Source organism: Solanum lycopersicum, chromosome 10 (genome assembly GCF_036512215.1).
Source record: "Solanum lycopersicum chromosome 10, SLM_r2.1".
Taxonomy (NCBI): domain Eukaryota; kingdom Viridiplantae; phylum Streptophyta; class Magnoliopsida; order Solanales; family Solanaceae; genus Solanum; species Solanum lycopersicum.
Window position 1 is genome coordinate 26,186,716 of NC_090809.1, and position 72,089 is coordinate 26,258,804.

General features: G+C 35.7%; 2 protein-coding genes across 5 annotated transcripts; one reads left to right on the plus strand and one right to left on the minus strand.

Moving 5' to 3' along the window:
* The first annotated feature begins 19,534 nt into the window (after positions 1–19,534).
* Positions 19,535–22,069, plus strand: LOC138338779 (uncharacterized). Its single transcript, XM_069289866.1, has 7 exons — positions 19,535–20,249; positions 20,327–20,574; positions 20,647–20,850; positions 20,952–21,044; positions 21,145–21,249; positions 21,516–21,896; positions 22,055–22,069. Exons 1-7 carry the CDS (start codon positions 19,535–19,537, stop codon positions 22,067–22,069), a joined length of 1,761 nt encoding a protein of 586 aa, XP_069145967.1.
* Positions 22,070–25,738: 3,669 nt separating this feature from the next.
* On the minus strand, positions 25,739–33,992 carry LOC101259988 (uncharacterized). Of its 4 annotated transcripts, none has more exons than XR_003243935.2 (11): positions 33,734–33,903; positions 33,448–33,567; positions 33,258–33,366; positions 30,091–30,342; positions 29,856–30,007; positions 29,646–29,710; positions 28,797–29,041; positions 28,555–28,702; positions 27,319–27,359; positions 27,057–27,244; positions 25,739–25,905 (listed from the first exon to the last, which is right to left on the minus strand). XR_003243935.2 is itself a non-coding variant. In XM_004248792.5 (10 exons), exons 1-10 carry the CDS (start codon positions 33,836–33,838, stop codon positions 27,120–27,122), a joined length of 1,323 nt encoding a protein of 440 aa, XP_004248840.1. In that variant the 5' UTR covers positions 33,839–33,992; the 3' UTR covers positions 26,862–27,119. The 4 variants fall into 4 exon arrangements, 2 of the variants coding, with proteins under 2 accessions (XP_004248840.1, XP_010327521.1); XR_003243934.2 differs by having other exon boundaries at positions 25,739–25,909; XM_004248792.5 differs by lacking the exon at positions 25,739–25,905 and having other exon boundaries at positions 26,862–27,244; positions 29,895–30,007; positions 33,734–33,992.
* Positions 33,993–72,089: the final 38,097 nt, after the last annotated feature.

Below are 72,089 nucleotides of genomic sequence, written 5' to 3' on the forward strand. Positions count from 1 at the left end.
CCGTCATTGGGTCCGTTCCAACAACCCTAACACCCCACTGTCCAATTTTCTCCAAGTGTCCACCAACGTCCATATGCGACGGACAGTTGTTCCCACAACGGTCCATCCTGCACAATCGTTCTGGTTGTCAGAGACCGTGTTCCTAAGGGTCTGTCACTTTTTCTAAGTGTCCTCCAATGGACACATGTGACGGACCATCATTCCCACGACGGTCTGTCCTACACAACCGTTCTGGTTGTCAGAGACCCTGTTTCTAAGGGTCTCTCTATTTTTCTAAGTGTCCTCCAACGGACAACTACGATGGTCCGTCCTGCATAAACGTTATGACGGTCAGAGACTCCTCTCTTAAGGGTCTCCATACATTTTCCAAGTGTCCTCTTACGGACAACTACGACGGACCATCATACCCTCAACGGTCCATCCTGCATGACCGTTGTGATGGTCAGAGACCCCTCTCCTAAGGGTCTCTATTTTTTTCAAGTGTCCTCTGATGGACACCTACGACGGACCGTTGTACCTGTGACAGTCCGTCCTGCATATACCGTCATACTTGTCAGAGACTCTCTTTCAGGGTTCTCCATATAAACATAGTCCAAGTAAGACACGACGGACCCCATGACTGTCCGTCGTACTCACGACGAGCCGTCACCTGGTCAGTTGTGTTTCACTGTTACTACAGAAATGTCATTACATCTTAAATCTTTTATTTATTTTGTGTGGTTTTCATTGTCTTGTTTACTCCCTCTAGTACTAATATTGATCCTTTACAGGTACTATCTATTATGGGACCAAAACAAGATCGAGTCTACGCACGCGGGCGATCAAAGTCTGTCGCCCCGTCTGCCCGCCTGGTCATTAGCTCTGATGATTAGCGTGACCCCGAGTACGTGCCCCCAGGCACTTCCACTCCATCCCGAGCTGCACGTGCTGCCAGAGTCACACCCAAAAAGGTGGTGTCCGGCGTAGTCACTACCTCCCAGTATGATGAGGAGCGCACACTGATCGGCACACCTTCTGGGTTAGCTACTAATGAAGAAGGAGCGTCTGGCTCCTTAGGAGTGTCGTGGTCGGAGGAAGCCTCCAGATCTGCTGAGGTTCCCGCACCTGCCACCGCTACAGAGTATTTCTCGTCTGATGAGGCTGACAGTTCGGAATCCACACCTGGTTCACCAACTCGTTCTCTCACCCCGGTCACCGACCAGCCCAACCGGTGGTGTGTCGACGGGCAGTATCAAGTCTATTCTGATGCAAAGTTCTTGAATGACAAAGGAGTCATGACTCGGACACTTACATTGGAGCGGAGGGTACTTACAAGAAGTCTTCCGACGATGCCTGAGATCCACAATCTCTTCACCAGACATCGACTGGAGTGGACAGCGCGTCCATTGGGACGTTATAGTGAAGAGTTGGTCTGAGAGTTCTACGCCCCCTACATAGAGACTCTCAGATCACAGATTGATAGGTGGGCTGCCCCCACCAAACAAGACCCACTGGAGCAGGTCTTAGTACGTGGCATTCAGGTTGATATCTCCCTGCCTGCCATCCGCCTGTATCTATACGGTGAGAATGTTGATGCCAATCAAACCCCTCTCACAGCCGAGTTTGACTACCAATGGCAGATTTTTAAAGATGGTCAATTCCTGTGTGAGCCATCGCTGAGAGAGACCACCAAGAGGTGGATGGCCCTACATTTGTCTGTTTATGGGGAGGGTGCTGACTATGTTATCGAGCCGAAGGAAGCCATCAAGAAGGCCAACCTGACCTTCACGGTGAAGTTTTTGTAGTTGATTGTCCACCACTGCCTTTCCCTTACAGCCGCTGACAATATAGTCACATGGGATCGAGCAGTACGGATGGCGGCGATGATAGCCGAGTTTGCGGTGGATTTTGCTTGGCTTCTACCGGCAGTCATACACGAGAGGGATTTTAAGGTCATAACTACCTACCCTTTCCCGTGCATGATATTTTCTCTATGCAGGTCCGCAGGTGTGCCTATATGGCACGTTAATCAGATCAAGACCCCGCTGGGCACTGTTGATATCGGCTCATCAGGGATGAGGCTAATGAGTTGGATCCACGCAGAGGGCCCCATCCAGATTTGCCTCCACTTGGTGACAATCTGGCTTATACGGTAGCACAGGCCCGCATGGCTACACAGGCGGCTTCCACTGACACTACCCCGGTCGAGTCTATCCCGGGTAGTAGCACTGCCCCAAGCTCCTCTTGTTCATCCCCTTTCCCCGCTGTGGTCCCGCTTTCTAGGGTCAAGAAATTATAGGCACAGATGGCTACAATTCTGCATCACATCCATGCAGAGGTCTATTGCTGAGGCATAAGAGCGCTTGGAGCAGAGAATGGTCCAGCACACAGAGCGGAAGATCGCTGAGGTTCATCAACGCTTGGACACTTTTAAGTTACGGGTGTTAGGCCGACTAGACCCACAGATGGATGTGTCGATCCTTTAGGCTGCGGTCAACAGTCTTCGCACAGACATCGACATGGTCTTAGAGGCTAGGGTGCTTGAGTCTGAGGCCCCTTCTGTAGAGCCTGTTGAAGATACAGTGATGGCAGTCCTATTCACCACTTCAGAGATTCCACCACCTCCCCTCCGAGAGCATGCCAAGAGGCGTAGGGGTCGAGAGGAGGATAAAGCTTGAGCACGAATGAAGGAGTGCCATGAGATGGAGGTTGAGAGGAGAGCCTCGCTTGCTGATAAGGACACGCGTCAGATGAGAGCAGTAGAGTTAGCTGCTGGGGCATTTAGCTTGAGAAATATGGAGATAGTGGGAGGCACTGCTGATAGTTATGTTGATGCTCAGGACACTACTGAGGGTGTCCAGATTACAGAAGTAGTGGGTTCCGAGGAATCGGATCCACCAGCTTGTTGATCGTCGCCGCTTTGCGCCTCCAGGTTTGCTTCACCTGCCACTCTTGTATTTCAATTTTTTTCTGCATTGGGGACAATTGCATGTATTTTCTGTTGGGGGTGGGGTAAATGGAAAGTGAGTTTTAGGTGAAGTCTGTGTAGCCCAATTCACTATCCTCTTTTGGGGTTTCCTTTCCTGTGTTCTTTTTCCCCAAAAGACTGATTATTTTTTCTGTTGAACCGGCATGTCTATATCTTGTGTACATAGTTTAATTATGGAGCATGATGGCTAAAATGATATCTTGATAAAATGAACATGATGCATGACTAGGCATAGTAATTGATAAATGTGTGGCTCTAAGCATGACATAGAGGTACACCACTGCATGATCCTAAATATAATGTAGAACTAGGTGTCTGATAATCTGGCAGAGTAATGAGATGTTAAGTGAGTGTGAGGATGATTTTGATAGTCCACTATTTGTACTGAGCTAGAACTTTCCTGGTCAGTCCTGCTAAAAGTAAGTTGTAATAGACAATTATGAAAGAATCATAGGCCCTTATTCAATATAGCCCAGTTTTAGCCTAAATAAAAGAAAACCAAATGAAATTTATCCTTCTTTGATCCAAATGATTTGAGCTTAAACTAGACCATTCTTTTTCACCCTAACTGATCTTTTCTGAGAATAATGTGTTGGCTCTGGTCCCTTCTTGGACATGTGCACCTCAGATTATGCCAAAAGCATAAGTTGAGGGTGGCTAATGTAGTAAACAACCCTTTTTATGGCTCTAACCCAACTTTGGGTATTGTGTACTTTGACTCATGGCAAAGCCATGAGTTGAGGGCAGCTATTATGAGGAATGTTTTGGAAAGTGGGGTTGAAAGAACAAAGAGAGAGAAATAACAAAAGTAAAGTGAATCAAGAATTAGTTGAAAGAAAAGTAAAGAAAAAAAATATACAAGAAATACAAGCAAGAAAAGAAGAGTCACTTACACAAATGAAGAAAAAAGGGAAAAAAGCAAGGTGAAAGAATTTGAAAAACTGGGCAAAATAAAATGATAGAAAATGGTATGTTTAGACGATATGTCAAGGAGGGCAAAAATTCATTAAAGTATATCTACATATACCCTATCTGTCCCTGATCCTATGTTACAAGCTAAGAAAGTCCTATCGTGATCCTAATAGTTCTATAGCGAACTTAAAGCAGTGAAAATAAGGGCAAGCTTATGGCAATATGTATGAATGAGTGTGAATTTGTTTTGAGAGTGAGTGTTGAAAAGTAATCCTTCTACTCAAACTGAAATCATTGTGTGAAAATGAGGATTTTATTTTGAAGTGAGGACACTAGTTGTAGTACCGAAAATATTAGCACCTCGGTGAGAAATTTAAGAAGATAGGTGTTAGTGCACGGTGAGTCTGTGTCATGGTCTGATTCCACATAATTCAAGCCTAATAGTGATAGCATGCATAAATATGATGAGATTGATCGGGATTGATATCCAAATGATCGCGAAGGATAAAACATGGATACTATTGTACAAAAATTTTGTATTGAGTCATAGTGCGTCACTTGAGGACAAACAACGAATTTAAGTTGAGGGTGTTGATATACAGTGGTTTCATGGCATTATTAATACTTTTTCCTTAAGTTTAGTGTGTCCAAATGCCTTTTTGTTCTACTTTTATATAAGTTTCTCTTTATTTGCAGGAAATTTGTCTAAAAGATGAATGCAGTGGTTTTTGAGCAACAAATACAGAAAAGTACCACCTACGGAGCTTGTGACGGTCCGTCATGCTCGTGACGATCCGTAGGTGGCATTGTAGTGCAGCTACTGAAGGAAGATGGGGAAGTCTGACCAAGTGTGGGGTTACGGAAAGCGTGACAAACCGTCGTAGCCATGACGGTCTGTCCTGCTAGTTCATCATGAAGATAAGAGAAGTAGTCCCAGTAACCAAATTCCAAGAGTTCTAGTGTTTTGGAACGGAGATCCTTGATGGACCGTTGTAGTTGTGCCGATCCGTCATACCTTCCGTCGAGGGTAATGAAGAGAGGAGCAGAAGAAATTGCATAGTATGGGACGACGGTGTCCACGACAGTCCATCGTGACCACGATGATCCGTCGCGAGGTCCGTCGATCCAGTCGCATTTTGACAGATTTCGAGCAAATAGAGTCCTTATTTAATTAGGTTTTTTTATAAATAGTTTGAAAAACCTCATTTTTGGGGTTAGACTCTTGAATATTTTTAGACTCTTTCTTAGACTTTTGGTGATTACTATTACACTTTTGAAGAATTTTTGATCTTCAATTAATTTTAGCAATTGATTATTGGTGATTTTGGTTGATTATTCAAGTGAGCTTCTGGATTTTACTCTTTCTCATTGAAGTAGGTGCATGAATTCTTACATCATATATTTGAATATTGTGATTATGAATATGGGTAACTGAACTCCATAACTAGGGTTGTAGGAACCATAGGAGAATAATGAGGTAAAACCTAACTAAAATAACAATTCTAGAACAGTGTCTTTCATGTATTGGTAATTCTTTCACTTAGAAGTCGTTTTAACGGATGGCCAACGTTAGAACTCGCCTTAATGCTACTTGCCGGACCAAGGAGGTAGATAATAGGAAAAGAATTATCAACATAGATTTAGTGTATACTATCTAATAGGCTAGTATTGATTGGTACGAGCTAATAACTTAGTCAAATATCGAATATGATGCTTAATATGAGGTAAAGGTAAGGGTTAGTATAGCAACACACGTAGCCAGACCAAGGTGCATAGTGAAATTTTCTAGATGCTGGACCAAGGATTTAGAAATACATAACTTATCACTTTGCATGAAAGATACTAGGAAAGAATTGTTATAGTTAGAATTATCAAGTTATGAACCTGTGGGGAACACGTAAACCCTAGTTACCTTTATTAATTGATTAAACTCCAACATTTGAAGCCGTTAGTTGTCTCCTTTAATTTCGCTAGTTATTTTCATTTATTTAGAAATTAAATAAAACACCTTTTATCATTTTTGCTTTCCAAGGAAGTAATTGACTGAACAATAGTAATAATAGATTGAAGTTAAGTCTAAACTATTTTCCTCGTGTGAACGATCCCAACATCATTAGTTGGGTTATTTACTTGACACGACCGCTTTACTTCTTATTGGAGAAGTAAGTTTGAGCGTATCACATATGTAGACGAGTGGCAATTATCCATCACTTGTTTCATCTCTGAATCCGACACACATCTCCTCATAATTACTCCAGCCCTTGCTTGAATAAGTAGGGTTGATCCCATATGTAAAATCGAGCATTGTGGGAAAGTTTCTTCCTTTGATGTGATGTTGCACCTGGGGGAAACAAACCACTAACCAAATAATTCAGGATGTCAGCATACCATGGTAGATCAGTTGCCTCTAGCGCCAATAATTGCTCATCAGGGAATTCCTCCCTGATTTTCTTTGCTCTCCCACATGTGACAAGCTCTCCAACCTGGAAAAGTGGTCTGCAATCTGGTTTTCAGAACCTCTTCAATCTTTGATCTCGATGTCAAACTCTTCTAACAGTAGAATTCATCTGATCAACCGGGCGTTGCATCTTTCTTGTTGAACAAGTACCTAATAGTTGCATGGTCAGTATAAACAACAACTTTAGTACCTACTAGGTAAGATCTGAACTTGTTAAACGCATAGACTAATGCTAGCCTTTCTTTTTCTTTCACAATGTAATTGTCTTAGGATGCATCCAGCGTTTTTCTTGCATAGTATATTGAGTAAAACAACTTTTATTTTTGTTGTCCTAGAACCACTCCCACAGCCATATCAGTTGTATCGCACATCAACTCAAAAGGGAGCTCCAAATTTAGAGAAGTTGGGTTCTATGAGCTTGTTTTTCAAAACTGCGAAAGCTTGCACACACTTTTCATTGAATACAAATTTCATCTCCTTCTACAGAAGGCTGCACATAGGCCTGATCTTCAAAAAATCTTTGATGAATCTCCTGTAGAACCCAACGTGATCAAGAAAACTTCACACCCCTTTTACAAAAATGGGAAGGGGAAACTTTTCAAATACTTCCATTTTAGCACGATTGACTTCCATCCTTTTCTTTGAAATCGTATTCCCAAACACAATCCCTTTCTTTTCTATAAAATGACATTTTTCTCAGTTAAGGACGAGATTTGTTTCTTCGCAACTAGTTAAGACCCTGTCCAAATTCCCCAAACACCGAGAAATCGTCCATGAATGTCTCCACAAAATCCTCAACCATATCATGGAAAATAGATAGAATTCATCTTTGGAAAGTAGATGGAGCATTGAATAACCCAAACGACATCCTCTTGAATGCATATGTATCATAAGGGCAAGTGAAAGTGGTTTTCTCTTGATCTTGTGGTGCAATCAAAATTTGGTTGTAACCGGAATAGCCATCCAGAAATCAATAATATTTTTTCTCAACCAAATGATCAAGTATTTGATCAATGAAAGGGATAGGGTAATGATCCTTCCTGGTGGCTTCATTCAATTTCCTGTAATCCATGCATATTCTCCGTCTAGTGAGTGTCCTGGTTGGGATCAACTCATTTTTATCATTATTAATCACCTTCATGCCTTTCTTTTTTGGTACACGTTGCATTGGACTAACCCACTTGTCGTTCAAACTTGGGTAGACAATACCCGCATATAGCCATTTGATCACCTCCTTGCACACCACATGCTTGATTATTGGGTTTAGCCTTTGTTGAGATTGCACAATTGACATGTGCCCGCAACAAAAAGGATTACCCGTAAAGTATCATTTGCACTTAAGAATGCATACCTGAGGTGAGAAGGGAGAGACTTTAATTCCTACTTTGGTGTTTCCTCAATCGAAGGTTTAGGAGGTGGGACCAAGACTTTATTCAATGGTTACACAAACTTGTGAACCATACTCACATTTGGACATTGAGGACATTATCCATCTCTTGGGCTTCAACATCTCCCTCAATGTCTTGCCTAATCAACACTTTTTCTAAAGGTTCCTTGTCCTCGACAAATTTGGTTGTCACTTCATTTTCAAAGACTATGATTGCCGATAACTCTTCATATATAGCGGGCAAATTCATCGCTTTGTAAACATCAAAGACTTTGACCTTATCATGAGCTCTCATTGTTAGCCTACTGGTTGCCACATCAATTAATGCTCTTCCCATAGCTAGAAATGGTCATCCCAAAATAAATTGGACCTCAGGGTCAGGCTCAAAATCCAGAATGACAAGTCCACGCGGAAAATTAGAGTTCTCACTTGAACTGAGACATCTTCGATAACGCTATCTTGCCTCAAAATAGAATGATCAACTTATTGCAACATGATGGTCGTTGGTTTAGGACTTCCTAGTTCCAATTTAATAAACATGGAAGTAGGCATCAAATTAATACTTGCACCTAGATGCATAAGCCTCTTGCCTCCACGCATTTGCCAATTTTTATTTGTATCGTGAAACTCCCCAGATCTTTTAATTCGATTGGGAGCCTATTTTGGATTCGAGAACTACACTCCTCAGTAAATGCAATTGTTGCATACTCGGCCAATCAACTCTTATTTCCACCACCTCTTTAAATGCCCTAAAACACATCAATCAAGGGCAAGTTAACATATACCTGCTTGAGTAATTTAATGAACTTACCGAAACTCTCCTCCTCCTTTTGCTTTTTGAATTTCTATGGAAAAGAAGGTGGTGGTTTTATTTTTGGTTCCTCATACACCCTTTGTTCGTTAGATTCTTCTTCCTCTACATGTTTTCCTCTTTCTTCAACCATTTTTTTCCTTAGATGCCAAAATCCTCCAATGGGCGCCCACTCCGAGTGCTCACCTCATTTAGTTGTTTTGTGTTGGGGTCGGTGTTTCCCTGCAATCCCCTTTGTAGTTGGGAGTTTTGGGAACTAGAAACTTTCCCAAATTATTTCTCCAAATTTTGTGTTGCCAGTCGATTTTTTTCGAACATTAGCCGCCAATTTATCTTGATACGCCATCATTTTTTTAAGCATACCTTTCACACTCATATCACCTTGTTTGGCACCCTGCTGATTACCTTGAGTTCTTTGTTGGTTTTCAAGGCTTGGTTGATGGTATTGTTGTCCATTGCTCTGTGGTATGTATTAGTTCTGTCGTTGTGGTTGGCTCTGATTTCCACCCCATGAAAAGTTTGAGTGATTTCGCCAGCTTGAGTTATAAGCATTTCCATAGCTTTGGTAATTCCCTCCTCGCTGAACATTCCCTACAAAATGAACAGATTCTGGGTTTGCTCCACATACCTCAGCACTATGATATCCACCTCCACATACTTCACACCAAGCTTGTTGTTTGTGAAACATATTAATTTGGGCTTGTTGTTTTCCTATTGACATGTTGCTGAAATGAGTGTTCGTCATATTCTGCATTAACACAATCTGCGTGGACAGAGTTGGACTGCATACATCTCTAAAACTCCGGCAGTCTTCTGTATGTTCGTTTTCACTCCTTCGCCATTCCACTTAGGATTAACTTGTGAAATTCGATTTAATAATGTAAACAACTCAGCATATGTCTTCTTCAAAGCCTGTCCACCTGCAGCAGAATCAAGTAAATTTTTTGTATTTGGTTCCAACCTCTCAATGAAGGTTTGGACCAACATATCGCTAGCTTGATGATGATGTGTGCAACTTAATAATAGATACTTAAACCTATCCGACGCTTGGTACAAATTCTCCCCTCTTTTCTGTCATAAGATCAGTATGTCGTTTCTCAAATTCGTTGTCTTACCGGATGGGAAGAACCATATCAAGAATTTCTGGGCAAGATCACCCCAAGTTGTTATGGAATTTGCAGTCTTAGAAATCAACCATTTTTTTGCTTCCCCAAGCAGAGAAAAGGGAAATAATGTAAGCCACACATAATCAGAGTTCACTCCCGCTGGAGTGTAAGTGTCACTAATCTCGAGGGAAATTCTGTATATGCACTTGGGGATTCTCATGAAATAGACTAGTGAACTGTCCATTTGTGTGCAATAATTGCACTATGTTGTGCTTCAATTCAAACCTCTCACCTAGTGCGGGTTTAAGAATACTTGATATAACATTGGTGGTTTATGGGATTGCCACATCCCTCACCTTCATTTTCTATGATCATCTTGGTCTTCCATCTCTTGTGGGGGTTTAGGTTACCTGACAACACGAGGATCAAGACGATTTCTCCTTCTTTGCCTTTTCTGATAATGAACAAATCTCTCCGGATCATATAGAGGCTCTACCAAACCTTGGTTGTTTTCCAATGCGAAAATCTAACACAGCCAACACAAAAGAGAGGCCAAGATCATGTTTTCAACACATATAGCAATAACTTAGACACTCTAAAACTAGATATATGTCGATTTAGAAGTCCGCAACAGCGGAGCCAAAAATTTGTAGCGTCCAAAATAGCACGCAAGTGCATGTGGTCACTCAAGTAGTAAGTATACTCTTTCAAATCTAATGTTCGTACCCAATTCACTTCAAATCAGAGAATACCAATTTACAATGACTATCTAAGTTCATTAAAGCGTTAATTAGATTGAGAAATTTGATTAACTATTGTTTCAACCTTAAAAAGAATTAGTTACTATGACTGAAAGATTTTAACAAAGAAACCTTACACGTTGGAGAGACATCCCAGGGTTGTAGCATAACTCGAATTTCGGTTCAATGTGTTTCTGTTCCAAAGTGCACGAGGTTGATTTATTGTGGATTGGCAAGGTTCAATTTACAATCATAATCTTCTGACTTCGAATCGCCTACCACTATTGACAACCTAACTTATCATCTAGCGCGGTTAGGTATGAATCAATAACAATGCACTGAGTACTTATCTTGCATTTTAACCAAATGTGGTGCATATTAAAGCTATCCTATACACAAAACAGTCTAGAGCTTCCTCTAGAATGAGACATCTCTTGCATTCTTCGGTCTATCCCTCCATTCATATTCCGGATCCAAGAATGGATACTAAATATATTCTAATGTTGATCAAGCATTAAAATAAATAAATGAGAATGCTAGTACAAAATAGACACAACCTTTTTCATACAAGGAACAAATTCACGTTAAACCATCATTCATATCCACAACCCTAGGACAAGAAATTTTAGCTACCCATATTACAAAATAACAAGATAAAATATATTAGAAGCATACAAGTCTTTACCAAGATGAAGGAGGAGAAGAAAAATCCTGGAATTTAGCACTAAAATTTCCCTAAACTTCAACTCTCGTTATGTAGAAAGTGTAGTGTGCAATAAAAGACACTTAAACTATTTATAGTCCAAAATATACATGTGGGATGATTTTCTTGTCCAGGTCCTTGATGCGGATATGTTCCCTCACTAAATTTTTCTTATAAGGGGAATTACCTCCTCGACGCGAGTCTATCATGGAATCCCCTGTTATAGGAGTTCCTTTTTTGGATAGGACCGCGACACGAAGGTGCTTCTTGCTAGTGCAATCTTCTTCTTGGTTCTTATTTTTCACCACTTCTTCTTCTGCTTTCCAACCTTTAATCCAATACCCAAATTCTACTCCTTTTTCAATGATCTTCGGCCTGAAACATCTGATCATGTTGGTTAGAAAATGTGTAATCAAAACGACTCTAATCACTTGACTTAACCACCAAAAATTTCCTCACTCAGCTATATGTATGGGATAAAAATGGTTGTTAGGCATATAAATACGCCTAAGATTAGGTTACTGTTTATTTTAGGGTGATAACTTGATATCATGGTCCGCTAAACGTCAGGCTACTTTATCCTGTTCTAGTGCAGAGTAAGAATATTGAGGGGTTGCCAATATGGTTTCTGAGTCATGTTGGTTGCGAAATTTTCTTCTGGAACATCATTGTCGTATGCAACAAGCTACATTGGTGTATTATGATAATGTAAGTGCAATATATGTTGGTGGTAATACTTTTGAACATCAACGCACTAAGCACAATGAAATGAATAAACATTTTGTATGGGTAAAAGGTGACTCGGGGTTAAGTGAAAGTGTTACATGTCCCCTTGCGTTATCATATTGTAGACATATTCACCAAGGGTCTTCCGTTGGTGTTGTTATAATATATGATTGTGGGAGTGTGTTAGAATATATGATAAATATATCTTGGTTCATTGTATATACCTTTGTTAGGTGTATATTTAGTTCCTACTTATAGCTAGTTTGGTTCCTTAATTATAGTCTTATATTGATTGTATATAAACCTTGATATCAATGAAATAATGCACAAGTGAATGCGGATTCAAATCCACGTTTGATGAAAAAAATAACATAGCAGAAGAAGAAGAAGACACTACACCATTTTAGGTCTACGACCACACTTATTCTGGACTACACTTGTAAAGTGTTGCCTAAAGTATTTTTGGGAACGCTTTTAAAACGTAGCCAAAATTTTTCACTTTTAGCTATAATAATTTTGGCAACACTTCAAAAGTGTACTCTTTAATAATATAAGATGCACTTTATAAGTGTTGTTAAAGTATGATATAATTGGCAACACCTATTTACGTATATGACCACATTTCTAAAATGTCCTATTTTTATAATTAAAACAACAACACTTTATAAGTGTTGCCTTAAAATTTTTCACTAAAATATTATATTCCCTCCAATATTTTTAACACTCCCTCCCATTTTTATTGGCCAAAAAAATTAAACATTAACAAAACATTTTGACTTCACTTTCCTCTTTCAGCTTTCCTTTTCACGTTTCTCTTTTCAGCAGAAGAATTGGCTGAAGAACTAAAGATTCCAATACAAGCTAAAGAACTAAAGGTTCGAAGTGAAGAGAGGTGAAGATAGCTGAAGAAGTAATTCTCTTTTCTAATACAAGCTAAAGATTCGATGAACTGAGGTGAAGAGTTGAACGATTGCTTGAAGAGTAAGAACAATTTCTTTAAGAGTAAGAACAATTCTGTTTTCCGAAACTTATTTAATTTTTTCGAAATTCAGTTGATTTTTGAAGTGTAGCTCGTAAACGTTTAGATTTTTCTTTGCTTTTCATGTTAATTTCTGCAGATACTTAAGATTTTCCTTGTTCTTATTCTGATTGCTGGTACTGTTGCTTGTCCATGTTTAAGATCTTTCTTGCTATAATGTTTGTTTTAATCTATAGTCGCTAATTTTTTTACTGTGCTCATCTTAATCTTTGTTTGTTCATTTGTTAATCACAATAATTTTGTCTTGTCTCTGTTTGTTGGAACAATTTTTTTGTTTTCGACTGTATGTCTTCAAGAGTGAAGAAGTCATTTTGTTGTTTCTCGAGTGCATTTTAAGTATAGATAGTAACTTTAGTATTCTAAAATGTTTTGGGATAACCTCGTAGTATGAAGTAGTTAGAATCATTTCATAGTATTTGATTACTACATTTGCGTGGAGTTTTTCGTTTAGCCTAGCTAATTGAGTAGTTTTGGCCATAAGCACAAAAGAGACCCTCTTACTAGCATGAGTTGGCTGCCTATTTACTTCAAATGTTCTTCTCTTTAAGTCCGTGTTTAATCAACTTAAAGATGACATTCTCTATCTTTTATTTTGTGGTTTTCAGTGTATCTGTCGCTAATGCCAATATTAAGATAATTTCAGTTTAAAGTTCACATTTAATTTTGTGAGATTTTTATCCTTATTCGGACAGTGGTTGATCATGCTATTTTTGAATTTGCATCTTCATTTATTTGCCCTCGTAATTTTGTGAATCACTAATTTTGATACCTCGTGTCAAGTGAGAAGTCAGTTCCTTTATGTTGGTATTTCCCAAATAATGATAACTCATTTAGGTGATTAAATTTCCTCTAGTTTTCATTTATTTTGTACAAGTTTCCTTAGTTGTAGTCCTTGTTTTATATTTTGAATCACTTGTATTGTTTGCTTCTTTTGCATATCAATTCGTCAATAAAATGAAAGTTAGTTGGAATCGTCTGTATTGTTTGCTTAAAATCTCAGATGCTAACTTCCTTCTGTTACTAAACATCGACTTATTTTCACAGCATTGGTAGAATCAACTTATGAATGTATTTTTTCTCTTTTTTTGTTTTCGGCTTGTTGCTGCTCTTTTCTTTTGTCAGATATCAAATATCAGTCTATCTTCAGGTGGGGGTTGTTGGTTTGTAAACAAATATGTTTACTTGGCCACAAATGATTTTGTAAATAGATGACTCTGTGGTTCTTCCTTTGCTTTTCATGTTAATTTCTGCAGATGGTTAAGATTTTCTTTGTTCTTATTCTGATTGTTGGTACTGTTGCTTGTCCATGTTTAAGATCTTTCTTGCACTATAGATCTTGAAATCTGTGATACTGCTGCATGTTTTCTTGGTTAATAAATATGTTTGTGATGCAATTAGCTAATTGATTAACTTCTCTAAATATATGTACTATCTGGATTTGAATTGTTCCCATAATCATATGCATCTCCTCTATCTTATCAATTATACTCCAATAACCTCCACTCTCATTGAATCATGTTCTTGAGACTTAGCGAGTCAGTATCTAAAATGGCATTTGTGATCCCACACCTCTTGCAATAACTTAGTGCTTTCCAAATTGTTGTGATTTCAGCTTCAATATTTGTCGTGCTGCCTATGCTTTGTTTCTGCATATACTAGATTTCCTTGGATTCCTATTATACAAAATCCGTAAGAATTCTCTCCTGGGTTGACTTTGCTAGAGCCATTCGTTCTCTCTTAGGTTGCCTTGGGGTGGTAACAGGGGATCTATGATCTCGATTCACTTTTCAACAATTACAATTGATTGCACTCACAGAAAGGGTGGGTACTGGGATTACTTCTCTGAACTTCATGATGAACCTGCAGGACGGACCGTCATAGACTCGACGGACCGTCGTGGACTCCGTAACCCCAGACCTAGACCTACCCATCTTCCTTCAGCAGTTGCACTACGCTGCCACCTACAGACCGTCACAAGTATGACGGTCCATTGAGGGTCTTCGTTCTAAAATACTTAAACTCTTGGAATATGGGTACTGGGATTACTTCTCTGAACTTCATGACGAATCTGCAGGAGGGACCGTCACACACTCGATGGACCGTCGTGGTCTCCGTAACCCCGCACTTAGTCTGCGTAGACTTCCCCATCTTCCTTCAACAGCTGCACTACGCTGCCACCTACAGACCGTCACAAGCACGATAGACCGTCACAGGCTCTGTAACCCCACACTGAGTCAGACTTCCCCATCTTCCTTCAGCAACTGCACTACACTGCCACCTACGGACCATCACAAGCACGACGGACCGTCACAAGCTCCGTAGGTGGTCTCTTCTGCATTTCTTTGCTCAAAATCTCCGCATTTATCTATGGACAGATTTATGTATATCCTATTAACTGTACTTATTTTTTTATTTATAGTAACATCAACATTGAAAAACATTTGTGGAGGATTAAAGGTTTGATTTGACATAGCAAAAGCCTCATGACTAGGTAAGAAACTTTTATCATCTCATAACATATGATTCTGATAGATTACTCGTGACTTTTAAAACTTATTTGTTAACTGGTTAATGATTATTTTTGAAAGACTAAATATTGATATATTCTTCTAGTTCACATATCCCATCCAAGGATTGGATGAATTTAGCAAGGTATAGAAAAGAGTATATTGATGGCATTGAATCATTTCTAAATTTTGCTTACTCTTATGGAGATCCTCATGGAGAGAAAATTCAGTGTCCATGTGCGAAATGTTGTAATATTCTTTAGAACCGAAGGAATGTAGTGTATGATCATCTAATATGCCATGGATTCGTTAAAGGCTATACTAGATGGATCAATCACGGGGAATGGGATATCAAGTTGAATGTTGATGATGATATGGTTTACTCGTGTGATGATATTGATGGGTTGTTGAATGATCAATTTAGAGATGTTGCACAGGCTGGAGGAGTTTATGATTGTCCAAAAGAAGATGCCAAGAAATTCTATAGCTTACTTGAAGAGGAAAACCAAGAATTATTTTCTGGTTGTATAGGTTTCTCTAAATTATCATTCACACTTCGCTTATATTTGTTGAAGTTTTTACATGGATGGAGCAATGAATCATTCACTTCTCTTCTAGAGTTATTAAAAGAGGCGATGTCCGAGTTGAACATTCCTCAATCTTACAATAAAACCAAGTCTATGGTTAAGAATCTTGGTCTGGATTATGATAAAATTGATGCATGTCCAAATGATTGCATGTTGTTCAGGAATGATCATAAGGATGACAAATTTTGTCATAATTGTAGAGCTTCACGATATATTCAAGCTCCTAAAGTTGATAGTGAGCTTGAGTCTTCAAAAAAACAACATCGAGTTTCTGCAAAGACTTTGAGACACTTTCCATTAATTCCTAGACTCAAAAGGCTATTTATGTGCTCAAAGACGGCAGATTCTTTGAGGTGGCATGAAGAGGAACGTTCTAAAGATGGAAAGTTAAGGCATCCCGCTGATGGTCTAGCATGGAAAGACTTTGATAGGGTGCATCCAGATTTCGCACAAGATTGTCGCAATGTGAGACTTGGCTTGTCAAGTGATGGATTCAATCCATTTCGTACCATGAGTATATCACATAGCACATGGCCAATTATGTTGATGATTTATAATCTGTCGCCTTGGATGTGCATGAAATCTGAATATTCCATACTTTCTTTACTTATACCTGGACCGCAATCACCTGGAAATGACATTGATATTTACTTACAACCATTGATAGACGAGTTAAAATTATTATGGGATTCTGGGGTTGAAACATAAGATGCTTCCAGAAATGAAACTTTTCAAATGCGGGTAACTCTTATGTGGACAATGAGTGATTTTCCTGCATATGTTATGTTATCTGGTTGGAGTACAAAAGGAAAGTTTGCTTACCCTTGGTGTAACTATGGCACTAATTCTCGCTATCTTAAACATAGTCAGAAAATGTTCTATATGGATCATCGTGTTTTTCTACCGATGGATCATCCATGGAGATCAAACAAAAGATCATTCAATGGAAAAACTGAATTTAGGCCTCCTCCAGCTCCTTTAAAGGGAATTGATGTTCTTAATATCTTACGTGATTTTGAAAATGTGTTTGGGAAGAAGAAAAAGAGATCATATGATGGCCCATGGAAAAAAAGGTCAAATTTTTTTGAATTACCTTACTTGAAACACAACTTGTTACGTCACAACCTTGATGTAATGCACATAGAGAAGAACATAGTTGATAGCATACTTGGAACTCTTTTGGATATTTCAGGAAAAACAAAAGATCATGCAAAAGCACGGTATTATTTAAAAGATATGGGAATTAGGAAGAACCTTCATCCACAAGATACAGAAGATAGTAAGAGAACAAAGTTTACAAAGGCATGCTTCTCAATGACAAATGGAGAGAAATCCATCTTTTGTGGAGTTTTAAAGACAGCTAAGCTACCTGATGGTAGTGCCTCCAATATATCTAGGTGTGTGCACTTGGATGAAAGAAAGGTGTCTAATTATAAAACCCATGATGCTCCTTTTATGTTACATTACTTGCTTCCAATACCAATTAAAAGCATTCTTCCTGATCATGTGGCTATTCCTTTGATTCGTCTAAGTTCCTTCTTCCATCGTTTGTGACAAAAAGTAATCACATTGGAGGAACTGGATTGCTTAGAAGTAGAGATCATAGAAACTAGTAAATCAGTTGGAGCGAATTTTTCCTCCTTCATTTTTTGATATCATGATTCATTTGCCTATTCATTTGGTGAATGAAGTGAGATTAGGCGGACCAGTGCAAAATCGATGGATGTATTCCACTGAAAGAGAAATGGGTACATTCAAATCATACATTCGCAATAGGCGTTTTCCAGAAGGTTGCATAGCAGAGACACGAGTGGGAATAGATTGCATGAATTTATTCTCAAAATATTTGAATCGGGGTGTAAATACCAGATTTAATAGGAGAGCGCGAAACAATGATGAATGTGACCCAAGTGATGCAGAACCTGTGAGTTTGTTTTCTAACAAAGGAGTTCCTTTAGGAGCAAAGAAAACTGATCCAATCATTTTAGATGACAAGTCACTAAGTCAGGCACATGCATACTTATTGGGAAATTGTGACGATGTTCAAGAATATATTAGGTACCTTAATTTGAATATACCATTCCTTTTGTTTAATTAATTTTTATCTTATTTAATTTATTATTTTAACAAATATAGTATAAATTTTGTAGAGAGCATGAGCAAGTTAATAATCAGTCAAGAAGATCTAAATGGAGCAAAGCCAAGAATCATTTTCAAAACTTTTTTCAATGGTTTAAAACTCGTGCTTTGCAAGAGGATGTGCCAGATTTAATAAAACAATTGTCTAGAGGACCAAATTCTGTTGCAAAAAGATATTCTGGGTATCTCATAAATGATTATAGATTCCATGTTAGGCAGCATGATGCAAGGCGTAAAACACAAAATAGTGGTGTTACACTAATTGCCTCAACTACAAGCTTTGCAAGCTCAAAGGATAAAAATCGGATTGCTGCAGATTTGACTTATTATGGTAGAATAGTTGATATTGTTGAATTAAACTATTACAACCATTTTAAGGTTGTTTTATTTAAGTGTGATTGGTATGAGTTTGAAAAAGATGTTTATGGCCTTACTTATGTCTACTTTAACAAGAGATGCTCTCAGGAAGAGCCTTTTGTGCTTGCATCTCAAGTACACCAATGATTCTATGTGCAAGATCCATATGATCAAGATAAACATTATGTTATGAAGACTGTTCCAAGAGACTTGTTTAACATGGGTGATGAAGTTGAATCTAATCTCCCACAAAGTTATGAAAATGAGCCATCTGAACATTCGAAGGGTCCATCTATACCAAAAGATAATGGTGAAGTACTCTTAATAAGGACTGATTTAGCAGAAACAATCATTGATGTGCCTGTGGAGGAATTTGTCAATCAACAACTTGAAGTCGAGTATGAAGAGGAGTTTGAAGATGAGTTCGAAGATGAGTCTGAAAATGAGTATGAAAATGAGTTTTCAGATGCGTTTGAAGACGAGTCTGAAAATGAGTATGAAGATGAGTCTGATGATGAAGTTGAGTCTGAAGAAGTGTCTGAATAAGACACACCATGAGTTTCATTATTGTTGTGATGATCATATAGTGCTCACTCACTGTTTTTGTAATATAATAGTTTTTTTTTGTAAAATACATTAATATATCTAATATGTGGAATGTAATATGTTGCCTTCTTATCTGATTATTATTTTATTGAGGAACCTATACTTCTAGCTTATTTTTGCTTGATTTGGTTGTTTGTTATTTATATACTTTCTGGTTTCATTTTATTATCAGGCAGTTGGCATTAGAGGCATTCAACTCTGTAGTTTGAAGTTGCTTCTGGTTTGGTCGTTGTCCTGAATTTGTCGCTCCGAGAAAGGTACAACTCTTTACCTTTTATTAATTTAAGTAATAAGAAGCTCTATAGTTTTTAAATGTGGATGCAGCCAACGACCTCTTGTTTCATATGTTATCATTTTTTCTGTTTGTTCATGTAGTTCTTCCAATTTGAATCCGTCCTGCTACTTCTTTCACTTAAACAATCTTATTATTTTGTAGGTTTACTTACTATCGGGAAACAAATTGAAGAGATTTAAACAAAGCAAAAACAATGAATCAATCAACAATGCTAAATAAAAAGGGTTTGAAACCAAACAAAGCTAAAAGTCCATTGAAGAATCTGGATGTTGATATGCAATACCGATCAAGTGCTGAATTGGCCAACAAATTCAAGATTAAGAGAGAACAACTTGCAAATGAACGCAATGATAAAGCTAAGAAAGAGCAGGCACCAATATCACATAAAACAAAGAATTTTGAGGATTTCATTCCACAACAAGGAAAGAGTAAATTGCTTGGGCACAAATCAGTCATTCAATCGTCTTCAAGGGAAGAGCTTAGAACCTTACGCATGATTGCAGGGAAAGGACAAACTAAACAGAGGTTATTTCAATTTGAAGATTCCATTCAAGATAATGGAACTAAACTTCCTATGAATAATTCTAGGTTCCATACGTCATTCAATAAAGATGTTACTGCTTCAGCACATGCGACTGGAACAACACTAGGTAATGGAGAGGCACGACATGATATTCTTGATCTACCGAATTGCAAACAGGTAAAGAGGAAGCCGGTCATACCAGCTAGTACTCTTGATCAGTTTCTAAAAGATCAAGGGATACACAAAGATGATGAAACAAAACGTGACAACAACACAACAAGTGATGTCGAATTTATGCATACTCCTATTATTAATGAACATAACAAAGGATTGGATGATCGTGTGGAACAAGAAGAGGAAATTGACATTGATTGTATTACAAAAGGTATGTTTTAAACCTTCTAAGATTTAGAACTCGTTATAAAAGAAATATCTTATTTCATGTCTATTACATCAATCTAGAAATGTCGAAGCCAAAAAAAGTTCGAGGACATACAACATGTAAGGATATTCATGCAATAAATTTGGAAGAAAGAAAGGAGGTGACATTTGATAAAGGACAAGCGGTGGGACCAACTAATAAGATAGTGTCACAATTAAGCAACTTTATAGGAACAATTGCAAGGAATCCTAGATTCATCAGCTTGATGTACACTAGTTGGCATGTGGTGCCAAATGATACTAAAAAGCGCATGTGGGAATACGTCAATGTAAAAACAACCACTCTTGAGAATTCATATTGTTTTTACTTACTGAAACTAAATATATTTTATTTTGCATAGTCCAAATTTCTACTTCCAGTAGAAGGAAAGAAGTGGGTGATGGCTGGTCTTTATGATGCTTGGAGGCGACACAAGCAAAAAATTAAAAAGAATTTTTTTGATAAAAACAGTACCCTTGAGGATATGCTAGCAAAATGTCCTGATGGCATTCCACATAATGAATTCCGCCAGTTGATCGAGTATTGGAAACACCGAACTGTTCAAGTAGGGTTAAAATGGTGCATTTTCACTCATCGACTAATTCTGTGTCATATCTATTCTTTTTATACATATCAATTCAATTATCTCTTTGTTTTTAACAATAGGCTATATGCGAGATGAATTCTCAAAACAGGAAAAAACAAAAGTGGAGGCATCGAATGGGACCTATTAATTTTGCTAGAGTACGTGTGGCATTGGTAATACTTAGTTGACATTTCATACAGAATTTGATTTTCATTTTTTGTACTTTATAAGAACTTACTGATTTTTTAAAATTTCTTTTGATATAATTTGTAGCGTGCAGCCAAAGACAACAACGAAGAACCATCAAAACCTGAAATATTTATTGCAACTCGTACCAAGACGGTAAAGGAAATCCAGGCTGATACCCAAATTGCAATAGTAAGTTTTTCAAAGAGGATTATTAGTGAACTTTATTCAGACTTAACATTTATATTGTGGGGAGTTTGATTACATTAAATTTTAATCACGTATGCCTTCTTCTTCTTCTTCTTGTGCAAATTCGAGGAGATATCAATTATTTGTCGACATTGTTAAATTATTTTTTACGAAAATTTTTCATAATGTTTTAATGCTTGATCGCTATCATAGGATTGGAAATGAAATAGTACTTACAATTCACTATGGATGCCAATTTTATTCAATAGGCTGAACTTCAAAATCGCCAAAATTCTAGGGAAATTGCTGATGATGCATTTAGGGCAGTGTTTGGAAAGGAGCAGCCTGGTCGAGTTAGGTGCTATGGTAGATCAGTGACAACAAGTTCTTTGAAGAAAGATGAGGAAATTAACAATCTAAAACAAAAGCATGTCGATGAAATCACTTCTCTAAAGGAAGAATTGAGAGAAGAAATGCGACATTTATTCACTCAATTGCTGCAAAACAACCCTGGATTGAATTTTCAAGATATACCAGGGTGTGTTGGATCTAACCTTGTTTCACCTATTGATGCAAGTAGTGCACAAGCTGTAAGAGGCACAAATCTTCCATTTTCTTCGGGGTCAGCTCAAGATTCGGTTCTTCAAAAGGTATTTTCTATTTCAAATTCTCTGTTAATAGTGTCAATATTGTTTTTATTCTAGTTTAGTTATTGTTCTTGGTAATGAAATTCAAAACTTATTTTTACTTGTCTAAGTTTAGTCCACCAATTTATAACTGTTAAGAATGTTTTTGTTTTTGGTTTAAGCATTCGAATGGTTAGTTGAATAATTGTTCTTTTAGTATTGTGCAATTGAGGAGTTATGGCTAACACATTAATGTGCTGCAGCCTGTGATTAAAATGTCTACATTCTCGACAATTATAATACTATTGTTATTAGTATAGAGTTTAATTGTTTGCAAACCTTTACCTTTGTAGGGTAGAGAAACCATCTAGAGCTTGACCATTAATAGAAGATCTTGTGGGTAGATTTATTATGTTTGATAGATCCTCAATGGTTACTTGTTCACTGTCTGTTAAATCTTTACCTTGTTCAAGATTTTTTTGTGTCTTTTTATAGCATTCCTTCTCTTCTTACTAAACATTTCTCTTGTCTGTATTTTTTGTTTGTGTCTTTTTTGTTCACTGTGTGATGATGAACCTTGCCCTAGAGATTACTTCTCTTGGAATATGGGTACTGGGATTACTGAGATTACTTCTTTGAACTTCATGATGAACCTGCAGGACGGACCGTCATAGACTCGACAGACCGTCGTAGACTCCGTAACCCCACACTTAGACTTCCCCATCTTCCTTCAGCAGCTGCACTATGCTGCCACCTACGGACCGTCACAGACACGACGGTCCGTCAAGGGTCTCCGTTCCAAAACACTTTAAACTCTTGGAATATGGGTACTGGGATTACTTCTCTGAACTTCATAACGAACCTGCATGACGGACCGTCACAGTCACGACGGACCGTCGTGGATTCCGCAACCCCACACTTAGTTAAACTCTTGGAATATGGGTACTGGGATTACTTCTCTGAACTTTATGACGAACCTGCAGGACGGACCGTCACAGTCACGACGGACCGTCGTGGTCTCCGTAACCCCACACTTAGTTAGACTTCCCCATCTTCCTTCAGCAGCTGCACTATACTGCAGTTCTTTGAAAATATCATGTCATGTTGTTATGTATTGATTTTTGTGGACACTTCTAAACTATGCTATGAACCTTGTTTCCAGTGGTCATCATTGGTTTGTTTGAACTACTTGTGTGTAATTTTTACATTGAAGTTTACAACAGAAGACTGCACAAATTAAACTTTTGAAGTTTAATTTTTGAGAGCCAACAACAGAAGACTGCACAAATATTGTAGTCCTTATAATGTGTAATTTTTACATTGAAATTGTATTTAGATTTGGATTGGTTGTCTTACAGTGAATTCTCTCTGATTATGCACTTCCACAATTCATCACAAACTTATAATTTTATTTTAAATGTGCAGGAAAATGCAGGTAATTGAATTTGAATTTGGTCAGAAGTAAACTCGATCCATTGTGGCAAAAGATGAAGAAATTTTTGTATTGTTGTCATATAATTTTGAATGACACTTTTGGGTTTTTGGAACTTGTTGATATTAGAGATCTTTAAGCAATCACTTTCTATGTTTTGGTTGTACATGAAATATTTCTCGAAGTTTATTTGAAATATTTAGCTTCAATTTAATAATTAATTAGTTCATTTTGTGTTTTAGGTCACTTGTATGTATGTAAATATATTATATATATTTGTGCTACATGTAGGCTTATAAATGTTGAAGTTACACTTTGTAAGTGTTGCTTTAGGTAGATATAAAGTTACACTTTGTAAGTGTTGCTCTAGATGAGATATAAAATCAACACTTTATAAGTGTTGCTATAGATGAGATATAAAGTAACAATTTTTAAGTGTTGCTATAGCAGACATATAAAGTAACACCTTATAAGTGTTGCAATAGATGAGATATAAAGTTACACTTTATAAATGTTGGAATAGATGACCAATAAAAGGCAACACTTTTTAAGTGTGCCCAATAAATCTGAAAAGGCAACGCTTTTAAGTGTAGTCTAACAAAAAATAGGTGTTGCTAATGCACGTCTTCAAAGCTTGCCCTTATACCTATTTGGCTACGCTTTATAAGTGTTGCCAAAGATGGCAACATTTAAAAAGTGTTGCCTAATGCCAAAGGTTACGCTTCTTTTGGGTAGCCCTTAAAAAGTGTTGCTGAATGTCCCAAAAGTGTAGCCATTTCTCAAAGGCCACACTTTTTGCTAGTTTAGGCTACACTTACGTGGTGTTGCTGTAGGCCGAAAATGGTGTAGTGAGAAAGAGAGAGTTAGAGAAGAAAGTAGTAAACTTGTAGTCATATCAATTTTTGTGTGTCAATTGTTAATTTCTTACTCACCATTTGTATTTTTATTTAAAACAATGTATTTGTTTTTTAGTTTGTAGTCATTCAAATAGGTATGTCAAATGATTTTGTATGTCTATGTATCCTATTTTTTTCACGTTAATTTGTATTATTTTTTTAGAATATTGTATTTTCCTCAACAGATTGTATTATTTTTATTATGTATGCATTTGTTTTTTAGAATCTTGTATCCCTATTTCTTCAACAGTCAATTTATATTTTTTTCTTAGAATAATTGTGTTATTTCTAACATGTATACTATTTTTTCAGACTATTTTTTCAGAATCTTGAATCCTTTCGTAAATCATATATATATATATATATATAGGTTAGATTATAGTGGGATATAACAAGTAATATTTTTGTAATACATACAAAAAGATTATATATTTGGCACTCGTGTAACACAATTTTGATCGCTGAGATACGATTTATAGTTTTCACTATAAAAGTAAAATATCAATTTTAATTTGAATGGTAATCTGTACACATAAAATGTAAAATTATTGACAGACAGTTATGATAACAAAGAAAATAAAAAAGAAAGTTGATCCAATTGAATGAGAAAGGAGATTTCTTTGAAATTATAACGGATGAGAATTTTAAGTGATATGTTATAAGATTGGATGACAGGATGATATCATCATAAGAAACTAAGTGATGTTTCGATTAGGGGGAGTATAATACAAGTTATACTCTTTTTTCCTCGAGATTTTGCCCCATTGGATTTCTCGTGGATAGATTTTTAATGAGGCAACAAATAATGCATATGAAAAGATATGTATAACCTTTTTCCTTCACTAGAATTTTTCCACAGAAATTTTTCTAATAAGGTTTTAACGAGACACATTATCTAAAGACATCTAAGGAGGAATGTTATAAATCCATTGAATTGTGTGGATTGTCTAGATATATTCAAGACTTGATTGTATTCATTCATGTATGCATGTCTCCAAAGTGATAAGAAGCCCTTGGATAACTATGTATCTACTAGTTTGTAACCTTTGAAAATAATATCTCAACACTATAAAATAAAAATATCACTCACCATTTGGAAGACACTTGAAAAGAAGAAAAACTTCTTCATCTACTTAGCTTGTCTTCTTCTTTTTATATTATATCATTATGACTTATGAGCTTATACTTTATAACAAATTGAAAATTAGATGTATCAAATCACCTTGTCTATATTTAATTTAATATTATATATAGATTGTTACAAATGAAACGTCAAATCATATGTAAAATAATTACAGTAGATTATTTGTATGGAAAAATTAAATCTACTCGTGCTCAACATAAGTCGTATTGCATCTAATAAATCGATGTAATAAATTCATCAAAAACTCCATTATGAAATAAAAGAGAAATAAAATGAACTAAAGGAGAAGAAAACAAAAGTGAGTTCATTTAATCAATTCGTTGTTGGCCTCGTTGGCTTCATAGCTATCTTCTTCTCTCTTGTTCTTCTCCTCCTCTTCATGTTCAACTTCTTCTTCTTTGTATTTCTCTTCTCCACCAACTTTGTCAGTATCATTACAAGTATCATTACAGTATTCAAGAGGAAAGCCGCTATCAAAGTAATTCTCCTTAACATCTTCTTTTTCTCAGCTAGAACTAGGCGTATCACCATAATTGTATATTACCATAGTCATGCTCTTTCCTATCTGAAGAAAAATCATCACCACCAGAAAAGACACCAGGATCAAGATTAGAATCATTACACTAAAAGTCTGACATGGTATTTATAATGAATATTTAAAAAATATTTTTTGCTAAGAATGAATTTTATTAAACCTACTTGTGCTCAGCATAAGGTAGGAAAGGTCATTGGTATAATGATAAACAAATAATGATTTATAAGAAGTATATAATGAATATAATAAAATAACGCTCAAAAAAATTATTAAATCTCGCATAACTACATGCATTACTAATACTTACATAACTAATTCATGTATTACTAATATTTGCATAACTCCAAACTACAATGAAATGACCCCTTACGGTAAATTTGATATGAAGGAAAATGTTTTCTTGAAAAACAAGTAAATTTAGTTGTTGAATGAAAGATATTTTCCAAAAAACATCTTTTGTTTTTAACTTAAGACTAGACAATATTCTTTAGGACTAATTTATGATTAGAAAATGAACCCAATAATTAATTTAGGACCCAACCTTGACACCTAAACTAGGACAAGATCGCGATGACCGTTTCAACATCCGACATGAGATTTGCCACCAAGACTTGGATAAACTTTTTTATATATATTTCAAACAATTTTTTTTTAAAAAAAAAATTAAATTGACAGGGTGGCCTGGGTGAAGAATGACGGGGAAGGCGTAAAAAAATTTTAACCTTGAAATATTTCCCCAAGCGTATTTTTTTGACAAGGTGACCTGGGTGGTGGATGGTGGCGTGGGGCAGGTGGCCTAGGTGGATGGTGGTGGTTGGGGGAGGAGGTTTGAGTAGGGGTACAAACATATTTGAAATTTTAAAAATAAGAAAATATAATTTAACTTTTTTATGGCGAGAGTTGGGTATGGCGTACAACGTATTGGGTAAGAAAAAAAATATTTTACCTTAAATTTAAAGAAATTGAATTGATTTTCAAAACATTTAAGTCAACCAAACATGGGAGGTTCATTTACCAGTATGAGAAAAACAAACTTTCAAACAACAAACTAATGAGCTATATGGCCAGTTATATTTCATGGTAAACATGAATTACCTATAGAGAACTGATTAGGTAACAAGAAACCAAGTGCAAAGTAGACAAGTGGAGCATTGGTAGGGCAATTGTACATACTTACAGCAAAATTTATCAATAACAAACTACTTGTTAGGATTATATAACAGCTTGAGCTGTTGTATTCCTAGTGATATGGAGGAGTTGATTGAACACACAACTCTGACTCATCTCCTTCATCATCGTCGTCATCTGCTTCTACCCAGTTACTAGGATGGTGTTGAGAAGCATGACCTTCCAAATCCACCATGCCTGACATACAATTGGAGCAGCATAAGTTGAGTGGACAACAGAAACTAAATGTCCAGAGTAGGATCACGACTAACCTTGAGGTTCTTCCAAAGGATTCCTGTCCACAGAATGGAAGCTAATTGATACAGTCAAGAAAAGATACTTTCTTCTTGGAAGTACAGTCATGAAGTAATTAGAATTTCACACTGATTTCTAAATTCACCATCAAAATCCAATATCTTGCTCATATAGATCATTTAGGTGATTAGAGCATGTATATATTGGAGCATGTATATATTGGTAGTTTCCTCAAGCTATTATGTCCACCCTTATTACTCTTAGGGTTTGTCTGGTTAATGAACTAATTAAACAAAGGTTTGTAATACATAAAAAAAAAATAAAAAATAGAGAAGGTCACAGTCAATACATGAATTGTTATGCAGTGATTATAATGCAGAGAATGATATCTGGTAAATAATAAAAACAGATACTGTCAAACTTAAGCAGGATTGCAGTGATTGCGTACTTTAAGGATATTTTTGTCTTTTAGATACTTGCATCCTTGAAAGACTAATGTATATTACTATTCCACATTATATCCCACATAAAAATAATACTACATACATTTCTGCATAAATTATGCATGTATTAGTATATGGGAGTTTAATATCAGAAACCAAGTGCTGCAAAAGTTTCCGAGAGTTCTACACCTGAAAACAAACATTGTACTTATTACGCAGAGTTCTGTATTGCAAATTAAATTGTATTCGATAAATGGAATTTCAAATAGGGTTTGTTTTTCTTGTGAGACCAACCCAATGACCACTTATTATAGGTAGATAATTACTCAGCATAGAAAGTTATCCACTGCAGCATGGAGTAATCATGTGGAAAATGCATAACAAAATGTGCATGAAATTTGAAATATAGGTGACCTCTTGGATAGATACCTTCCCGTTACATTAGCTACAATTACTTGATATAAAGGTTTCCCCCTTCCAAACCCCACACCTTACCCCACCACTCCTCCCAAAGAAAATACTACCATATCAATCTCAACCAGATATGGGAGTTCCTTAAGATATTTCATACATGTCAAGACTTATCAACACTCAAGATTAGCCCAATAGTTTGGGACCAAAACCTCATGCTTCTTACCCCTCAATAGATTGTTAATTATGAACCTATAATTGAAACATCTGCAAACCATAAGAACATAACATAGCAGCTAGCTTTAACCACTATGTTTATATATCTACAGGCAATGGTAGGTTTAAAGCTGGAGCACTAAAATTCATAACAATTTTTAAAGCAAAAAAAGTTCAGGATACTCATTAGGTATGTCAGACATATTTCTTCCAGCAGCTCCAGCTTCAGATATGTGTATCACACCAATTTTCTGAATTTCCCTTTGCACATTATCGCTCTCGTTTCTTTCCTTTCCGTGTTCAGCATCATTACCACCTCTTGTTCTGCTTCCTATATAAAGTTGAATTTTCTTGAATTTATGAAAATTAAGTAAATATGTCGTACCAGTAAATAAGTTGTACCATCTAGTTCGGCAAATACTAACCTGAAAGATCAGACCAAATTCTGGTCTGATCAGATGGAAGCCCAGAATTCCCTTTTGACCTCTCCTGGACTGGGGCCTGTCTTCCATCATTAGCCTGCCCATAGGAAGTGCCAGCAGATTGTGGATTTTCCAAGGAGCTTGCAGTGTTGAGCTGTGACACAAGCATGGTTGCAAGTACCAAAGTGGCATCAAAAGTTGAGTTGGAGCCATCGTCTAAACCAAATTTTGGAGCCATTAAAATTGGCCTGTCCATAAATTCAGGTATTATCAGAAGAAAATCTTATATAAAGCAAAAAACTTATGTCTAACACAGCAAAGAGATATAATGTATTGAAAAAGAAAAACATTTAAAATTAGATGGTGATAACAATTGTAAGTTAAGCATGGTCTGTACAATAGATCCATGAAACATCAGCTTGTGAACCATGTTGTCAGGGAAGATGCCAAACGTATCTTTCACAACAATTGATTATTGACTGCAATTAATTTACACATACTAGCTAATTTGATTATGTTGCAAAAAAACATGCCTTTTGATGTTATTGCGTTCAACATTTTTTTGTTTTTGGACAGATATCCTTAGTTGGCCATTTTACAAAAGTATGCAACCTAAATCATTAAACTGTGAGAAAGAAAATTATTTTTGTTTCCTTCGGAAGCAGTTATCAACCATCCAAGCCAAAAAGTGCTGATATGGAGGCAAATGTATGCAATATTTCCGGACTTCAAAATAGCTTTCTGTGCAGATATCCTAAAGTGCATAGTGTTCCTCTTGCTGAAGACAAGGACAGTTTAAAGAAAACAACAAGGAACTAATGTCAAAAAAACCAGAGTGTTTGATTATCTTACTCGCCAGCTTTATCAAAATAGAACTGTATGTCAACTTCACATCCCTCACAGAAAGAAAGGAAAGCCTGAAGAGAGAATTTGCAAAAACGAACAAAAAAGAGGTTCAGCAAACATTGAAGAACCTCCAGAAAACACACGCGCTATTTTACCGCATCAAAGTTGTTATTACGTGTCATCTAAGAAAGGCCTCAGAATTGAGAAGGCATTAACTGGATTAAAGAAGTCCCAGTCAAAGACATGAAAAATTACTTTCGATTCCTTCACTCCAAATGTCACATCCACAGGGTTCGTGATATGATTATACTGCACAAACTCTTCAGTGGGATCTATCCACAACTGAGTGTGTAGTGATGAATCATTTTCTACAAAGAAAGATTAATAGCTTAAAACCACCTGTAAACAAGCGACAGTAAAAAGAAAAGAAAAAGTGGTTCACCCAGTCTACCTTTTGTTGGGTCTATATAACTTCTGAGCTCAACAGCTTTGCCTCCAATTTCAGTTGCAGTATCAGGAGGTAAGCAAGTTGGATTGGTAGCAATGATTGTGATCTCTTGGAGAGTTGTTTGGAAGTTTGACAGTAACCTGTTCAGATCACGAGGCCTCACCACAAAGTTGCTTGGAAGCTTTCTCCTATCAAGGGATAAGTGTTGTATGTCAGGTTCAACATTGCAAGTAATCCAATAAGCTTTCCTCATACCTGCAAAAGTGGCATGTTAAGGTGATGCTGCTAATACATCAACACGATCATCTATGTTGTACATATCATGTTATCAGAGAGATTAAGCAGGTCACAGTGTTGGAGATACATGGGACATCTCTAACTTCTTGTGATGTTCTCAATGGTGCAAATGATATCTTCATGATACAAATAGTGAAAGCTCAACCCTAAGACTGCTAATATATGCCGAGGGGAAGTTTAAAACAGAAAATGCTGAAAACTGTAACACATAGTAATGTTAAGCATATCAGTTAAGGAGATTAAAATATGACGAATGTAAGCATAACACTTCCAAAAGTTTAAAATATGACAAACGTAAGCATAACATCTCCAGGATATTAAATTATGACAAACTACAATCAAAGCATTCCAATAATACTCCTTAATGAATAGGGCAAATATAGCATGAAACATATATTATTTTTAAGCTGTTATTATTTTCATAGTTGGAAACCAAGGTCAACTTAGGATGCATTTCTATTAGATGGGAGATTGTATTGTAGAAAAAGCTAATCTATTCTATCGTATACCTTTTGACATTTTAAGCTAAATTTCAATACTTTAAATTGTATTTATCTTTGTAGACTCTTCAATTAATTCATACGTATCTATTATTATAATACACTTGACTTTGGAATTCTAATTCAGTGTTATCATCACTAGCTTTGGTTTGAAATTATATTATCATTTAACTAGAGATAGGCTTAACTATCTCATGAATTTTACCTTGTTTAACAGTTCCATACTCCTTCGCGGCCTCGCCTCTCCTATAAATTTTCCATTCTTATGTTTTCTCCTTACCTTTCTCCCTCTCTTCTTGGTGCTAAATCTATTTAGGGCCTATGTGGTCAAGCGGTCAAAAATAGCTTATTTTGAGTAGTACTTTTTAAAAATAGCTTTCGAAAAAATATTTCAAGGAAAAGCAGTTTGTGTTTGACCGAATTATTAGAAAGAAACTCAAAAAAAATTGAGGCACTTGCAACTCCATCAGGAAAATCAGGATGGACTGTCTTAGCCTCTTTTTTTTTGTGTGTGTGTGTAAAGGAAACTTGTGGGGGGGGGGGGGGGGGGGGATGTTGGCGATCTAATAGAACTAATTGGCAATGTGTAAGTTTTTATGTAAGACCAGGATCTCCTATACTTTAGTTTGCTTCACACAGCTCAGTATCTTTTTGGTTTTGAGATTTACTGTTTACAGTGTTGATTTTCCCGAAAAAATATGTATTTAAGAAGTGCTTTTTTCAGCAATTGATAAGCAGAGTGTATTTGGTTAATCATTTTTCAGAAGTGTTCTTCAGTGCCAAATTATGAAAAAGGACATGGCTGGCTGGGAATCTAGAGCACTGTGTCTGTCGAGTATTAGCCTTATTCATGTAGTTTCTTCCTTTTGATATCTATAACCATTCGTTGTATAGTGTTTCAGTTACCACATTATTTACTACTGTTATTGTTCTTTTTCTGAATGCTTTGTACTACTTTCCTTATTAGTTGCAATGTTTTCTTCATTGTCATATTTCCTTTCTCTTAACTACTTTGATTTGTTGCACTTGAGTCTACGATCTTTCATAAATAGCTTCTCTATCTCCACGACAACCATAAGGTTTACGTACATTCTATCCTTCCTGGACCCCACTTGTTGGATACTTGGATTATATTGAGTATATTACAGTTGTTGTATCCAGATTATCATTAGATAAATAGATTTATCCCTTGTTAATGTTAAGAATTTTAGTTTGATTTTACATTTGTCTTTTTGTTAAATATTGAATCTCAGTTGTCTTAAGAGTAATAATTTGTTCCAAGTTCCCTAGTTTATAAATGGGACATAGTGCCCATTGTGTTAACAATTATAACCGCTTAGGAATGCCTGGTGGTTGAACTCGACAGGGAGTTTACTGTGAAACTTGCCTTAGAGAAATTCTGCATCCAAATGGCAGGAAAAAGTTAGGGAACATAAAAGGCGAATTTAGGAATTCAACTGGCAGCACCTTTTGGTTAAAAATCAAGGGAGTAGATATCCCTTTGAATTAGTCAAGATGCGTGCAAGATGTTCCGAACAGCACAATTATAAAAAAAAAAAATCAAAAGGGTGTTTAAACTATGAGCTTTAAAGGTTAGACCAGAGCAGACAATACCTTACAGTTGGACATGGGCCATTTTGTAGATGAATGTGAAAGGAGGTTCATTCTGATACTTGTTTTAGGAAAATACCAAATCAGAATGGAGAGAATAGTTAGGGGCTATAAAGTCGTGAGCTTAGGAATTTAATTATTGAGGCACTTTTTGGGTTAAAGCCTACAAGAAGAAAACTATAGTCCCCAAAGGTTAGGTTAGAGTGGATAACACATTTGCAGTTGGGCATGAGCTATTGAGTTGAAAAGCCTAGGAGAACTAGTGCTTGAAATCCAGGCAATGGTTCGATGTAAAAGATGCCTTTGGCAAATTCCATATGAATGGAAGTGTGAAAGTTAGGGTCCGTAAAAGGCGAGCTAGCGATTTCAACTGTTGAAGAGTCTTTTGGATTAAAGACCTAAGGGTCAAAAAATTGTGAGGTTTCAAAGGTTGTTGACTGAGTAGTTACACTCTCCCTTTTAACTTCCTTTTGGAGTATTTCCTATTCTAACATTTCCAGTACCTTTCTTCCTACTCCTGTTTTACACTTTATCACCTTGTGCCATAATGTGAAGATAATGCATGGGTAGACACAATGTAACCATTTATTCACGAGAATCATAACAAAATTCACCAGACCTTTGACACTATATCAATGTGAGTCTCTACATGGTCTATCCATTAAAGTAAATACTCCCTTCCCTGCCCTGACCTAATCTATAGCTTGTAAATAAGAACATATTTTCCTTGTATTTTTAGGAATCCTAAAAAAGAAGTTTTACCATTATGGCAGTTGAGTGTCCACTGCACCTTTGATGCATCAGGATTAGGCAATGAGACAGTCAAATGATCTATACTGGCAATTGGTGTTCTTAATACAGAACAAATAGCCTACAAAACATGAAGTTAAGGTAAAATTAAGGAAAAGAGTTTAGAGTAGAGAGGATTGGATTGGTAAAAGCATATATATACCTTCAAGAGCACACTGCATTGCACCTGTGGAGCAGAAACAGTGAAGACATCAAAATAATCAGGTTTGAATGTAATTGATTGATAGGCCGACCTTGAGGAGTTAAGAGTGTGAAACGTGAGCTGCGAAAAAGAAGGGAAGAATGAAGCAGTTGAATTGTAAAGTACCATGGTGTCGAAAATAGGGCATAATCTGAAGCGACCACAAAACCCCAATTACTGTAATAGTGGAGCAAACACTTTACTTCAACCAAAGTAGTGTTCAAATGGAAAAGGAAATACAACGAACCTGGGTAGAAGACGCTTGAATGGCGACCTCATTGCCAATGCGTGCAAGGCACGTTATGGATCTGGCGAACGTCTTCACTGCATTTCCACTCATTTTCAGCTCCATTTCTTTTCCTCTCTCCTTTCTACTTTTCGGGGGAGGGGATTTCTTAGTTGTAAATACTTAAAAAAAGAATGAAAAAATAGCAGTAAGATTATCCTCAATTCTACTCTATTTTATTTTCTATTTTTTATATTTTGAGACTAAAATAAAGAATGTTATCTCCAATTACCCTCTATGTTATCCTTTACTCTTCAATCATAGAGAGTTGAATATTAGTTTTTCAAATTATCTCTATTTCACTTTTTGAATATTATAATATATTTTTTTATAATTAATATATTATTTTCATATAAGGCTATTAATTAAATCTTTAATATATGGAATTTTTTTAAAATTTATTATAACATTTTTAAAAATATTTTATTTTATAAATACTACTTTCATCTCGAATTAATAATATTTGAAACATTTATTTAATTTTCGTTACTTTGTGATACAATTTGATGTTATATTAATTTCCACTATAAAGAATGCACAAAATTGTTACGACCCAAAGTACTCCCTAGGTGTAACAGGCGTCGTCGTCCTCTAAGAGGACTAAGACAAGCCCTTGGCATGCATCATAGCACATCATAGGTTAAAAATGCGAAAAAATTTAAAAACTTTACGAGTGAAGTATACTTAGACTTCTCACTAACGTATATGGGATATAAAACCACCCCTCTCTTATGAAGCTTACATAGGCTTCTGACTTAACATTTAACAACATAGTCTAATAATTCATCTCACATTTAACCATCCAAAGAATGAATCACAATAGTTTGGGCAAAGCTCTTAGTCTATTACAATATGACCATATAGGCTACAGCGAATCTCAACATGAGAATAAAATAAAACATAGACAAACTAATAAGACTTGATAGGTGGCTCTATCTTGGGAACTCATGAGGACTCACCAATTGACTTATGAAAGATCCAAGTCTTCTTCTCCAATGACAACGAATCTCCTCAATGACCCGAACCTAAAATGTTTGAGAAAAAGGGAGAAAGTATGGGTTAGTACAAACCACATGTACTAACTGTGACTCATATGCATAAAAATCATCAATTCATGAGAAAAAGACATTTGAGTGAAAAAAAATCATAATTTCTATCAATTTAACTCAACATGCACATACATAAAGCATAATAAGTCAATTTAACATAATATCAATTACCAAGTGAACAACGCAAGCAACACTTGTGCAATGACAAGGACAAAGCCCCATAACCCTATCCAAAGCTAAGTATCACATTAAGCAATCCACTTCATACTTACAATATATTCTCATATTTTCATAACATGCTTCATACATCAATACTACTCATAGCTTATCAATATAATCATAATCATAATCATAAGAGAACACAACTAGAACCGTCCATTAGGATCCCACATGTGAAATGTGTAAGAGAAGTCTCACACTCTCCCTCACACTATGTAGTAGACTTTAACACAACCCTAATAAGAGTTCACATACTTACCTTGTTCATTTATTTTTACATTAGGAAAATAAGTACCATAACCGACATGAGACCATGTGAGCTACATGAAATCTAGTGTTTACTCCCACACCAAAAAGAGAGGGTTAATACACTTGCCTAAGGTGCAACAATTCGTACATAACTATCTAGGTGTATCCACTAAGCTAGAGTCTTATGTGGACACATAGTTAAGGATCAAGGAGATTGTTACTAGAAACCTTGACTTACTGAACGTGAGGGTTTCTATCTCATGAGACAACACATATCTTGGGAATCCAGGCTTACTAACGTGAGACCTCCATCTCATTTACATGCCCTTTCGGTGCTAAGCAATTATTCCCTTTTGTAATCATATTATTTCAACATACCAGTTCACATTAGCCTCCTCTAGACCCCTATGTAAACATCTTATTATATTAGCTCATAGGTTATCATAAGTGAGAACAATTCTTTCACTTTAGACACAAATTCATAAGTGAGTAAACCTTTCACTTAACCTTATTATAATTATGAGAAACTTCTTTTAATCATTCTATCATAACATGCATACATAATTCATGTCTAATTCAATGTGTTAGGGTTAGGGATGTGGAATACATAGCATCACATCACAACCACACATTTCACATAGAAGCATTACTATCTAAGTAATTCATAATTCACAATTGAATCCAAGAAGAACCAATCAACATACCTTTCTTGCCCCTTCCAAGAACCTTCATACTTCCATTACCAATATTACATAACCAATTACATAAGCAAGGTAAATTCACGAAGCAATTACGTAATTAACAACAATGTAGTCAATCTTCATGTTCATGATCTTCACAATTCACCATATCAATTCAAGGTTTTCATGAAATTGGGGGAAAGACACGGGTCTAGGGAAATCTCGTAGGAAATCATAAATTTACCATCAGTATATACTTAAACAACATTAATTTATCATAATTCATTAGAAATGATTCATAATTTTATTTTTTCAAAGAAGACCCATGTGTATAAGAAAACCTAGATGTTTGGGAATTTAGGAATCATTTTTTGGAGGGACCTCTTGGGGAAAAGGATCCCAAGAGTGAAAGAAATCATACCTTAAAGATGAATCACCATGAAATTGAGTAGAAACTTGAGGGATTTGGTGTTCTTCAATAGGGGATGAGCAGAGAGAGAATGTATAGAGAAGGAAGAGCTTTTGGAATTCGTTTTGCGGTTTTGATTTGATGAGTAATTGTGAGGCAAAACTGATGAAAAATCAATATATAACCCTCCCCTAAAATACCCAAAATACCCTTCACTTTAATTGACCATTATGAAGTCAAACTCGAATTTAAATTTCAGATTTTTTGTCGGGGAACAAGTCCGGGTTGCGAAGCTAATCCTGTAAGATTTACAGAAGTAATTTTTGAACCAGATGAGTCTGCGACATGTCCGCGTCGCAGACCAAACTTTTGGCTTTGGGTGTGCCAAGTCCGCGACGCGGATTTGCTCCCTCTAAGCACAAAAGTTGCTGCCTCTTGGCAGCTTGCTTGGTCCAAAGTGGGGTCCCCCTCGTACGATCCTTGGGGGTCAGACCTGGACGTCTTAAACCTATATATTATTTTACCTATTTAAAGCCTTTTAAATGTTTTATACTTCATACAACTCTCCTAAACCTTCCAAAAACCTAAGGATGTTCACTAGTTCAATTTCGCTAGTTTTCGGATGTCATGATCGTTCCTTAGCGTTTTCGTTCCAAGACTTCTTAGAAAAGTTTATTGAACTTATTTAGGATTAAAATCACCATTAGTTTTATTGTGAATCTCTAGTCTAGGTCATAGAATTTTTGGGGTGTATCAATACTCCCTCCCTTAGGAATATTCGTCCCCGAATGACACCCTTAAACCTTTATAGGAAGAAGAGACTCAAGACTGGCACCTCAACCAACAACAATATATATCAAATGAGTCACAGCTCCCTGGAAAAGTTTTACACTCTTTTCAACAACAAATCATAGCATTAGCACATTGGTAAATCCACAACATAATTCATAAAAGAGCTCAACTTTTTACATCACATAAGGAGGAACTACCTTCACCTTTTGAATATGAGCTCATTTTGAACATCAAGAGGTTTACATGATGATTTTTATCATAAAAAGACGAAGCATGATCAATAAAATTTTTCATGAATAAAATAGCACAAGACAGACTCAAGTGAAAGCTAACAACCATAAAAAACATGTTTCATGAAAACTTAACTTAGGCATGAATTTCTACTACAATATACACATATTAGAAACACATGATAAGTTCAACATAATTCATAATATCATATAAGGAATTGCTAACCTTAACCTTGGCTAGGAGTAAGAGGGATAAGGTAAGGATAGTGGGACTTCATGTTGGCCTCAGCCTCCCATATAACTCCCTCAATAAGGTGGTTCCTCCAACGAACTTTTATGGAGACAACCTCCTTATTCCTCAATTTCTTAACTTGACAATCCAAGATCTCAACTGATACCTCTTCATAAGAAAGGTCCTCTTTTACCCCTAAACCTTCGAGAGGAAGAATGGAGAATGGGTCCCCTATACACTTCTTGAGCATGGAAACATGGAATACCGAGTGAATCATGGACAACTTATTTGGCAATTTCAACTTGTAGGCCACACTCCCGACTCTTTTCAAAATTTCATACGGCCCCACAATACCGAGGACTAAGTTTCCCCTTCTTTCCGAACCTTATCACCCCTTTCATAGGTGAAATTTTCAAATAGACCCAATCTCCTACTTCAAATTCAAGGTCCCTCTTTGTATTGTCGGCATAAGATTTTTGCCGACTTTAAACCATTTTAAGCCTATCCCTTATATACGAACCTTCTCGAGAGTTCCATAAACCAAATCAGGACCAATTAGAGAAAACTCACCTACCTCATACTACCCAACCAGGAATCTACACCTCCTTCCATAAAGTGCCTCGAAGGGAGCCATAGAGATAGTCGAATGTTAGATATTGTTCTATGAGAACTCTATCAAGGGCAGGATGTCATCCTAATTACCCTTGAAGTCAATGACACATGGCCTCAACATATCTTCAAGAGTTTGAATAGTGCATTCTGCTTGCCCATCCATCTTGGGATGAAAAGCGATACTAAGCTTCACCTTCATACCAATCCCACTTCGGAAAGCTTTCCAAATTGAGAGGTAAATTGAGTGCCTCTACCTGAAATGATAGATAAAGGATCTTCATTTAACTTCACTATTTCTTTGAGCTACAATTTGGCATAGTCTTCCGCCGAATAAGTGACCTTGATGGGAAGAAAATGTGCTGACTTGGTTAAACTATCCACAATGACCCAAATTGAGTCATGTTGACTTCGAGTATGAGTCATCCCAACTACGAAGTCCATGTTAATATCTCCCACTTCCATGTTGGAATGTCTATAATTTGGGTTAGGCCACCCAGCCTTTAATTCTCCGCTTTTACTTATAGGCAATTCGGACACTTAGCAACGAAATCTTCTATGTCCCTTTTCATACCATTCCACCAATAGATTTCCCGTAAGTCGAGGTACATCTTTGTGGCACCTGGGTGAATGGAATATCGGGAACCATGAGCCTCTTCCATGATCAATTCCCTCAAACCATCCATATCTGGTACACACAATCTTTTTTGGTGCCTAAGCACCCCATCTTCTCCTTGAGAGAAGGACTCATTAGATTTACTAAGGACCATTTCCTTCAACTCCATCAATAGAGGATCAAGGTGTTACTTTGATTTCACCACAACCACTAAAGACGACTCGGAGTTGTGACAAACCATGAAACCACCCTTTGGAGAGTATTCTAGTCGGACACCCAAACGAGACAACATATGAACCTCTTTTACTAACTCTTTCTTATCATCAAAACATGAGTCACACTACCCATGGACAATCTACTCAAGGCATCCTCTACCACATTAGCTTTTCCAGGATGGTAAAGGACACTCCTGTCATAGTCTTTTAAAAGTTCTAACCATCTTCTTTGGCGTAGGTTCAAATATTTTTGGGTAAAAACATGTTGTAAACTCTTGTGATTGGTGAATAATCAACAAGTACTCGATAGAGATAATGACTCCAAATTTTCAATCCAAATACCATGGCCACAACTCAAGGTCATGAGTTGGATAATTCTTCTCATGAGGCTTAAGTTGCCTAGAGGCATATGCTATGACTTTGCCATGTTGCATAAGTACACATCCTAGACCCACTCGGGAGGCATCACAATAAACCACAAACCCATTGGTACCCTCACGTAAAGTCAATACCGGAGCGGAAGTGAGTCTATCTTTCAACAATTGGAAACTCTCTTCACATGGTTCCAACCATTCGAACTTGGATATCTTTTGGGTCAAAGTCGTTAATGGAGATGCGATGGTTGAAAATCCTTTGACAAACCTCCTATAGTAGCTGGCCAACCCTAGAAAACTTCGGATGTCGGTAGGATTCAAAGGTCTTGGCCAATTCTTGACCACTTCCATCTTCCTCGGAACAACCCCTACCCCTGTACTAGAGACAATGTGGCCAAGAAACGCAACTGACCTCAACCAAAATTCACATTTATTAAATTTAGTGAAAAGTTGGTTATCCTTGAGAACTTGAAGAATTATCCTCAAATGACTCATATGATTGTCCTCACTCCTCCAGTATATCAAATTGTCATCAATAAAGACAACCACAAATAAATCAATATATTTTCTAAAAACTTGATTCATGAGGTCTTTGAATGCCCTCTGGGCATTTGTTAGACCAGATGACATCACTAGGAATTCAAAGTGATCATATCTTGTTCATTTAGGAATATCAACATTCCTCATCCTAAGTTAGTGATAACCCGATCTCAAGTCAATCACTGAAAAGTAGCTAGCTCCTTGGAGTTGATTGAACAAGTCACTAATCCTTAGGAGCGGGTACTTATTCTTTATGGTGACTTTGTTTAGTTGACAATAATCGATGCACATTCTAAAAGACCCATCCTTCTTCTTTACAAATAATACCGGATCACCCCATGAAGATATGCTAGGTTGAATAAATCCCTTATCTAACATATCTTTGAGTTGAGCTTTTAGTTCGATCAACTCATCCGGGGCCATCCGATAAGGAGGGGTCAAAATAGGTAGTGTATATAGTAATAGATCTATTATGAAGTCAATTTCCCGCTTGGGTGGGATTCCATGAAGATCATCAGGGAATACCTCCAGAAACTCTCTTACAATGGGTACCGACTCTAAGGGAGGGACTTCGTAGTCAAGATCCCTAACTCTAACTATGTGATAGTGTAACACCTTGAAAATCCAAGACACGTTATAAAGCCTAACATAAGTGTCATAAAGTCTAAGCATTGTTTCTAAGTCCATTTTTAATGAATATAGGTTATTTAGGAGGTTTAAGAAACAAAACGTCCAAAAACGTCCATGACATTCAGGAAATTGGTTTAAAGGGATATTAGTGTACCTTAGCCTATTTGACTAACTTGTATGATTCGAAAATGTATGAAAATTGGTGGAAAGGTATCTAATAGGTGTTTGAGTTGTTTTATGGTTGAAACATTTGGGTATGAATCCCCAAGGACCAACCAAGGGTCCTTGAGGAGCACCCTTGTAGTTTGATGCAACACTGCCTGGCAATGTGCATCGACGGGACAAATGACGGCCCGTGTGTGGATCAATGGGGTGTCTATGCCACCATCATCCCACACATAGGCTGGTGGTCAAGGTCCCTTCACCTGCACAACCTCTGAACTCATCGACAGAGTGCAGACGTGCATGCTATGGTCCGTGTGTGGATCAACGGGGCGTCAATGTTACCTTCATCCCACACTTAGACTATTTTGAAGGAAGCCCTCGCCTGCACAGTCTTTGACCAAGACGACGGAGTGTAGGACGGAGGGGAGTTGTCCGTCGACTCACAGACGGCTCGTCGATCGGGGTTTCGTCTGATAGGGTTGAGTTTTCTGCCCAATTTAAGTTGGTTTTATTTAATTAATTAAGTGGTTTAGGGGTTAGTTGGGGATTAAAGGGTACTAATTAAGTTGATTAAGTCCCACTATAAATACCCTCAACCTTAATTAACCTAAAGACAACTCTCAAATAAACTCTCTTCCTTCTCTCTTATTTATCTCTCTACATGAACTCACCATAGAAGACTAGCAAGGACTAGGGTTTGGGAGCTTCAAAGGGTGAAATTGTTGACAAACATCAAGGTATGGGTTCTATTAACCTTTGAGACTCTTTCCTCAAAGGGTTTCTTCAAAATAGATTTCAAAAAATGGAGTTTTCATATGGGTTTCATCAAATTACGAAATTGAAGTTATGGATTGAGTTGTTAATGAATTCTTAGGGTTATATTGAGTAGATTAACATGTAAATAAACTTGTTTATGGTATGGTTTGGTCTAAATTGAAAAATATGATCCTCTATCCCTAACCCTAGGTAGTGATCTTGATCTATATTATATTGTGATCATTCAATTGAGTTGGTTGTTGATTAGATTACTATCCCATGGTGTTATTAGGATTAAATTAAGATGAATTATAGGTCTATCATGCTAGTTCTTGAGATATGATTAGGTTATGAATTATAATGTGAAATTAGCCTATGTATCTTGTCTCAAGTTGTGATCTAAAAATGAATTTTGTTATAGAGATGAAATTGGCCTTGTTATTATATTGATTATCATTGTGTGATGATGTTACTCCCCAAGTTGGGTTGAGTTATGGGTTGATGGTAAGACCTTGATAATAGACTATGAGGAAGACTTGGTAAGTCTTAGAATCTCTATCTTTACTTCCAATTGTGATTAATTGTTGTTAATTCCTGATATTACATTGGAGTATGCCTTATACTAGGATTATAGGGTGATATGATGTTGAAATTGAAATGTCTTGACTATGTTGTGTTTTTTTATTAAGGTGTATGTGATATAAGGATGGTGAAACTATCAATGTGCCTTAATATGCTATGAAATGCTAATGTGTTAACCTCATTTATATGAATTGTGATGAAAGGACTTATACTCATACAATTCTTATTGAGCTATTGATGATGATGATTATACAAGGGGTAGACCCTATGGCCTAAATTAAGCTATGATTGATAATTAAAGGTTTAAAGACATTTCAAAAAGGGACCCTAGCTTAGCACCGAGTGAACTAGATAGAGGAGTGTCCCTTCCCACATAAGGAAGGTAGGAACACTACATTACTCTTGAGATTGGAGACTATAATGCATGGCGCATAAAGAGGGTCTTAAGTATATATCCTAGTTCTTGAACTATGTTACCCCCCATAGGAATACTAGCTAGTGGATCCATGTAGTTGCTATGTTTCATGTTTTGATACTACCTTGGCAAGTAGTCCACCTTCTTTCGGTGTAGGTTTTTATGACACCGGATTCCATGCTATATCATGTGGTCTATGTCGGTTAGGGCGTGATGTTTCCAAAAGGTAAAACGAATTAAAGGACTTAAACTCTGACTTGGATAAACTAAGGGGTCTAGCTTGGTCTTGGTAGGGGTATGTGACTCTACCTAAGCATTGCTCTAGTTAGCCTTTAGGGGAGTCTTAGGAGGAGGTTCTTATATATGTTTATGTTGTGATAATATATGATGTATATATGATGACCATGACACATTATTGATACTATATGTTGATTGGTTCATTTATGAATATGCCTTGGAATATAATGTTAATATATGATGAAATGTAAACCTAAATGCCATGATATGTAAAGTTGGACATTGGTCATGTTTTCTTGTTGAGGATACTTGATTGAGTAAGGTTATGGGTTTTTGCTTGGTCGTTGCACTTGTTGACTTGATAAGGACTTGTGAGTAGTTGTCTTGCTTACTATGATATGTTTAACTCTTATTCATTCTTGTGATATTATTCCTTTATGTTAGGGTTGTAGTAAATCATGGTTTCAAGTATGTTGGGATAAGTATTACTTGTTGATATAGTAAGCATGTTTGGCTGATTGATATGACTTACTTGACTTTGCATTAAGTTCCTAAAGGGTTAAAATGGTATGTTTTGACTAAAAAATCCCTTTTAGCATGTTTTTCTTGTGTATGTGCATAAGATCCCATACTTAGTACATGTGGAGTACTAACCCCATTTTCTTTCCTTTTCTCAAATATTTTAGGTTCCAGTCGTTGAAGAGTTTGAAAGGCGACATTGTTGAAGGCTTGGATTCTTCCTTTCATCCAAGTAGGGTAGGTCCTCAACTTTTGAGGGCAATGCCATCATCTAGCTTACGGGTTTTGTTATGAGATTATTGACTCTATCATTTCTTTCCTTTTTAATTGAATATTGTACTTGTCTTGTCGAGTTGATGTAAGGGCTATGCCCATATTGTGATATTCATTCAGATAGTATGAAATGAGACAATCGTTGAGACTATTTCTATATTTTTATATAAGCATGTGCAATAAAAGTAGAAGGCTATGTAACCTTCCTATACGAAGGGTCTATGTACACTCGATATGACTATATATTATGTGTATGTAGAGGTTTATGTAAACCTCCAAGTAGTGATAATGAATGTTTTAAAATTTTCCGCATTTTTCAACCTATGAATGTAATGACATGAAACTAAGAAGCTAGCCTTAGTCCTTGAAAAGGACGACGACGCCAATTACGTCTAGGGGGTTAAACCGGATGTGACAGATAGAGACAACCCTTTGAAATTAATTTGCAAGCCTTTAGACACAAAATGATCTTACCCCTAGGATTTGAGTTTCCTCCTTTCCACTCAAAAATGGGTTCATTTGGGAATTGAAATTTCACTACCCTTGTCCTACAATCAATAGAGGCAAAGCAAGCATGCAACCAATACACACCCAATATAATATCAAAATCTATCATTTAAAGTTCAATCAAGTCAACTAATGTAACTCTACTGGGAAAGGAAATAGGACAACCTTTATAGACTCTCTTAACCACCACAGAGTCACCCACCAGGGTAGAAACCGGAAAAGGTTCGTCTAATAAGTCTGGTAGTATTTAAAATTTCATGGCTACAAGAGAGGTTACAAATGACAATGTAGCTCCGGGATCAAGCAAAGAATATACATTAAAGGAAAATAATTGTAACATACCCGTAACCACATCCGGTGAGCTCTCTTGAGCACATCAGGATTGGAGAGCATAAAAGCGATTCTTTTTGGGAGCATCCAGATTCGGGGTACTTGCTTGTGCTTGAGGATTTTCCCTTCCTTTATCTTTCACCATAGGAAAATCTCTCATTGTGTGACCACTCTTTCCACAACCATACCAATTTCCCGTGCAGATTTACCACCTTTCCCTCTTGGGGCTTGGGAGTAGACATCTTACTCTTGTTGACCCTTGGAACATTAGGAGATCCTTCATTGGAAAACCTCTTTTTGAACCTTGGTTTGTATTGAACCTCAAGCTACTCTTAGAAAAATTGCCCTCTTCGATACTCACCTTCTTCAACTCTCTACCAACTTGTTTAAGCTTTTTCTCCTCAATTTGTTAGGCATGGACCATGAGACGAGAGATGCCCATGCTAGGAATCAACATAGCCGGCCTACATTCATTTACCACAAGATCGGATATTCCCATGAAAAATTTGTTCATCTTATCCCTAGAATCTGCAACAATAGTTGGAGCATGCTTTGATAGTTGAGTGAAATTGAGACTATACTCCTTCACGCTCATACCCCCTGACGAAGGTTGATGAATTCTTGCATTTTTCTCTCCCTTAATTTCAAGGGGAAAACCTATCAAGGAAAGTCGTATTGAAAGCTCCCCAAGTAATCCATCCTTCTATAACTGGCCTCTCATCCTTCCATTGCTCATACCACACTTGAGCTACATTTTTGAGTTGGTAGGCGGCTAGTTCTGCCTTTTATTGAGAAGAAACACCCATAGCATCAAGAACTTTTAACACTTTATAAATGAACCTTTGTGGGTCCTCCTCCACCTTAGAACCATATAAAGTAGGGGGATTCACACTTGTGAAATCTCTAATCCCTGAAGCGGCAGTGTTATCATTGGGATTCACTTGCACCCTTGTATCCCTAGCAACTTGGGTAGCCAACACTTGAGTCAAGCTATGAATGGATTACCTTATCTCAACATTAGACATAGACCCTTCCTCAATAGGAACTTGGGGGATTTGAGGAGCTTGAGGGAGAACCGAATGATTCAAATTCTCATCTCCGAACCTTCGAGCATTTTTCCTTCTTGTATTCATTGCCTATAAGCACAAGAAAGAGGTTAGAATCAAAGGACTAAATAGATCTAGGACTTTTAGGCACGACTAAGGAATAACAAGAGAGTGAGAGTTCCTAAGCATTACATAGTCTCTCATTCATAAGTGTGGAGCGCTTCACAATTATGAATAAGACCATACATACACATGGTTTAGTGAGACACCAATCCTATTATTTCTGAACCATCCTCTTATACCAAGTTTCTTACGAACCAAAGTACCCCCTAGGTCTAGTCGGAGCCGTCATCCTCTAAGAGGACTAAGACAAGCCCTTAGCATACATCATAGCACATCATAGACCCCTCGCTTATGAAGCTTACATAGGCTTCTCACCTAACATTTCATAGTGACATAATCTAATAATTCATCTCTCATTTAATCATTTAAAGAATTAATCACAATAGTTTGGGCATAGTACCCAGTCTATTATAAGATGCCCATATAGGCTACAATGAAGTCACATTTATGGAATAATTGTCTCAAAACAAAGACAAACTAATAAGGCATGATAAGTGGCTCTATCCTGGGAACTCATGAGGACTAACCAATTGACTTAGGAAATATCCAAGTCTTCTTCTCCAATGACCACGAATCTCGTCAATAGCCCGAGCAACACTTGTGCAATGCCAACTTCCAAGGACAAAGCCCCATAATCCTATCCAAAGCTAAGTATCACATTGATCAATCTACTTCATACTTGCAATATATTCTCATCTTTTTCATAACACGCTTCATGCATAAATACTACTCATAGCTTATTAACATAATCATAATCATAATCATAATCATAAGATAACACTACTAAATCTTCCCTTAGGATCCACATGAGCAATGTCTAAGAGAAGTAACATACCCTCCCTTACACTATGTAGTAGCCTTTAAGACAACCCTGATAAGAGTTTACATACTTAACTTGTTCATTTACTTTTACATTAGGGAAATATATACCATAATCGAGATGAGATCATGTGATCCACATGGAATTCAGTGTTCTACTCCCACACCAAAAAGAGGGTTAACACTTTCCTAAGGTGCAACCATTCGTACATAGCTATCTAGATGGATCCACTAAGCTAGAGTCCTATGTGGGCACATAGTTAAGGGTCAAGGACATTGTTACTAGAAACCTTGAATTACTGAACGTGAGGGTTTCCATCTCATAAGACAACACATATCTTGGGAATCCGAACTTACTAACGTGAAAAAACCCATGTGGGAGTCTGGACTTACTAACTTGAGACCTCCATCTCATTTACATGCCCTTTCAGTTCTAAGCAAATTATTCCCTTTTGTAATCATATTATTTCAACATACAATTTCACATTAGCCTCCTATGGACCCCTATGTGAACATCTTATTATATTAGCTCATAGGTTTTCATAAGTGAGAACAATCCTTTCACTTTAGACACCAATTCACAAGTGAGTAAACTTTTCACTTAACCTTATTATAATCATGAGAAACTACTTTCCATCATATAATATTCGTCTCATAACATGCATACATAATTCATGTCTAATTCATTGTATTAGGTTTAGGGATGAGGAATACATAGTATCACATCACAATCAAACATTAGGCATAAAAGCATTACTATCTAAGTAACTCATAATTCACAATTGAATCCGAGAAGAACCAATCAACATACCTTTCTTGCCCCTTCTAAGAATATTCATACTTCCATTACTAAGAATACATAACCAGTTACATAAACAAGGTAAATTCAAGAAGCAATTACATAATTAACAACAATGTAGTCAATCTACATGTTCATGATCTTCACAATTCACCATATCCATTCAAGGTTTTCATGAATTTGGGGGAAAGACATGGGTATCGGGAAATCTCATAGGGAATCATCAATTAACCATCAATATATACTTAAACAACATAAATTCATCACAATTGATTCATAATTTCATTTTTTCAAAGAAGACCCATGTGTAGAAGAAAACCCAGTTTTGAGGGATTTAGAAATCATCTTTTTGAGGGACCTATTGGGGAAAAGGATCCCAAGAGTGAAAAACCATACCTTAAAAATGAATCACCACGAAATTGAATAGAAACTTGAGGTATTTGGTCTTCTTATTCAAGCTTCAAGGCTTCTTCAATGGGGGATGAGTAGAGAGAGAATGTAGAGGGAAGGGATAGCTTTTGGGATTTATTTAGGGGTTTTGATTTGAGTGAGTAATTGTGAGTTAAAAGTAATGGAAAATCAATATATAAAACTCCCCTAAAATACCTGAAAGACCCCTCACTTAAATTGAACATTTAATGAAGTTAAACTCGAATTTAAATTTCAGATTTTTTGTCGGGAGACAAGTCCGCGTTGCAGAGTTGTTCCAGAAAGATTTCCAAAAATGATTGTTGAACCAAACGAGTCTACGACATTTACGCATCATATACCAAACTTTTGTCTTTGGGTGTGACAGCTCCGCGACGCGGACTTGCTCCCTCTAAGCACAAAAGTTGCTGCCTCTTGGCAACTTTCTTAGTCCAAAGTGGTCCGTTCGTGGACCCCTTGGGCAATCCATGGGGGGTAATACCTAGATGTTTTAAACCTATATACATTGTTTTACCTATTTAAAGCCTTTTTAAGTTTTAGACTTCACACAACACTCTCAAACCTTCTCAAAACCTAAGGACGTTCACTAGTTCAATTTCGCTAGTTTTCGGACGTCATGGCCGTTCCTTAGCGTTTTGATTCCAAAACTTCTTAGAAAAGTTTATTACACTTATTTAGGTCTAAAATCATCATTAGTTGTATTGTGAAGCTCTAGTCTAGGTCATAGAATTTCAGGGGTATGTCAGAAATTTAAATGATAAGATGAAATTTTTAATTTAAAATATAATACATAACATAATAATTTAAATACAAGATACCAATAGATACAATTCATAACATAATAATTTTAAAAATTTCAACAGTAATTTAGTAATCCGGTAAGTCGTTTCTAGATTTAACAATATTTGAAAAAGGAATTATATATGATTTAAAGAAGTTGTGATTGTGATTGCGGTTGTGCTTGTTGATTCATTTTTTTTAATTATTCGTCGTTGTTCTTTAGAAATTTAAAATAATATATAATTTAATATTAAATAAAAAAATTTCAAAAAATTAAAACTTTATATTACATAAAATTATATGATTTAATTATTTATAAAAAATATATTATGGAATAAGAAAACAAAAAGGAGATAAAAATAATAATATAATATTGAGGAGAGAGAGAAATATTCTTTTTAGAGAGTAAGATCAAGAATTGGATTGGAGTTGATTTTCTAAAAAAATAGAGAACTCCATATTTGAAGAGTAAAATATAGTGTAGGGTTGGAGATACCATAAGGCAAGGGGGAAATTGAAACAGGAGAGAAATCAGTATAAGGTGTGATGCAAGTGTTCAAATTAAAATAGAAGTCACACTGTGCTTGAAATGATTTAAAAGTCAGGTTAAATTTATTTTGAAGTCAATTTTTTATTTCTTAAAGTATTTGACAAATATAAAAAATAAATTAAAAATTACTAAGATGGAAAAGGATTAAAAATACCCTTAAACATATTTACTCTTAAACTATAATCGCCTCAAAACTACCCTTCTCGTCAAACTATTGGGTTAAAAGTTCCTTCTTATTAACAAAAGTTGTTAAATGTCATGTGGATGACACATTGCACGCCAATAAGATTCCACTGCCACATAGACTAAAAGGAAAAGAGTATAAAAAACTCCCAAATTATTAAAAATAGCTCATATTTAACCTTAAACTTATATTAGGGGCTCAAAACTAGCCTTTCCGTTAAACTATTGGGTCAAAAGTGCCCTTCTTATTGACAAGAGTTGTTAAATTCCATATGGATGTTGCATTTCACGCCAATAGGGTTCTATTGTCATATAGACTAAATCCCTAAATCTTGATTACTTTTTTCCCCTCATTTCATTATTTTCAAGAAACAATTTCAACTCTTCTCTCTCATTTCGCGACTAAAGTTTCATAGTTTTCTTAGTCGCTAGGTGTCAAGTGGATATCCATAGTTGTATATTAGTAAATGATTTTTATTACTTTATTATGTTTACAACCACGAATATCCACTTTAAAGCCCAAACCCAAAAAAACCTATGAAACCCCAGCCGCGAAATGAGGAAAAAGTTTTGAAATCCTAACAATCATGCTTTGAAATTGTAAACATAATAAAACAAAATTTTTTTTTGCTAACCTACAACCACTTATATCCACTTTGATACCCAGCCCTAAAGAAAACTTTTAAAACCTAAAAACGAAATCAGGGGAAAGTTTTAAAATCCTAAATATCATGCTTTGAAATTGTAAACATAATGAAATAAGAAAAAAGATTTACTAACCTAAAATCACAAATATCCACTTTGAAAGCCAACCACGAAGAAAACTGTGAAACTGTAGCTGTGAAATGAGGGAGAAGGGGTGAAATTATTTCTGGAAAATAATGAAATAAAGGGGGGAAGTGTAATTAGGGTTTAGTCTATGTGGCAGTGGAACCCTCTTGACATGCAATGTTGACATCTATAACATTTATCTACTTTTATTGATATGAAGGGTACTTTTGACCCAATGGTTTGACGGGAAGGGTAGTTTTGAGTCAAAATATGGTTTAAGAGTACATATGTGCTATTTCGGATAGTTTAAGGGTATTTTTGACCCTTTTCCATTTAGTCTATGCGGCAGTGGAGCCCTATTGACGTGATATTTGGCATACATGTGGTATACACATGGCATTTAGAAGGGAACTTTTGACCCAATAGTTTGACGGGAAGGATAGTTTTGAGTTGAAATATAATTTAAGGGTAAAGATGAGATATTTCGGAAAGTTTAAGGGAATTTTGATATTCTCGTACTTAAAATAAGTTAGAAAATGTTTGACATGGTAAAAAATGACTTATAATAAGTTAAATTTCAAAATATAAATATCTTTTCACATTTTTTTCTTCCTCTTCTTTTATTTCTCTTTCCATATTTCTTTTTCCCTCTTCTTCTTCCTTTTTTTTCCTTCCTTCCATTAATTTCTTCTTCTTCTTTGTCGTTGTTGTTGTTTCTTTCATTGTTGTCGACATTTATCATTTTTGTCATGACCTAAGTACACCCTAAGCGTATCATGACGTATAGAACCCCGAAAGGTCCTATACAAGCCACTTAGTATACATCGTACAAGATAATAAAAATAAATACATCAAGAATAATCTTATATCAATAAAGAGTTTGATAAAAGAACAAGCCTACATAAGTTTCAATAAGCCATCTAATATATTATAAGAAAAGAGATTGGAACGTAACTCACACATCATATACAAGTCTTAAAACTGAAATGACATAAGAGTATAAAAAAATAACTCTGTCCTCGAAACATCATGAATCACCAATATTCAAAGCCAATAGATCCAACTAGCCACGAGTATGAGAAGTAAGAGCATCAGAACTCACATTAGTGAAACAATGTAGGCACAAATGTGCATTAGTACATGGAATGTACTAAGTATGATAGCAATGCGTAAGAGTTATGATATCCTTTTAAAAAGAACTTTGCATCAGAACTCACATTAGTGAAACAATGTAGGCACAAATATGCATTAGTACATGAAATGTACTAAGTATGGTAACAATGCATAAGAGTTTATGATATCCTTTTAAAAAGAACTTTATGCAAATGCAATGATCAAGCTAAATCATAATATAAAATGTTAGAAAACGTAAGTTATAATCTTTGTCAATGCAAGCTATCTTTAAACGCACTTATGAGATACTTTAGAAAGTATCATATAACTAACATAGACCATGTAAGCTATAACATGGAATCTGGTGTCTATCCCACACCAAAAAGAGATGTCCTTACTTTCCAAAACAATACATTTGAGCTAAAGTGAATCCACTAGCTAATGTCTTTCTAAGACAAATCCACGGTGGTGCGTAGTTATGAGATATGAAGATTGCTACTAAAAGTCTGACCTTTACTAACGGAAGAGTTACCATCTTAATATCCTATTAGCTTCTAAATCTTGATTTAACTTAAATGAGGAACCTTTCAAACCTTATAAATCATGTTTATGAGAAAACATTTCACAACAACTACATCATTGATTCTATACTCTCAAAGCATCCTCAAATCATTTACACTAAGATCAAAGAACATACACATGTTCATAAATTCATATTTCATGGTTCATAAGGTTAATCACTTGTTTATTGTCTAAAATTCATGGATCATACATGTGTTTACATAAATTCAACTAAAAACATGTAATTACTTCAATTTATGCATAAAAAAAGATACAATACAATCAATTTGATAATAATTAGAAAGAACAGATGGAGATTAAAGAAAAACCCTAACTTGTATTGAGAATATATCTTTACAAAATTTGAGATTTTAGAAACCCTATGTAGGAAAGGACTTCATAGGTGAATACTAACATACCTTGGTGTTCAAATCCCAATTTCTATGGTAACTGAGGTCTTGGTGCTTGAAACCCTAGATTGCTTCTTCTTGAGTTGGGGGAATTTGAAGGGGATGAACTTGGTGGGAATTTAGGAGTTTAGGGAATGATTTAGAATGGGTAGTTTTAGGGTCTAAAAGACTTATATAGGGCTTACGATTAGGACCAAAATGATTTACTCCCTCTACGGTTTGGACTTATGGTCTGTAGGACTTCCTACGGACATACCAGTCACCGTAGAAAAGTACAGACACCTTTTCAAAATTGGACCAACTTTAAAGAGACTGTTCTACGGCCCGTAGAACCTTCTACGGCCTGAAGACCCCAATCATAGTTAACCCTCAAAATTTCACTAAGTTTGGGACTCACCTACAAAACCTATCTACAACTCGTATAAGGATAAATGCACTGTCCTAGTCAATCATAGAAAAATGTACCAGGACTTGAATTTAAGATTCCCCCCCTTTCTAGTGATTCCATTTATTACCCATAGAAGCTTCTATATTCCGTAGATGTCCAAATTTTTTTTCCAGAAATCTAAGATGTTACAATATCTTCCCCTTGGGAACATTGTCCTCGAATGAGACTCAAGTTAGCATGAAAAGACTAGGAGAGGAACTAACAACCTAACATGATTGTGATTTCATCAAATACACATAACTAAGGAAGGAACACGACTCCAAGCTAAGTCATATTCACAATATCATATATAACGCATATATGCAAATCCTACTCAAATGCACATATTCATGAAGTATTTAATCAAGTTAACTCATTTTTATCAAAAATCAAACTCTAATGAGGAAACATGAGAATGGTCAAGACACATTAAATCAAAGGATGAACCAAGAGTAACTAAATACCTCAAGCTAGAATAGGATCGGAAGATAAAAGATGAGGATATTAATAAATCATATCGTCCTCTGCCTCCAAATTAGCATTGTTGACTAATTGATTCCTCCACAATACTTTTATAAATACAACTTTCTTGTTTATCAACTCTCTAACTTACCGGTCCACCAAGACTTTCCAACGGTGCACTAGATGTTAGATCACCAACACATTTCTTCAAAAAAGATACATGGGAGGCCGAATGTAGTGACGCTAAGTCACTAAACAACTCAAATTCATAAGTAACTTTACCAATACGCCTCAAAATCTAATATGGGCCCACATAGTGAGGACTAATCTTCATTTCATCCCAAATATCATCACACCCTTCATCGGTGAAATTCTCAAGATGACCTAATCATCTACATCAAACTCAAGATCTCCCCGTCTAACATTGGCTTAGGACTTTAGTCGATTTGGAATCGTTTTTACCTTTCACTAGTAAGTCGAGCTTTCTTTATATCCTCATGTACCAATGTGGGACCTTCAAGACAACCTCGTCAACTTCAAACCAACCTATAGGATATCTACACCTCCTACCATAAAGAGCCTCAAACAAAGCCGTACTAATGATTGAATGATAGTTATTATTTCAACAAACTCAATCAGGGTCAAATGATCATCCCAATCATCCTTAAAAATCAATCACGTAAGCTCTAAATATATCATTTTAAGTTTGAATAATATGTTATGTTTTGCCATTGGTTTGATGATGAAAGGTCTACCTAGTCCCATTTGGAAATACTTCCAAAATTAAAAGTAAATTAGGTACCACGATCGTAGATAACAGATAGGGGCACTCCATGTAACCTAACTATATACCTTAGATATAACTTAGCGTGGTCTTTCTCTAAATAAAAACCTTGACGAGAATAAAATAAGCTGACTTCATCATACGATCTAGACCTCTCAGAAGTGGGAATACTAATAGTTTGGGACAAACCTCCAAACTTTGGGTGCTCAAATTTCACATATTGACAATTAGGACACTTAGTCATGAATGCTGCAATGTCCTTCTTCATGTCATCCCACCAATAGACCTCCCTCAAGTCACAATACATCTTGTTGTCTCCCGGAGTGAATGGAATATCAATAACTATGCGTGTCTGATAAAAGTTGCTCTCTCAATTCATCTACATTGGGAACACACAAACGACCTTATTATCGAAGCATCCCATATCCTTCTTGGGAGAAAGCCTCAATGGACTTTTTAAGCATTATTTCCTTTAAATCTAAAGAAATTGGATCAAGACTTTGCTTGGATTTCACATCCAACATTGATGTGTCCTCATATTGGACACATTTTGGGATTTTAATGAAAATAGTGTCCTCAAATGCTCATTTTATCTCAATATGTGATGAAAACTCTTAAGTTTTAGGTATTTGAAGTTTTAATGTAAGCATGGGCACTTAGGCAAAAAATGGAAACAAAAGGGATGAAAAGAGCTAAAGTTGAAGCTTGAGCATCTCCAAGTATACTTCGCGATCAGACAAAATGATGCATTTTCCCTTCTTTTTTTCAAGAAAGCGAAGCCTTGAGAGAAGTGGATCAAAAAGGCGATGAAGAGAAGCAGTCGACACTTTGTCAAGTAGTTCCAGGAAGTAGAATTATTTTGCCAATGATCTAGAATGCATAGACGCTCAAGGCAAAGAATAAATGACGATGATCTAGAAGAAGGGTGAATCGCTGAATCACTCGGCGTTCGTGACTAACCTCACCAAATGGATTCGTCAGCACAAATTTTGAAGTCCATAAATACTAAAATCTTTATTATTTTTATAAGAAGAGGAGAAAATAGAGACACAATTTTGTAATTTTGAGACTTAGTTATTAAGTTTAATATTATTATCTTAAGTTTGGAGAGGCTTTTGTGAGAAATTTGAAGAAAAGAGCTCTTCTTCCTTAAATCGGAAGTGGGTCATCTCCATCCTTCATCCTTTGCTCATGTTATAGTTTAATTTCTTATAACCGTTTGAATTCTTTATCAGTTTAGGTGTATTTGGTTATTCCTTGGTGTTGGCTTAAAACCCCATATTCTTGGGTTGTGATTTAGCAAATATGTGTTGATATCATTTTTGGGCCTTGATTGATAATAGGTTAGATGCATTTTAATGGTGATTTCACCTAGTGATTGGGTTTAAGATAATGGGTTTGTAGTTGCAAATAAAAAACCACCTATATGTTTTCGGCTTGCTCGAGAAAGAGGTCATGAAACCAAAACCGCTAGAGTGATGTCCTGAGGAGTGAGGCGACATAAGGTTCAACCCAAGAGGGTGAACCCTAGTCCCATATCCTAGCACTCATTATCGAAAGAGCGGGTGTGGGTAAGGTGTAGGTTGATCTTCATTAGACTAGTGGGTATCTGAGAGGAACCCATTTGATATGCGGTAAGTTACCCGAGGCGGAATTTACTTTCACCTAAATCTTAGCCTAGTCATCATTATCTTGCAAAGTTCCTATCAAAAATATGTACCCAACAGTTTACTTCAGTATATATTGCGGTCGCACCCCAAGAACTTCTCTCTATACTTGATTCCCCTTTGTTTTTACTTTGTTTACTACTCATGACAAACCTTTTTGATATATGAGACTTCGGTGTCACAAACTATATTTACTTTGCTTTGATTCAATAATTTCTCAAACTATTACTAACTAGAATAAAAATTCTAATTTAGCTACTATTTTCACTACCACTTCCTTGGTACACGACCCCAACCATTGGTTGGGTTACTATACTTTTTTCATTTGTAGACACTTAAACTGTTGGCCAGAATTGTTGATCACGATATCACAAGAAGCCTTAGACACAAAAGACAATTTTGAACCATTATGAACAACAACAACACCTGCACTTGAATCAACCAACTAAAGACCTAACCGAGCTAGTCTACGGATGTCACAACCCAATCTTCTTCAATGAGTGCAAAACTATCCATTGGTAGTCGATTAAGAGTAGCTGCCACCATATTTGCCTTACCGGGGTGACATAAACAATCATTTTGTAATTATTTAACAAATCAAGCCACCTCCTTAGGCGAAGATTTAAATTATTTTGCTTGAATACATATTTCATACTCATGTGGTCGGTAAAGACATCAATATGGACACCATACAAGTAATGCCTCCAAATATTTGAGGCAAAAGCAACCGCTGCTAGTTCCAATTTATGAGTAGGATAGTTCTGTTCATGAACTTTGAGTTGCCTTTAAGCATAAGAAATAACCTTCTTATTTTTCATAAGGATACACCCTAATCCAATCCTTGAAGCATCACAATTAATAACAAATCCATCATATACTTCTGAAGAGTCAAAATAGAAGCCGAAGTGAGTGTATCCTTCTCTTCTCACATGCTTCCAACCATAAATGAATCAGAGCATTATTCAAACCAAATGACATTACTAAAAATTCATAATGGCCATATCGAGTTTGAAAAGTCATCTTTGGGGTGTCATCATTCTTCATATTCAATTGGTGATAACCCGACTAGAGGTCGATCTTAATAAATTAACTTGCAATTGTTTGTACTTGGTAGAGGATACTTATTCTTAACAGTGACCTTATTCATTTGTCAGTAGTCAACACACATGCAAAGTGTACTATCTTTATTACGAACAAACAAAATTGTAGCACACCATGGAGAGATACTCATTCGAATGAAATCCTTATTTAAAAAATCTTTCAATTGCTTAAGTTTTTTCAAAACCATATAATAAGGAGGGAATAACTATAGGTTGCGTATTTGGGAGAAGGTCAATGTCGAAGTCTATTTCACTTTTGGAGGAATGCCACGTACAACATCTGGAAACACTTCGTAAAACACATTCACAATAGGGACCAACTCGAGAATAAGGGTTTCAGAATTTGTATCGCTAAAGAGAATAAGATAATATATGGAACCTTAAAGATCATTTTTCTAGCTTTAAGACAAGAAACAAATTGACCCTTAGGCATAGATTTTTCTCTTTTCCACTCTAAGACGTGCTCATTTGGAAACTGAAACTCTACCACTCGATGTTTATAATATTCAGAAGAATAACAAGAATAAATTCAATCCATCCTAATAATAACATCAAAATTAGACATATCAAGCTCTAATAGATCAACATAAGTGACTCTATGGGATAAAGGAGACTAAATAACTTCTATCGACTCTCCTAGCCACAATGGATTCACTAATGGAGTAGAGACAGAAAATGGTCTAACTACACAATCAGAGAACCATAAAATATCATAGACAAATATATCGTCATAAAACACAAGGTAGCATCAGGATCAAGTAAATCATGAACATAAAGATGAAAGACTTTTAACGTATGGGTAACCACATGGGGAGAACCCTCTTGCACATGTCGAGTTTGAAGTGCATAAATCTATTTTGCTTTGGAACACTTAAACCCGAACTACTAGGCGTATCTTGTCTACCCTCTCTTCCCTTAGTAATAAGTGATGAAAAATTCCTTATCTTGTGACCACTGTTCTAACAACAAAAGCAACCATCTGTATTGACTAAGAATTTACTTTCATGATTCCTTCCTTATCTAGAACAAGTAGACAATGAAGACCAACTATTGTTTCCTCCTTGAGGCTTAGGGTTAGGCACCCTATATTTGTAGTAATATAGAACCGAACCATTAGAGGAACCTTGATCGAAGGACCTTCATCAAAATTTAAAACGACCATGTCTATCGAACCTCAAATATGAAAAGTCACAATCACTAATCCGTTATGTTTTTTCCTCCTTAGATCATTCCTTAAGTTTCTCCTCTTCTATTTTGTTGAGAATGTATCATTTGGCAAGAAATGTCCATTTCCTTAATGAGAATGGCAATACAACATTCCATAACCACCATTTCAGACACACCCAAAATAAAGTTACTCATCCTTTCCCTAAGATCGGCAACCATAGATGGACATATTTTTACAATTGTGTGAATTTCAAAGCATTACATTTCACACTCATATTCCCTTGACAATAGTTAATGAATTGAAGAACTTTGGCCTCCCTCAAATCAAGGGTAAAAATCTATCAAAGAAAGCAACTTTGAACTTTTCCCAATCAAGAGGACCCGCATCAACCACTCTCTCTTCTTTACATTGTTCCAACCAAAACTTGAGCAGCAACCTTAAGTTCATAAGCCACATGTAACAACCCTAAAATTGAACTAGGTTAAAATAGAGCCTATCATATGTGTTACGAGTTAATAAGGTATGAAAATGATGGTTAATTGCTTTATAGGGCAGGTTGTAGATATCATATTCGAAAAGCACCCCCAAGATGTAACAGCGTCGTCGTCCTCTTTGAGGACTAAGACTAGCCTCATATCTTACAACATTACATTCATAGGTCAAAATTAGCAGAAATTTAGAACTTTTCATTACTTCTACATTCAGGTTTACATAGACCTCTACATACACATACTATTTTGATATCGAGTATACGTGGACATTTCATATATAAAGATTACTTAGTCTTCTACCTTTATTGCATATATATATACACACACACACACACACACACACACACACACATCTCATCTCTTAACCATCTAATAAGAGTATAACAATTTGGGCCTAGCCCATACATCCATAAAATAAGACAACATATAAGTCATATAATATTTACTATCCAAATGAAAAGGAAAGAACATAAGAGTCTTAAAACTGAAGCAACATCATAGACTTGATAGCGGCATTACCCTCCATTAATGAGGATCTACCCAACTTGGATGAACGAGAACCCAACCCTTCTTTAAAGTCATCTCCAAACGTCCTTCAATGACCGAAACCTATAATGTTGGGTAAAAGGAAGAAATGGGGTTAGTACACCACTTATACTAAGTATGAGACCATATGCATACATATCTTGAAATCATGCTAAAAAGGGACAATTCAGTATGCAATTTACTTTGAAAACCTTTATGCACATTCAACAAGACCATACCAATCATTATGACATATTCATTAAGTCATAGGCATGTAAATCACAAGATCAACAATAAAAAGTCTAGTCAAGTCAACATATATATCATACAATTGAATACATAGTCAAGTAACTCTATCATCAAGTCATAGTAACCACAATCATGAATAAGAGTTCATTATAACATAACCAAAGCAAGACAATTACCCATGAACCCCTATTGAATCAACAAGTGCAATGACAAATCAAATACCCATAACCTTACTCAATCTAGTCACCCAACAAGAATCATGACCAACATCCCACTTCACGTAGCATGACATGTAAGAGTACATATCATCATACTTCAACAATGTAGACCAACACATATTCATAAGTAAAACTAATCAACATATAGTATAAAAAATGTGCAAATTCATCATATACATATCATGTACCATTATAAGAATATTCATACATAAGAACATCCTATTAGACCTCTTTCAAGGCTAACTAGTGCAATGTTTAGGTAGAGTCCTATACCCTTACCTAGACTAAGCTAAACCCCTTAGGTTATCCTAGTTAGAGTTCATTCCTTTAATTCATTTTTACCTTTTGGGAACATCTTGCCTTAACCAACATATACCATATGAGCTAATATGGAATTTGATGTCATGGAACTCTACACCGAAGGAAGGCGGACTACTTGCCAAGGTAGTACCAAAACATAAACATATTAACTACGTGGATCCACTAGCTAGTATTCTTATGGGGGAAACATAGTTCAATAATTAGGAGATACAGTTTGGACCCTATTTATGCTACATGCATTGTAGTCTCCAATCTCAATAGTACATTAGTGATCCTACCTTCCCTATGTGGTAAAGGACACTCCCCACTCTAGTTCACTCGGTGCTAATCTAGAGTCCCTTTTGAAATGTCTTTAATGCCTTTATTAATCATCATATCTTAATGTAGGTCATAGGGTCTAACCATTTTATAATCATCATTATAGCTCAATAAGAATTGCAAGAATATTTTCCTTTCATTACAATTCATATAGGTGAGGTTAACACATTAACATTTTCATATCATGATAAGGCACATTGGTAAATCATCACCATCCTTATAACATTTATATCTTAGCCAACACCTCACAAACCATAGTAAGGACATTTTAATTCAACATCATACCAACCCTATAAATACTAATACAAGGCATACTCCAATACAACATCATAAATTAATCACAATTAACCATAATTGAAGTAAATAATAGAGATCACAAGACTTACCAAGTCTCCTTCATAATTCATCATCAAGGTCTTACCATCAACCCTTTAACTAAACCCAATTAGGGTATAATATCATATCTCATCAATAACAAACATGATAACAAAGTCAATTGAATCACTTTATCACGATTCATCACTAGTTTATAGCTTAAGATATGATACATAGGTCAATTCACAACATACTACATAACCTAGATCAAATTCTCAAGAACTAGAATAATAGGACTATAATTGATCCTAGTTTAGTCAATATTCATGCAATAACATCTTAGGATAATAATTCAACCAATAACAAATTCAATTGAAGCAACGTTATTGAATTCACATTATGATCACAACCCAGGGTTAAGGGGAATAGCTCATCTTGTACATACTAGACAAATCCATAAAGATAAACACAATTGAGTTAAATACATGTTAATATATTCATAATATCCAATATAAATCATAAAAAAATCAATTGAAAAAATCAATTTCGTATTGGATGAAAACCCTACTTTTGAAATCAATTTGATAGAACCCTTTGAGGAAAGAGGTCTCAAAGGTGAAAGAAATATCATACTTACTAATTGATGAAGGTTGATGGATAAAATTGGCCCTTTTCAGACATTGAACTCACCTGTAGCTTGGTCTTCAATGGGGTTTCTTTGGGAGAGAGAAAGAAGAGAGAAGGAATAAGGTTTTGGGTTTGGGAATTATAAGAGTTTAGGTTAGTCTAATTAGGTTAAGGCTTTATATAGGGGTATAAATAACGTAATTAGACCTCCATAATACCCAACTAATTAATTAACCCTTTAATTAATTAATGGAATCCAACTTAAAATGTGCATAAACTTAGGCCCTCACAGACGAAATCCCGATCGATGGTCCGTTTGTGAGACAAAGGCCACTGCTCCCTCCATGCGGCACATCCGTCGCTAAGTTCAGAGAGTTTCCAAAATGATACTTTGGAAAAATTGACCAAGTGTCCATCTACGGTGTCCATCGATGCCCCGTCGATTGAAACATTCCCTATCGATGGCATTCTCTGTGCATACTGCCTTGGGCAGTCCTTTGACCCCAAAATGCAAGGGACCTTGGTTGGTCCTTGGGGAGTTGTGCCCGGAATTTTTTACTATGAATTATGTCTAATACATGTTAGACACCTTTCCATCTATTTTCATTATTTTCCTCTCCTAAAATCTAGTCAAATAGGCTAAGGCACGCTAGTACCTCATTGAACTAGTTTCTGAACGTCATGGACGTTCTTGGACCTTTTGGTTTCTAGACTTCATAAATGAATTATATTCACTAAAATAGATCTTAAAATAGTGTCTAAACCTTATGACACTTATGTTAGGCTCTACAACACGTCTTGTATTTTCAAAGTATTACAGTAGAGTTAGGAAGTTAAACGTCGAAGAACTACCAAGACTTCCGGAAACTAGTCTTTGTATGTGCTAGTGTGACTTGGCAAGTTTATGTGTTGTATTGTATCTATATTGACAGGAAAGGAATCTAAAATCTAGATGAACATATTTAGTATCAATACATTTGGGTACGACTCAACAAGGACCACCCTAAGGGTCCTTGAGGAGGACCCAAACCTTGGCAAGAAGCTGCCAAAATTAGTCCAAACTACGACCATCAAACCACATATAGTTATTTAAATGACGCCCCATCGATTGGGGGCGTGGTTACATACTTAGCTGTAGGAGCTTAGCCCCTAAATGTACGCCCTAGCAGGACGCCCCGTCGATAAAAAAATAGCTAGTAGACGGTTATTTTAGGCATTTTAGATATTTTAAGTTAGTTTATATACCTAAAACCTAAATTAGACTTCACTTTTTCAAAAAAAATCCAAGGTCAAAATTAAGTTCTCTCTAGACTACATTGAAGGTTGAAGCTAGGATTGAAGTCCTTCATTGATTTCTCCATCATTTTCATTGGAATTCTTCATTATAGTTATGGTGATTCATCCTTGATTCTTCTTCCTGTAAAGGAGCCTATTCCGAAAGCTTTTCAAAGACTTTTCAAAACTATTAAAATCCTATTTTGAATTATAAGCATGGGTTTTTGCATGAAAAGGTTTATATTGATATTTTATGGATTGATAAATTTGAAATGATATGTTTTAAGATCAAAACTTTCATGAACCCATGTATTCCTTGAATTTCTAATTTTGGCTCTAAAGTGGGTGAACTGATCATGGCTTAATTGTATTGAATTCATGTGTAGATTATATTGGGCTATTGAATTATGTATTGATCCATGTAAGAATTGTTTGTAAATTGACTTATAATGTTGATATCTATATTGAGTATTGATGGATCATAGATATGGATGAATTGTTGGCCTAGTCTTGTGTTCATTGTTATTGTAAAAATCTCTTATTACATGAATTTGTTGAAAAATGCTGGAGATAATGGCTATTGGAAGGTGGTGAGTTGACCTAATTCATTTGCTTAGTATTGAATTGATATGGAATTGTTATTGATTGGTATAGTCCACTTATGGTGGCAGTGTTTAAGTGTTATAATTGTCATGAACATGGCTTTATCCGCATTATTATGTGAACTATAGTATGATTATGATATGGTATATGTGAAAGTATAAAGTTAAGGTACTCTTGTATTGTCTATGATATTGCATGAGTGGTATAATAACGTGATTGAATATTATTCTTCTCTAGTTGTTGATATATGATGATGAAGGTCTAGGGAGAGCCTTTACAGAATGATGTTGTATCTTGTGTGGTAGACTAGTTTTCCCTACTCGGTAGTTGAATGGTATTTAATGAAAGAAAGAATGAAAGTCAAGGATCGGTAGACCTAAGTTGGTGCCTTTTCTTAAATGATTTATGAGGTATTCTAGAGTATGTATTGAAATCGTAGACCTAAGTATGGTGCCCCTTGTTTATGAATTCTAGAACCCTAAGTGAATGTAAAACCTTGAATAATGTAAAGAGGGTTAATGAGAATGCTTGGATCGGTAGGCCTAAGGCGCCCTTTCAAGAGTAGTCACATGAGCTATCCTAATAGACCTCGGTTGACAGACCAAGGACCCATTCTTGGATGAAAACTATTTAGATTTGGTAGGACTAAGTGATGGTACCTTCTATAATACACTTAGGGAATGAATTACTCTATGAGAATAAAGGCAAAGCACTGGGGCAATATGCTTGTGGTAGTATATCTATTTGAGTATGAGACTAGAGTACAAAGAAGTCCATGATACCCCTTAACCATGTGCCAACATGGGATGATTACTAGTTCTACCTTTGGCAAGTAGAACACCTTCCATAGTTTGGGGTCCTTATGACACTAGATTCCATACCTAGCTCGTATGGTCTATGTCAGTTAGAGCATATTCTCATCATATGGGATGTGTATTCTAGTATTGGATAAGTTCTACAACGTGTAGGTAGTGGAATGGGACGCTATCTACATATGACACGAGTAGGCTTTGAAGGTGCTTGGATGAGTTCCCTAAGTCCTCCAAGACCATTCTGTGAAGTCTACTAATTGTGTAGTTGTCTCTTCACATGGCTATAATGAATAATGTATAATACATAAATAATGATAAAATTGAAAGGTTCTTATCTACGGTGACTTTGAGGATCATCTAGGTGTACTTGAAGAGGGTGTATGGGTGGTCTCTTCTTCTCTTACTTAGCTGAGTCCTAGAGAAATCTTAGGTAGGGGATCAAAAGTGATGAAAAGTCTTACTTGTTGAATATGAAATATGTCTTATATGTGAATGTTTATTTGTCTTATGTCTTTTAAACTCTTATGATGAAGATTTTTATCAAAATAGCATGAAGGTATATCTTAAAGTAAATGTTTCTTTTTTTCATGGTTTTCTTGCATGTCCACCATACGTAGTGCATTCAATGTGCTAATTCCATATGTTTTCTATGTTTACAATTGTAGGTGGCAAGTGAGGATATTCCCTTAGAAGTTGAATCTTATGATTAACATTCTCTCAAGATTGTTATGTCCTCATATGTTTGAGGACATGGCTTATGCTTAAGTTTTTTTTTCTACAAGACTTTGTAATAGACTATTAGTTTATTTCAAATTGATGTAAGAGTTGTGACCCTATGATATTATATGTGTCTAAGATGGCTATGACGCGACTTAGTTCTTTCTTATACTCTATAAAGAGTTTGACTATTATGATGAAAAGTTCTAATTTCGCATAACTTTTCATATATATGCGCTGAATGATCTCTAAGGGCTTGTATAAAACCTCTGAGAGGTCGAGTACACTGCTTTGCAACTTGAAGGTGTGCTCGGGTCGTGACACGACCAATTCCACCTTTTCCACTCGCTTCACTCTTATGTCCATCAAAATCATGTATACCTCACAATGAACTCTTGAGAATTTTATTCAACCTTGGAACCATGAAACTTTGGATTTCATTGTCGTAAAGGTTCTTACTCTAGTTTCCTCCATACCCAAATTTGGGTTTACGAGGACCACAATCTTTCTATTTTCTTGATCCATCATGGCTTGAGAGAACACTTAAAAAGCATCTTGAAACTCTTCATTAGTCACTCGCTCAGTCAAAAGGTCTACTAGATCTGAATGAGCTTCTTGAGGAGATTGAGAAGCTTATCGATCACATTCTTACATGCATTTCTTCTAGAATGCTCTTCGAGGAACCATATCTTGAAAAACATCAGACATTTAGGGGCCTTAGCTGGTGATCCGATTCGGATCATCTCAATCAATTGATTGGGAAGAGATTACTTATGAGCAAAAGGGGAGGACGAAGTCGCATGAGATTTGGTATTATTCAAACTGTCAAAATAAGGGATATCGTTGACAGGTACAAGAATAAAATTCCTTGCTTACACTTTCTTTCTACTGGTTGGCTTACCCTGTATTTCAAGAGTAAATACCGCATTGAGGAATAGCAGTTTCTCTATTTGTTTGGTCTAATAAAAAGATTTTTCATCACCGCAAGCACTCTCGCTTAGCTACCACTTGTCTTTGCTTGCTCCTAATGCCCTTGATCTATGGGAAGACTGCGTACATAAGGATTAGGAGAAAAAGATATAGTTACATTCTATCACATGACTTTAAATTAATGAAAGATATGGAGTTTCTTAAATATATTATAGTCCCTTATTCATAAACGTGGCACGCTTCACACTCATGAAAAAGTCGTTACTAGATGTAGCTTATGAGATGTCTTACGACCTTTCTAAACCGTGTACTTTGAATACTAAGTTTGTCATGACTCAAAGTACATAACTAGGCGTAACATGGCATATAGATCCCTAGAAGTACCTATGCAACCCATTTAGCATACATCGTATAAGATAATAAAAATAAAGACTTCAATAATAGTCTTACATTAACAAAGATTTTGAAAAAAGTGGAAGTCTAAATAATTCTCAATATGTAATCTCATACATCATAAGAAAAGTTATTGGGATGTAATCCATACATCTTATACAAGTCTGAAAACTAAAATGACCTAAGAGTACAAAAACATCTTGGTCTTTGGAATATGAGTACTAAGCAATCTTCAAAGCCAATAGAATCAATTAGCCACGAGTATGAAAGTGGAAGTGTCAGATCCCACATTAGTGAAGCAATGTAGGCACGAGTATGCATTAGTACATGGAATGTACTAAGTATGATAGGAATGCATAAGAGTCATGGCATCATTCTAAAAAGGAGTTTACATAACATGCAATGACCAAGCTAAATGATGACATAAATTATTAGAAAATATAAGTCATAATTAGGGTCAATGCAAGCTAAAAATTTTAAAAAAACTTCTGAGATACTTTAGAAAGTAACTTTAGTTCATTATTGTAGGTAGTGTGCCATATAATCGACATAAATCATTTGAGCTATAACATGGAATCCAGTGTCTATCCCACACCAAAAAGAGATATATTTACTTACCAAGGTAAGAACCACTCATTTGAGCCAATATGGAACAACTAGCTAATGTCTATCTAAGAGAAACCTATTGTGGCACATATTTAGAATCCTAACCTCTACTAACAGGAGAGTTCCCATCTTAATATCCTCACGGTGCTAAGCATAAATTACACTGAATGATCATTAATCATATTCATTTTATTATCCATAGAAGACACAATCAAGAAACCAGTCCAAGCTAGAGGTCATTCAGAAGAACTCTTAAATCTTGATTCAACTTAGGTGAGAAAATCTTTAACCTAATGAATCTTTTTTGTGAGAAAACCTTTCACAACAACTACAAAATTGATGATTTGATCTCAAAACATGATCAAATCATTTATATCAATGAATATGCACATATTTATAAATTCATCTTTCATGGTTCATAAGCTTAATCATGTGTTTGTGGTCTAAAATTCATGGATCATGCATGGGTTCATATGAATTTAACTCAAAACATGTAATTACTTCAATTCACACATAAATAAATAGAAAACAATCAATTTGATTATAATTGTAAAGAACCCATGAAGATTGAAGAAAAACTCTAACTTGAATTGAGAATATCTCTTTACTAAATTGGAGATTTTAGAAACTTCATGGAGATAAGGACTCCATAGTTGAATACTGACATACCTTGGAGTTCCAAACACAATATATATGGTGAATTAAGGTCTTGGTGCTTGAAACCTTAGATAGTTCTTCCTTGAATTGAGGAAATTTGAAGGGGATAATCTTGGAAGGAATTTATGAATTTAGGGGAATTATTTAGGATGAGCAGTATTCGGGTCTAAAAGACTAATATGGGGATTAATTGTAGGACCAAAATGACTTAATGTAGATATTAATCGATTAGAGAAAAGACTTTAAAGCCCTTAAAAATAATTAGCGACCCACCCCTTCTAGGGTTTTGACCTACGATGTGTCTGACAAACTACGGACAATATTGATCAACCGTAGAAAATAAAGCATAAACCATTTAAAATTGGACAAACTTTGACTAGGATAATATACGGTCTGCAATATCTTCTGCGGTCAGTAGAAACCACTTGTAGAAACCGACTTAACCCCAAAAATTTCACTAAGTCTGGGACTTACTTACGAGACCTATCTACGACTTCTATATGGATTGATGGACTGTACTAGTCAATCGTAGAAAAAGGTATTGTAAGTTGAATTTGTGATAAATATTTCCCCATTTATACATATATAATCTACGAGTCATAAGAGTTTCTGCGGTCCCTAGGTAGGAGCCCTAGACATAACATGTACTCCAAAAAAAAAGTTCCTTTTCTAAAATTTGAGGTGCTACAATTTTTATCGCAATTTTTTCTTTTTCTTTTTTTGGTCCTATTGGAAAAACTATTGTACTTTGATTTTAGAAATTCTTAAGATTTTTTTTAATTCATTGAAACTTTTTGCAAAAAGTCAAGCAACTATTAAATTTGTTATAACAATTGTTGAAGATATCTCAACTACTACTGATTTTTTTCCACTACTGGTAAAGTTTGTTCAATAACTATGATAAATTGTTGTAGCAGGTGAAGTAAAAGGGAGGGTGGTAGGGCGGCAAATGAGATGTTGATGGTAACAACAAAGGTGGAGGTGATGGTTGTTGTAGAGGCACCAGTAGAGAAGAAGGAGGTGGTAGCAATAGTGGTAAAAGAGGAAGAAGAAGAGGAGTGGTGGTGAAGGAGGAAGAACCGATCGTTGTGGTAGAGGATGAAGTGGTAACGATGGTTACACTAGCAGAAGGGAAGGGATGAATACGGCATAAGACTGGAAGCAGAGAGGGGTGGGATGGTGAAGATAGGGCTTTCATGTAAATAATAAAACTTGAGAATTTTAAAATTAGTGCCATTAGAATTAATCATAAAATTGTCACATCTACTCAATAGTTACAAGTTATATCACTTTTTCTTAATTTTGAAACTCTTTTGTCACCCTTAATTCAAATTCCCTAGAAACAGGATAAAAAAAATTACAATGCACCCTCACCGGTCACCACTAATAAAATGAACAAAATAGAGTTGAAAAAATGTCCATGTGTTATAAAGAGAAAAAAGTTTGAAATATATCACACCTTTGACCGAAGTTGTTGTAACGACACCGAACTTTGGAAAAGAGCTTTTACCCTCCCCCCCTCCCCACACTATTTAATAGTGCATTTTAAAGGTATATATGTATCCATATGAACATCATATATTTTGCATCATTATGAATAGTAACGTGTCCATGTGGGGACATATATATTTTTAAAATACATTATTAAATAATGTAGGAGAGGGTAAAAGGTTCTTTTCAAAGTTTGATATTGTTACAACAATTTCGGTCAGTGTTCACATATATTTCGAATCCGTTCCCTATTATAAATGGTTTAAAGTATACTATTTTTATCTTATTTGAAAAGTCACCATATAATTCGAATTTGATGTAATTGAATGTAACTACATTCCTTAAAAAGTTGTGGTAGAACAACTAATTACTTGGCAAGAGTAGGGGCATGGTGTAAACACATAATTTTTTTGGATTAAGTTCATATGAAATTTAAAAAAATTCATGTTCATTTGAGTTGAATGATTAATTTGAAATTTACAAATAAATAATTCTATTTTATCATATTCAAGTTCAAGTTCCATTACACGTTGAAGTCTAAACTCATACCACGTATCACACTGACTGGCACCCAAGACCAAAAAGGGGATGCCGCGTGTCCAAATGATATGATAATCCAGTCAAATTCATATCACGTGTCACACTAACTGGCATTAAATAAGCATTTTGCAAAGATTGGATAAACTATAACACCAACTACATAGCTTTTAGAGGGGTGGTCAATAGAGTTCTTCCCCAAGATCGACTTGAAATGACGAAATATTTTACGATGTTTCCAGAGATTAACCACATGATCTCAAGGAGGTCTAGATCATCCAATAATTCAAGAAGTACGCTATTGATGGCCTATGAATCTTGGAGAAGTTTAGGATAGATGTACAATAAGACCCCTTTAGGTGTAAAAGGGTTGGTATTTATGATTAGAATGAACGAAAAAGTCTACCATTCCCTTAATTAATAGAAAATTTAAAACACAAGTCGCGTCTGATGAAGGTCCCGGCGAACCATCACCAGGATGACTGCATGTCATCTGCCATTGTCAAAAACCCATGAAACACAAAAATTTCTTCTAAGTTGATTGGCCAGATGACGAACCGTCTAGTAGTGACTGCCTGTCAGGGTTGTCGTCAACTTTCTTTTCTAATATGATAGTCTCTAGTAAATGAGTCATAACTTTTTACTCCAAACTTGAAATGAGGCAAACTAAGTGGCATTGGAAATATAACTGAAAGAGCTTCAATTTGATAGGTCATAGCTCACTTAATTAGTTATTTACACAGAGATATGATTATTTGAAGCTGATCTAAGAAGAATATTATGTCAAAACTTAATAAGGAAGGAAGCTTTCGACTCACTTTGTGCTAGGGGATTCTTGTTACCATAATGCATATTCAAAACAATTCGAACACTAAAGAATTTACCTTTAAACATATGAGTATTTTAAGAGTCATCTGCTACAATTTTACATGTAATTAAAAAGCGTTTCAAGTCTTAGCTTAAAATTTTTCGAGGTTTTACAATATATCCCCTATGAATCATTTGTCCTTTAATGATGGTTAAACTGATCATGGAAGGGAATTGAGTTACTCTTACTATGTTTTTGATTTCTGAAATTTTCTACTAACATAGGCGGATGTGATTCATACTGAGAGTTTGAAACTAGACTAGAGCATGCTTGGCACAAATACTCAATTGAGATTTCAAGAATACAATTCATGGCATGAACTTTCTAAGAATCACAATAAGGGTATAAACTCTCTCCCGTCTGTTATTACACAACTATTATTCATCAACACCACTATCAAAACTGAAAAGGGATCAATGAAAAAGCATAGATTTAAAGATCATAAGCACAATTCATTAGAGAAATCAGATATAAGAATATGCATGGCATAAAATTATGTTGCTTGTCATTGAGAGTAAATCAAGAATTTGCAAGACTGAGCATACTATGAGACAAGAGAGATTATATGAATAGGTTTGTATCATGAGACTGACATTTTAAATTTTATGGAGTAAGATTAAGATCAATGGGCTAAAGTCTTTGCCCCTCATTCTAGTCATGGACACAAGTCTAATATTGGAAATATCAACAGGATGTTGTAACGACTAAACTCTAAGGAATATGGTAAAGTATGTATAGATTGATATAACAATATAATCTTTTTTAACACATCACTATGTGATTCTTAACACTAGACCTGATTTCTCATCTTATCATCCCCCTTAGGTTTGAAGTTGATACTCTAAAGGTGTGTATCTATTGTATCTTCTTTACACTAATCTATATTCATTTTACTCTAGTACTTGAAAAATGTTGATCTCATGGCTACTGAACTCTCCACGTGGGGTATAAAGATCATTTCTAAGACTTTTTTCTGAGATATTTCTCATAGACTCTTCTTATTTGCTTAAAAAACACTTAATCTAACTCTTAATAGTCTAACTTCTCCTTTCTAAAATAATAATACCGTTTTTCTAAGTTCATACAACCTAACTAGAGGAAACTTGAATTATAGTTCAGAGGCTCATCATAAGCTAAGCAAAATAAAATATCTTCTACCAAACTCTTAAGGATAGTAAATAATGCTTACATCAGCCAAATCCATGCTGGCAACTCAATTATGCTATCAAGGCACACATGAAAAATCATAAGCTTAATTGGAACTTCGTCTAACTACATACGATCTCGAGTACACCTATTGATGCTCTTTCTAATCTAATGACTTAGTCATACTTCATTTTTTTAATTGAGGGTCATAACACCACACTTGTGACACTCACATTCATTGCAATTTACACCTTAATTCCTTGACTATTGTATGTCAAATCTATTATATCAAATCTCAAAACTAACATCAACACCCTCGTGTTGTTACCCTTTTTTTTCAGGATCCTTACCCAAAATTCAATCATAGTGACTATAGTACTAAACACATACATATAATTGCTCAAATCTTATATTACTTACCACTACCAAATAAAATTAAGAAACACTCGCCTTCTAAGACACCATGACGAGTAGTCAATCCTTATCGCCCAAATACATAAACAGATTCCTAAACTGGTTGGGTTTTTCCCTCAAGTACCTCAACTATGTTATTTTCCTATTGAATCATTTACCACACATAATTTTTTCAATTTAAACAAACATCTTGGCTGATGTGGAACGAGATTTTGTGAGGGATATTGATAGATGATACATATGTTGTTCAAGAATTCATTAGTCCAATTGATAGTGAAAATGTTCGAGAATAATTATGTTTTACTTAAGTCATTTGAACACATTAGAAAACAAATTACACTAACAAAGTTTGTCTTCATTTCTTCAATCAAAATAATTAAAATTCAAACATTATTGAAGGCATTAAATCAATCAGCAATGCATAAAAGGAACAAATTATGGGTGTTTCAATGATTCCCTAGGAAAATGACGTAGTTGAGGTACCTGAGGGAAAAAATCCCAAAATGTTTAGGGATCTGTTTATTAGTTCGACCATCTTTATCTAACAACCTAGTTATTTACAAATTACTGTGACATTTTCTTTCATAACTAAGTACTATTTACCCATTTACTATGCATCATTACTTAATTAGTTCTATAATCCTCTGGATACTATGAGATCATTTTAAAAATTATAAGCCTAACTTAAATTTTCGCATAAGGAATAATCAACTTTTATATTCAACCTTATACTTTGTGGATGCAAAATCATTGATACCTCATCATGAACTTCTTTCTGATTAAAGGGTGCTTTAACTCATCCAGACTAGTAACTATTCCTGTACCTTGTAACGTAAAATCTACACAAACTCATCTCTTCTTACTCTACTTATACGAGAAAATCTTCATTGAAAACTTGCTTGGTGCTTGACTGCAGAAAACATAATTTACATCATCACTATCTCCCTTTATTAGATTACTATACCTAGGGGTGTACAGACGAAA

What these genes read in the sequence shown, in the direction of transcription:
- LOC138338779 (XM_069289866.1), top strand. Translation starts at nt 19,535, where the DNA reads ATGAATCAATCAACAATGCTAAATAAAAAGGGTTTGAAACCAAACAAA. An exon ending in GCATGTGGGAATACGTCAAT is followed by an intron (nt 20,575 to 20,646) that starts GTAAAAACAACC and finishes TATTTTGCATAG; the next exon opens with TCCAAATTTCTACTTCCAGT. An exon ending in CTAGAGTACGTGTGGCATTG is followed by an intron (nt 21,045 to 21,144) that starts GTAATACTTAGT and finishes TATAATTTGTAG; the next exon opens with CGTGCAGCCAAAGACAACAA.
- LOC101259988 (XM_010329219.4), bottom strand. Translation starts at nt 33,838, where the DNA reads ATGGAGCTGAAAATGAGTGGAAATGCAGTGAAGACGTTCGCCAGATCC. An exon ending in AATGCAGTGTGCTCTTGAAG is followed by an intron (nt 33,367 to 33,447) that starts GTATATATATGC and finishes CATGTTTTGTAG; the next exon opens with GCTATTTGTTCTGTATTAAG. An exon ending in TATTTTGATAAAGCTGGCGA is followed by an intron (nt 29,042 to 29,645) that starts GTAAGATAATCA and finishes ATTTATGGACAG; the next exon opens with GCCAATTTTAATGGCTCCAA.